At 34.5% G+C, this 52,728-nt stretch overlaps 2 protein-coding genes across 2 annotated transcripts; both read right to left on the reverse strand.

Moving 5' to 3' along the window:
• Nucleotides 1-13,094: 13,094 nt before the first annotated feature.
• Nucleotides 13,095-21,917, reverse strand: LOC134531968 (protein takeout-like). The gene is made up of 6 exons (XM_063368069.1): nt 21,780-21,917; nt 19,738-19,830; nt 19,053-19,200; nt 18,147-18,286; nt 16,044-16,196; nt 13,095-15,015 (listed from the first exon to the last, which is right to left on the reverse strand). Exons 1-6 carry the CDS (start codon nt 21,850-21,852, stop codon nt 14,864-14,866), a joined length of 759 nt encoding a protein of 252 aa, XP_063224139.1. The 5' UTR covers nt 21,853-21,917; the 3' UTR covers nt 13,095-14,863.
• A 6,297-nt stretch (nt 21,918-28,214) lies between these two features.
• LOC134532294 (multiple epidermal growth factor-like domains protein 10) lies at nt 28,215-29,927 on the reverse strand. The gene is made up of 5 exons (XM_063368713.1): nt 29,749-29,927; nt 29,415-29,660; nt 29,091-29,295; nt 28,648-28,971; nt 28,215-28,559 (listed from the first exon to the last, which is right to left on the reverse strand). Exons 1-5 carry the CDS (start codon nt 29,925-29,927, stop codon nt 28,215-28,217), a joined length of 1,299 nt encoding a protein of 432 aa, XP_063224783.1.
• Between the last annotated feature and the right edge of the window lie 22,801 nt (nt 29,928-52,728).

Below are 52,728 nucleotides of genomic sequence, written 5' to 3' on the forward strand. Positions count from 1 at the left end.
AAACCAAATTTTAGGCAAAACGAAGGTGGGGAAACACGATTAGGCAAAACGATTTTAGGCTAAACGACGCGCCCCCTAAAATATACACACTAGTACTCACTAAACTGAAAGAAAACATAGATACTGAAATAAAAGTGTTGACAAACATAATAAAAAAAAACACATTTAAACAGCAACATAAATTGTGGAGACAGATGAGAATCCACGAACAAGCACAATGAGGAACTTTATCAATTAGTAATCATAAAGAGAAAAAACGTAAAAAAATATACGTTTGCAAGGCTAACAACAACACCCAGGCAACAAAACACAATTTACAAAGAGAAACAGACAAATAAAAAAAAATCAATACAGCAGAGCACAGAAACAATTGCTGAAACAGAATGATCGAATAAGTCATGACACTTCTAAATAGCATGTGCAAAAATACTGTCGTAAATACGATAAGAGGTATTAATTAAAAAATTTTGTAACTTATAAAGCAATTGGATATTTTTATTGTGTTGATTTCCCAGGGTGGTAATTTTGATCTTTTGTGGTTTCCAGGGCGGTTCCGCTATCAGTTTCGATGTGTCGTGTCGGAGAGCATACACACGCAGCCTGGAAGAAGCTTTGAGCGACCCCCCTCCCCCCCTCCACCGCCCCGCGCAAACACTCCTCTCCAGCGCAGCCAACACCGTGACATACACTTCATGTTCTCGGGGGTTGGCTCGACTGGACTTGGGCTGTCCCTCAGGGGTGCCAACCCGCGTCCCCGCACAGTATACGCAACAAAACGTGCGGCATTAATTAAATCGCACTTAATTGTTTTTTTTTTTTTTTTTGCAATTTATTGCCTATGGCGCCCGAAGGAATTTAGAAGGAGGAGATCACTCCAGTGACCGTGAGTGGAAAAAAAAAAACAAGGAAACTGACATTTATTTCCCGTAGGGGACAAAAAAAAAACACAATTCCAACTTTTTTTTTTCTGCCACGTGGTTTAAACTAGTCGATTAACCTTCATTTGCCTTTTGAATCCCATCCAAGTATTATTGTTGCAAATGAGCAAGACCTGACCAGCAACTAAGAACTTATGAGCGAGTTTTCTGCAACTGCGTTATATAACGAAATTAATTATTCATTATCTATTGAATGTAGATGATCATAAAAAAAGATCACAACATAGTATAAAACAAAGTCGCTTCCCGCTGTCTGTCTGTCCGTCCTGTGTATGCTTAGATCTTTAAAACTACGCAACATATTTTGATGCGTTTTTTTTAAAAGATAGGGTGATTCAAGAGGAAGGCTTATATGTATAATACATGCATATTATAGTAGAGAAACACTGATAATTTTAGAGGTTTCTAATGTGATGTCGTAAATAAACACATTTATTTGCGCTTACAAATCAAACGCTGGCTGAACCCTTCGAGATAGATCAAAATAATGTAGTACAGTATTGTACACCTTAAAAAGGTCTACAAAAAAAGTCTTGGATGGTATATCTCTATCTCTTAGGGATAACCCACCATTTTTTTATCCTTTACTTTTTACGATAAAAAATGGCTTATTTACAAAGCGATTTTAAGCAATACAGTATTAATTCTTATCCAATTAAGTACCTTAAATACATCGTGCATTTAATATAGAATAATAGGGCCTTGCATAGCATGTAATTTAAATGAATATTTTCGAAGATATATTCGCGATATCCATTTTGCTATCAGTCGCCACAAATTGGTCCTGCAGCGAATAAACTTTTAAACCGTTCAAACAATCGCAATGGGTAGACATAAAATCTTAGATCATGGACGCACAAGCCGCAATTGTGTGTCATTTCTCTATGCCCACTACTCTGTTACATAGCGCTATCCAATTTCCTTAAACTTGTGGACAACATATCATCCTGTGTTGAGCCCTATCAACGCCGGGTACTGCAGCTAGTGTATGTGTGTATATATATATATATATATATATATATATATATATATATATATATATATATATATATGTGTGTGTGTGTGTGTATAAAGAGTTTTAATACACTTAAAGTAAAAAGAAATAAGGCATATTAAAACATTTTTAAGCAGAAGTCGGAAAAATAAAAAACAAATAATATTGTTTCAAGGAATCACAATTGAAAAGTATAACTTCTTGTTTTATTCATGTGCAAAGAATTAAATTTAAGATTTTTTTGTGTTTTGGAAAGATTTTTATGCAATTTTTTTTGCGAGGGAAATTTTTTCTATCTAATATGAAGATCAAGAAACGTTTGCGCGTTAGCTACCGATTACTGGCCAAAATTTATAAATATAAAAATAAAATTATAATAAAATATTTTTCTCTTAAATAAATTATTGCAAGGTAATTAAAAACTATCATTTTTAGAGTAAATTCATTCAGTATTTAAATTAAAACAGTTTTTTTTTACTAAAACCATGTGTTATTAATGCAAATTGTTGCCGATGTAACCGTCTTAACTTATTTAACATATTTAATTTGATGTTCCACTTATTGTTGAGTTTTCAGTCATTTTCCTCATGTCGTAAAACAATTAAACATGTATGTTGTGGTTTTAATTGGCCTTTAATTTATAAAGTGAAAAAAATTTCGTCGAAACTTGTACGTACTGATGTATTTTTTTATTTTTGCACCAAACAATATAAAAATTGAGCTTTAAATAGCAACATAAACATTTGGAAAAACTATTTCTTCCTAATAATCCTTCTTATCTCACCTGAGTCCAAACTTTCGATGTAAAGGGCATTAAAAATTTTAATTTGCGCTAAATTAGTTTTGTTTATGAAGTTCAGCTCATGATAAAAATTCAAATTCGAATTTGCATTAAAATTATACAAGTTAATTAATCAGCTTTGTATTTTGTTTGTCTGTAATTTAACCATACAAATAGTTAGCTATAAATTTAAACACCTTAAATTAAATTATGTTAACATTCCTTACAGGAGGTAAATTGAACATAAATTTGTCATGGTATACATTTCCAAACGACAAAATTTAATTCTGGCCGGTAAATTACCACACAGTATTGAGATTTTAATACCATAACGAAACTACAAAATAAAAAAATTTGTTAAAATATTATGACATTTCAGTCTGTTACATAAATGTAATATTATAACCAACAAGTGTGTGTGTACAGCACATATAAATAGAAAATAATTTGTCATTTTAACATCCTGGCTTAATAATAATAAAAAGTCTCAAGTATAAGAGCGAATAGGTGAAACTAGGCGCCATACTATCGAACATAAGTATATTTGAAAGTCAGAAAATTGATTAATATATATACCACTACATAGTATAAAACAAAGTCGCTTTCCGCTGTCTGTCTGTCCCTGTGTATCCTTAGATTTTTAAAAATAAACAACAGATTTTAATGCGGTTTTTTAATAGATAGAGTGATTCAAGAGGAAGGTTTATATGTATAATACATGCATAATATAGTAGAGAAACACTGATAATTTTAGAGGTTTTTAATATGATGTCGTAAATAAACACATTTTTTTTGCGCTTACATTGCAAACGGTGGCTGAACCCTACGAGATAAATCAAAATAATGTACTACAGTATTGTACACCTTAATAAGGTATACAAAATGTCCCTGATGATATAAGTCTATCTCTTAGGGATAACCCACTATAACAATTTTTTATCCTTTACTTTTGACGAGATATAATGGCTTATTTACGAAGCGATTTTAAGAAATACAGCATTAAACCTTATCCAATTAAGTACCTTAAATACATTGTGCGTTTAATATAGATCAATATGGCCCTTCACAGCATGTAATTTAAATGAATATTTTCGAAGATTTTACAGATTTAAAATGCAGGGACATAGCGGTTGCGGTGGTACCGGCCGGGGGGTCAGTATATAAAGACATTCAGTAGTATATTTAGTATCAGCATTGTACCCGTGCGAAGCCGTGGTGGGTCGCTAGTATATATATATATATACATATACTAGCTGCAGTAACAGGCGTTGCCAGGGCTCAACACAGGGTGATATAATTATTGTCCACAAGTTAAAGGAAAATGGATAGAGCTATGTAACAGAGTAGTGGGCATAGAGAAATGACACACAACTGCGGTTTGTGTCCAGAAACTAAGTCCACTTTCGATCTTCGACGCGTGCTCGGGCACAGTGGCGCTCCTGGTGGTCTGGTCGGATGGCGGCAGGACGACGAATGTGCTTCGTGCTCCTTACTACCGCACTCTATGTGCTCTTTTTTTTCCTAACCTAACTTAAAGCTATGAGTGTGCGGGAGAGGTCTGAGTAGGGAAGACTCTAAGTGCGTCTCAGGCCGAAGCCTATACGCTCTGATCATGCAGATTGTTAACCATGCAGGAGAGGTGGCATGCATCATGTTCTAGGAGGGGGATTGGCCAGCCCTGGCTGCGATTGGCGCCATGACTTACTCCCCTCACTGACTATTCTAGACTAAAACTAGGATAAGTTGGGCCCAGGTAAAACCGGCGTAGACACAGGGAAAACCCTGGTCTCTTTCATGCGGGGTACAAAAATCATACATTATGCGTGCAGGTTGGTTACGGGAAACAGAAGGATGGATCTGGAAGAAGAGTTGAGCAGAGCAGAAAAGAGTCTACCATGCGGGGGGTTGGCCACTTGGACATTGCTGTCCACATTGGTTTGGTTGGCACTGGTTTTTTTGGGGGCGACATTCGACGTTTCCCGCAAGGCTGCCAGCCAGCCTAAACTAAGTTAAGAAAGGGAAAGTTTGTTGTACGCGTGTAAATTACAACTCTCTACTTTGTGCTCCGATCAAGGGTATATATACTCCTCGGGTTCGCATCCCCTTCCTTATCGATTCTCCCAGAAGGTCCGAGTTACTCCTTCTTCGGCGGAAACGAAAGAAGGGGGGGGGGGTATTAACGTAAGCGGTCACGCGTTCATGTGGTCACCCCCACCACTCCACTGCTTCAGCTGAGACGCGAGAAACTAGCGGTGATAACTTGCCTGGTGGATCAGCCACCCGCATTACGAGAATGTTCGACAAGAGTAGAACCGTTCAGGGGTACAAAGTCCAAACCAGGAAAGAAATGTTGTGGGCAGCGACTAGCAAACAATAACATTTTTATGGGCTCCAAATAGTTAGAATCATTGATAGACATCGAAATTGTACAAAAGAACCACTAGGCAGACGCGTGAATGTTTTATGATAAAATACACCGTAATTATGTTATTGTTCACGTAATTAAAGTACTTACCTTTTATTTACGTTACAATTTAGTGCTCTCAATTCACTTGAACTTAAATAGGCTACTGAGCATATGTTTACGGTCGCTAACAATGGTGGTTGAAGGTCGGGCCAAGGACTTACTGGAATTACTTAAATGCAGTATTTTCCTATTACTAATACCTTTCGGCATTCACCTATGCACCTAAGCTTAAATAGAACATACTCAGCACTCTCTAAACACTTTATTTTTTGCGTATGCTGTTTTATTTCATCGTTTTATGTGGCAAAACTTGTGAGCTGTGTAAAGAAACACATTTTCAGAAACAAAATTTTTTTATTATATTTCAAATATCAGTTCGTTCACTAGAACGTCCATGATTGGTGTTACCGCCCCGGTCACACGAATACAGAGTCAATACAAACACAAACACACATTATACAAAATCAAAACTTTTGTTGTTTGTTAATACTTTTCAAAAACATGAACAAATTGGTATTTAATATTTATTAAATGATTACACTTTAAAATTCGTTGTGGAGAAATAATTGCTCCTAGTGGCATACTCAGTGATGTCATATATTAGGACTGATATAGAGCGTAAGTGTTTTTTGGTGGGTCGAATACTTTTAATGCTCCAATTATAAAAGTATTGTTAAAAATAGCTTGAAAATAGACTCAAGCCATCTTAGCTTTGGTGTTGTTTCAGCACAATGCGAATTCTAATACTCTACAATTTTCACATTGTGTATAAAATATTACTATATTATTTTAAATATCACACTTATATTTTTCACAAAAAAATAAACCTAGTAACTGAAACGTTTTCGGTAATTTAGATAAGTTATGCGAAATGAGTTAAACTTTTGAAAACAGAACAGTTTTTATTTTAAATATTATTTTTCGAAGTTGATATCTAATACACGTTAATGTGATATATTGTGCCGAGCAAACTTATTTTAACTATAACTGTGCGGCAGTGCTTTATCTTTTCTAGATTGAAGAACAGAAAAAAAAAATTGCTTCTCTTTGTTAATAAGGAACTTACTGCAATTTAAGTATGGCATTTATGCTATCGGCTATTTATTCAAACCTCAAATGTTATGTTTGTTTGAGAACCAACACTTGCACAGAGCTTCAGAATTAAACACGAGATTTGAAAACATTTTGAGATAATCGAGTGGTGTCTGTTTAGTAAAATAATTTTTATAATTCCCTGAGGGCGAATGGACAGTTCTGTTTCCGTATTTTGCTTTTAAAATGAAAATTTAGGAGGTTGAAAAGAACAATTTTAGATATTTTCAGAATAAATTTTATACGTGGAAGCCCGGTAAGTAGTTTTTAAATCACCCCAGGATCTTGCATTACATCTTTATTTTGGACTCTCCACCATCTAATGCTATGGCAACCGCCCAGATCTAATAGTTGGCCTATGCTTGACGAGAAAGACTGCGCGCTAGTTCAGATTCTCGCGCTTAAGGCCGATACCGCGTTAGAAACACCAGCGAGACTCGCACTTCTCGCCCCGCCTCACTTACACAGATACGCCCCTGACCAGGCGGAACCCTTGAGTCATAGGACATCACCTTGCTGACTTTCTCTCAAGGACTCCGCTCCTTCTAGAAGGCAATCTGCCACTTGCTGTAACTTGCAATAACACTATTCTTGCGCGGAGCCGTGCTTCCTCGATCTTAGTGGCATAGTGATTAAAAAAAAAATTATGGGTTCTTGGCCACCATGCGCGTTAGAAATGAAACTTCACAGATAAGATGGATAGGGAATTGTCAGAGCACTTTCATATTATAAAAGGCGTAACCATGCGTTGAAAACATTTATTTACTAGTGTCTGTGCATGTCTTCAATGTAATAAGAAAATGATTTAACAGGTTCATTGTATCTAAAGCTTTTGATACATAATCCTACTGGAAATGTACAAGGGCTGTTTTTTTTTCAACCTCCGAAAGGCTATATAAAAAAAGGAAATTTACGTAGCATAGTAATTCTACCACCAAAAGTACAGTAGGGTCTTACTTATTTTAATACATAAAAGCCAAAACTATCCAGGCATTTTTCATATCGTAACACAAGCTTATCTATGCATGTTTCGAAGAAGTTAGCCGCCAGTGAATAGAGATAACAGGACAAGTGCCTTGATCTCCCGCTCCCTCACGACACCACTGTGAGGCGGGTGGACTAATTGTGCGGAGTATTGTGCCTTATTATTCATATTCTTGCCATAATTCTTGACGCGGGAGCCAGTGCGCCGCGCGATTAGTCCACCCGCCTCACAGTGGTGTCGTGAGGGAGCGAGAGATCAAGGCACTTGTCCTGTTATCTCTATTCACTGGCGGCTAACTTCTTCGAAACATGCATAGATAAGTTTGTGTTACGATATGACAAATGCCTCGATAGTTTTGGCTTTTATGTATTAAAATAAGTAAGAGCCTACTGTACTTTTGGTGGTAGAATTACTATGTTACGTAAATTGCCTTTTTTTTTATCGCCTTTCGGAGGTTGAAAAAAAAACTGCCCTCGTACATACAAAGAGTTGCTGGTTGCAAGTGGCGAAAGTATGAAAAAGTATAGAAATTATGCGATACTGCTCCAATCTCTAACATGAGGTTTGATTAAACTCAAAAATTAAAAACCAAAAACATTTGGCATAGAGAAAATATTTTTTTTACATGCGTCACACACGTTTCACCCGTTAATTACCTTACCTACTCACTTGTGATAATACTCTACTGGCTGTAAAAATGTTTCACATATAATACAAAAAATGGCCACCAATTTTGTGTAACGCTCTAGCTTTGTTATTTTCGAAATGTTGCTGCCACCGCCAGGTTTTGAATTTGTCACTCGGTTAGGCAAGATAATGCCTGAGATGCATGCAGGAAAATATTGAAAACAAACGGAGATCCCGTAAAAACATTTTTACGTTTCACTGACAGATAGGCATGTAGAAACTGAGTAATGTATCATAGATTGCCAGCCTTCCAGGCGTAAAACCAGCCTCACACGACACCATGTTTCTTAACCATTTTTATGCATTTTTTCTTTCTGTAAACACACTGATCCGAGTAGGTAACATTTCCGCACACTTCCAAGGGGTCTGGTCATGGGTATAAAAGTTTTCATGCATTAAGTCTAATCTAAATACGTTCTGTGTTTCAGTTGTGGCCACGAGACGAAACAGTCAAGTTGGTGAACTCATGTGTGGTAGCATAACCTTGTATATTATCTCTTTCGTGAACATCGGAAAGTGAAAAATTAAACTTTATATTAGCAAAACTTTGCTGGAACACATGTTGTAAACTTTAAAAGTAGTACAAGAATTATTCACAATATAAATAAATACGTAATAAATTATCATTACTAAAATTTTTTTAACTAAATAAAACTCAATGTAGTACTATTGTGTTTCTTTGAAGCAGTTAGAAGATGTATGCACGTTTTCCAAATACCATTAATTGTCTTCTATGTTGTTCAAATTCAGCCACATGGTATAAAAAATCTATATTTTTCCAATTGTACATGAATAATGCATTATACATTTTTTACTTTAAGCATTATCTCATGATTAATGTTTTGTTTGTCTAATTGCTTTTATTACTTTAAATACATATCTGAGACAGTTTGTTTGGTTATTTCATACTACGGAGCCTTTATTTTTTATTCATAAAACACATCATTAATATTGCTACAAAAAAACTGTAAAAGTAACTCTCAAATTAAACACACCTGCATTTGTTAGGAAGTATGTTTCCATAAATTAATTATTTATAAAACAACAAGTTATACGAACAGCACCCTTCTTACATTAGAAAGTCTGATTTTTTCAGTTGGAATTTAAGTTTATGCTGGGCACTACTATTTTATTAAATTTTGCTGGTTCACTTGGCTCAATTGGTATGAATAGTTCATTACAAATTGTAAAAATATTGGTATTTGTTGATAATAATTTAATATTACAAAAATATACTTTGCATCAATTAAATTTTTTTTTTAAATTTTACATCTGCGGTTTTACTTGCGCAAATTCAGAATATTGCTAAAATCTCACCATTTAAACTTTTAAAGTTTTTTATAAATTCTAATCAATTTAATAAATAAATAGACACGATAAATTCAACAGATGCATAACATATTTATTTCATAACAAAACCATTTAAGAATGATATTTTTCGAAATGGATTTGCGAATGCCTTTTTAACTTTTAGTATAGATCAAGTTTTTTATTTCAAAACTTCGGTTTAGAGTGTTCGAGTATGCATTTTATATTGATGAAATCACACTTACGTCCTTTTCATTTCATGAGGTTGTACTGATTATTTTTATCCAGTACAGATTTATAAAATGAGTAATATAAATATGGCAACGTTAGTTTGAGTAACGGAACAATTGCATAAAACGTTCATTATATCTCAGCAAGTTCCACAGCGCTAAACCTCTATGTGCCTATAGAAATTTTAAGTTAATTTTATGATTAATCTGATATTTGTTTCATTACTCATTGGTGATATTATTATTCTTTGGACACTATTGCATATCATTTGATCATTACTTATTGTATACAGGAATCTCAAACTGTTTCGGCTTATCACAATTACGTTTAGGTTATTTTAAATTATTTTATTTATCCGGCCAATAGCAGACCTGTTTGTTAAGCCCTTCAGACTCTTAACGATAAAGGACTTTTTGGCGTGGGTCTTCATCATGCTGTAACCGTCGGGATGAGATGTGATGGCTACACGACGTCGGAAATCTACAAAATGTATTATAATAGCTAGACCATCCTGTCTTCACAGAACAAGGAGGGAAATAAAGAAGTGCGACTCTTACAGTGGTAATTGAAACCATGTTTCACGCGACATGTGTCGCTATCTGTTGGGCGGGCCCATAACTACCAGCAAATAAATAATCGGAATAGAGGTTCTCATACAAAGTTTTTTTTAGTTTTTTTTTAAATGGGGGACCCCCCCAGGGGGTCCACCCCACCAAAAAATTTATCTTTATTTGAAAAAGAGTATACAAAAATTATTTCCATGAAGGGCAAAATCTGATACAATAAACAAGAAAACAGATATTTACAATATTATATACATGGCACTGGGCCCCTCCCAACACAAGAGTCCTTGGGGGCTGGTGATTGATGAGTGGTGACGTGTTTCCTTACATGTGTTGGTGAAGTTGATGATGGTGTGGTGGTGAGGCGTTTTTTTTTGTTATATTAAGTTATCTCCTTGGCGGCGCAAAACTAATTTAATAGATGCGAAAATACTTAATGCTGTTTTGTAATAAAACGTCATGTAATAAATAAAGGAGTAGGAGGTTCAAAAACTCATTGTATTACACACCACAAAATTAGTGGCTACCTAAATAGAGTGAATTTTCACTGGTTTGTTTGCCTGATAATAGCTTATACATTACTTCTCCTGATAAATTAATGTAGTTATGTCAGCAATACATTATGAAAACTACTATCTAGCAGACGGGTCCATAACTACTTCAAAAAACTAGGTCTCAGTCTTGGTAATTAGAATTTCTCCCCCATGCCTGTCTTATAGGATGTTGCAAAACTTTCACAGATAATTGAAGTGTATATTTTAGGTGCAAATCCTAAAGAATTTTCCATAATAGGAGTGCAACAGTGATGTAAGTAAACTACATGGCTGTCTTATTATCCACGAGAGTCAATCATGTAATCGCCATTGTTACGACAAAGGTATTATTAACCATTGAATATCACATTTTACTTAGACCTGACGGCATATTATTGTGTTTTAAAAAGTTCATGAATCATTTTATAATATTTATAAATACCATATATAAAAAATTCTGACATTTAGTTAAAGAAACCCAGTAGTAGATATAGGATCTCATGTTCTAACACCGCTAGCCATTTGGAACACAGAGACTGAACAACATATAAGTTAAAGTCGTCTTATCCATAAATTAGTGTTACCAACAGTTAAGAAAATCTTAATCACTTTCAAACCCCGATAACAGAACTAAACCTGAACTCTTGAGTAACATTTTATGTTAAATGTGTGCCACCCTAATTATTGTTTATCCATCCAGCGATCTTATTTTAAATATTCGAACCCAGTGAGTGAAGTTATGGTATAACAATATCCTTATAATAAGAGTAAACTGATTATATATTTTTGAAACGATTTGTCAGTTCACTACATGTAAATTTATTCATTCAATTTTGTGTTATTGTTGAGAACTTATGAAAGTAATAATTTAAAACAATTCAAATATTTTGAGAATATTTTTTTATCTTATATTTTGTCTTAAATATTCACTCATGTATGTCTAGTATTTTAGCAGAGAACTACGATGAATTACTGGATAGTAAAGTAATAATTGAAGATTTTATTTTTGGTTTTTGCTTTCTGTAAATACTAATAAAGTAAATTCACCAAGTAACGTTACAAGGTAAATAACTTAAAAGATGGCTAAACACCTACCTAATTCGTTTTACTATGTTTATGACATCGCTTACACTAACACTTTTAATTACTAAGGTTAATACTATGCTTAGAAAAAATATGCATTATATTCTTGCCAACGTACGTTATTTTCTTATTAGCTGCGGTGATGGAGGTATGAAATTATTAAATTTATTTTAATCAACTTTAAATTGTAAATTCCCGCTGTTGTAACGAATTAAAATAAAAGAAAATGCAAATGGCATATTTAAACTTTTCTTAAAAATTTAATAAATACTTTAGCAAAATTCTGCGACGTTCAACACAATCAGGAAATAACGCATTGACTTCAAAATAATTGTGGACGCTGAGATTATTTTTGTTTAACGCAATTATGTATCCAAAATTAATACAATTCACTCAGTTATTTCTAGTTAAATTTAGTCGATATAGTTTCAATGCTCTCGCAACTGGTTAATATAACGCTCTGTAAAAATATATTAAATGAAGTCAATTGACACTCAAAAATGTTTATAATTTAAAATAAATCGTATAAATGCTTTTAGATACCAAAAAATCATAAGGTAAACGTTCTAAAGAATTTTATAAATTTAATATTTTAAAGTGATAGCTACCACTCATTGATTATATTTTCGCACAAAAACCTATCATAATGCATATACTTATAAATATAATATTTACTGCACGAATTTATTTCACAATTTTTATCAATACTAGCTTACAGTAAGTAATTGCTCTGACATACTTTCAGTGGTAGGTGACGTAGTACTGTTTTAATATGTTGAACTGATTAAGTTACTTTTGTACATACTACATTGAAATATTTGAAAATATCAGGTACCTGAGTATGTCACCACTACTAATATATGGCCCTGTTTAATGTGCACAGTAATTAAAACAGGATACTGTGTACGTCTGTAATATTTCCGTTAAAATAATTAATCGATTCTGTGAATTAATGAATTCATGTTCACATTTTAACAAATGTTAGTGGGTAAACATCTTAGCTCTCGGTATACGGCATTTGATAGGAGTAATTGCCAGAATGTGACGTAAGTATAATGGAAGGAAATGTGTAAACAGGTGCTGACATGCGTGTAAGTCTCAGTAATCTCGAAAATATGGCGGACTCGTGTGACTCATCCGTACATATTAACTTACGCGAACATCGGGGCTGTGCTAAGCGTATTGGTGTGATAAAATATACTTTATTATAGTAAAACTATAATTTATTACTTAAGGTTATAATTCAAAGTTATAAAAAAAATTTAAAAATTGGTTGTCTGTAAAGTCGGTTTACGGACCATAGTTTAACGTGACAACGTCATAACAAAACATTGATGAAATAGTTGCATACATTTATGAATAAAATTGATAATTTTATTGAATTATCACTATTTTTTATGGATTCAAAGAAGGAATGCAATGAAATCTACAATTTAATTGATATATTTACTTTTATTTGCACTCATTAATTCAAATATGTTCTTTACTTTAACGAACATATTATATTAACTATAACTTTTATACATGTTAGCTATTTAACTTCTTCCAATCTGTGTTATTCTTTTAAGGAAAGGACGATGATAGGAACAGTAGGAAACGAATGGAAGTGTTTAAAGTTTAGTGTGCCTCGAAAAAGTCAAATCGATGGTTGTTCCAATCGAGTGGATGAGAGATAGATGCGGCGCAAGGGTTCAATGAGCGTAACTGAACAATTAGCGTAACGGGACAATAAGTCATCCTTTTTCGTGCGTGCAGCCGGCGTTCATCGGTTTATTAGACGTCACGTCAATAAAATAAAATATTTTCTTAAAAATACGCATTATAACCTTTTCAATCCTTAACGAAAATTTCAATATAGGGATTGCGCAGCGTTATGAAAGCCATAGAGACACAATGAACTGTAAGCCTATTATATTTGACACCACCATATTGAACAAAAAAAACGAATTTCGTAATGCACTTTTCACTGTTTAATCTTTAATGTTGAATCAGTTTAATAAGGCAAGCTTTAATTGTATGAAGTACTGAGAGACTGATTTATGTCGTTTTATCAAAAACAAGTACATACACATACTTAATGTAATAATAAGTGATTTAAAATGTTTCTTTTTTGAATTTATCCATTGGAATGCAACTTTTAGTTTGAAAATTACTTCAAATAAAGCGCCGAATTCGCAATGCTTTAGAGAACCAACAAAAATTTGTATATGTTTGGCGCTATGTTCGTTCCAAAACTATTTTCCTGGCTGATAAATTATTGGAATTTTTTGAATTTTGATGCTACCTCGTTATAACTATTCATGTTTAGGAAATGTATTCCAGGAAGGTTTTACTGCCATACAGTTTACTTTAGCAAACCAATATGTTTAGAATATCATCCCGATTTACACGAAAGTGTTACAAGTTGCCACGCGTGGGTTCGCTATATTGACGACTTTGGTTCGTGGCCATAACAGTTTCTGCTTGCATGCGCATTGGATATTCAACATGTTAAATTTCCGTTGTGTAATGCGTGGTTATTTCATTGTATTTCTTTTGCATACTAAAATTTCACCTTACACGCGCAAAAGAAGTATAAGTTTAAAAAACGCAGGCAATGAAATTTCCTGTCTAGGGGGAAAAGCCACAGGTTTAGCATTGAGGCATTTACATGCCACGCCTTCGGAACTCCCGAGAAAAAAAACAGTAGAATCATCTTGTCAAACAGAATTATAGCTAGATTTCGAAAATGGGAACTATTTCTACAGTTTTTCCTCAAATCGAATCCTTTTTTAATAAATTTATCATGCTAGGCATTATTTTGAATGAATTCTTCGTTAAATATTATGTCCTAGAGATGCGCATCATAAGATTATTTGCAACATAAGAACACGTAAAGATGTTCGTTACCAAGATTAGATGATTGCACAGCACTGGAAAGTACTGGAAGACTCTCTTACGTTGTTTTTTTTTGTTACACCGGCTAGTGGTTGTAGATAAAACCATTTAGTATATACGTTGTAGACAAGCCATCTGTGTTTGGAATAATGATTGATAAAATATAGCACTTTGATAATTGCTTGGGAAGTAAGGTTAACGGGAAAGAAAATATCAGGCATTTGAAAAAAAATAAGATGTTTATTTTCTGCAAGCGGAAGCGATGATGATGCGAATAAATTAAGGAAGTCACACTTGGATGGCGGGGGTTGAGTTGGTGTGACGTCACGCCACCAGGAGCTGGTCGTAGGGCACGGTGGTGACCACCTGGTCCAGGATCTGCAGGATGACCGTCCGCATGGCCTCCGACAACACGGGCTTCACCTCCGTGAACACCTCCCGCCAGTTCTCGTTCAGGAACACGTTCATGTTGTCGCCTGGGAACAACACGGCGTCCCCCGCGCGTCAGGCAACCCTCTCGACAGGCGACACCTGTTTGCCGGTACCACTTTCCCTATACCACCCTGCTTCATCTCATCACAACATCTCATTTATATTATTATATCATATAACTATATCTCGACTACTGGATAATCAAACATCAACATAGAGTCAAGTAACACAAAAAAAAATCAGTTCGTTGTGGAAACACGATAATCAACTTGGTTTAACAGCAAATGTGTTGAGTATTAAAAAAAAAGGTGTCTGGCTTAACTGAGTGTCTATTACGAAAAAGCTTGTTTCTTTGATGGTAGAAGACTCTCAGGGCAGTCCGGTTGAGTCTCTAACGTTCACAGTTTTTTAATAAGCAATTCGATGCTACCAGCTACTCACTCTTTAAATAGCGTTTATGTATACTTAAGCTGATTCTCCCTGACTAAATGAACATGAAAATACATCGCTTAAATATATATTAGAAAATAAATGCAAGATAATTTTATAACTCTGGAGGCCTGCTTAAGTTGACTGGGTGATTCTAAAAAAAATTTTAATACATTTAAAGGATTGTCAAAATAAAGCGTTTAACAGATAAAATAATCTTGTGGAACCATTGATTTAAAACCAACAGTTAAAAATCTTTATAATATTAGATCGTGCAATTTTAAGTTTTACTGAAAAATTATAATATTCATTTAAAAAAAATGTATTTTACGAACTGTTTAGTTAAAAATTAATATACTGGAATGCTTATATTCTTTTTAATGCATAATTATTTAATTTTTATTGAATATTTGTAATCACAACTTTGCTTTTCTAATAAAAATTTGCTTCATATAGTTATGCAAAATGTACAGAGAAAATGGATTTAAAATAATAATAATTTAAATAAAGGAGGCAATAAAATATAATAAAAAAATATTTAAATTTTTATCACCAGACTAGATATGCTAAATCTAATTTCTTCTCTTTTTTCTAGATGCCACACACAGTTTAATTGTAGGAGCTCATGTGCTTGTATGCTCACCCAAGGCTTTGTCTCCGTTGAATAGATTCTTGAAGTCAAAGATGGCCTTGGACAGGCTGAAGTCAATGGTGCTGTCACGCAGCTTTATGTACTCCTTGCCATCTTCCTTCTTGACCAGGTCGTAACTGACCTTGAAAGATCCTTCCGGGTTTTCTGTGGAAAAAATTAAAAATAATAATTTTCACAACATCTATTACATGTTATATATGTGTAAAGAATTTTCTTAATATTGTTTACAGTATCGTTTTTAAAACTGGGAATATGGTTTGTTTACATTGTATGGATACCAAAATAAAAAGTAACATTTTTTTTATTATAAAGGGAACATTTTCTGGCACTTACTTATGTACTTAATATCCACGGAGCACTGGCGTCAATTTGTAATTTCATTTTATTTTCTAGAAACTTAATTCTATAAGTTTCTTGTGAATTATTTCGAAGACTTAATGTACGATCATGATTTATATTCTCAATAGTTCAAAAAAGAATTGTTAAAACAATTTTGGCAAATTGAACGCAGCCAAAATGTTTAAAATTTTGGTTTTTTAAATGTAACAAGAACTTTTCATAAAATATTTTTAAATACCCTCAAAAATATACTGCCCATGTGCATGATATTGTTCCGGCACATGTAGGTAGTTTCTGCGCTGATCGTCTAGGAATAACCATTGAAATCCCATTAACCTAATTTTATGATATAATTTTAGCATTAAAAAATTCATTTGGGCCCTTAAATATGGGTTACAGCTATCAAAAATGTTTTCAGGCAAAATATATAAGTAATATTTCGAAGATATAACTGCGACATGCTCAATATTGTGTCAACTAAAAGGAAAATGAATTTTATCATCTGAAACCTCATTTGGTTCACCTCTGGCAGTATAGGCTTGTATCAAATATGTTTTTATCATGCCAATGTTTTAGATGATATTTACGAGTTTTAAAAAGACTTCAATCGAATTTGATACAATGCCTTCTACGGGAGACATAAATTTGTTGGTCCTTAAATTTATATTTTTTTTACTACCTGTAGTAATTGTTGGTCGCATCAAAACTTTTTTCCTGACAAAAGTTAAAGATATACTTTAGAAGAATATTAAGTTATTCTAACGAATTTTATATTTTTTCTGGTATTTATATTATTCTTACCCCTTAATAAACTGGTTTCTCTACATCTTGCATCAATGGATAGACTAACAAAAATTATTTAAAAGTTTGATGTATTCATTTTACAAGTTACGATAATTTCATAAAATGAGAGATATTTTACATTAAGAAAGTTATAGTGCATTTTCAGTTTTAAAATATCTTTCCCGTTTCTACCCTCTCTGTCCGGTTTTTTTTTTCATTACAACCTAGACAGCGATTTTCATTTTCATCTTCTTTGGTGTGAATGTGGAAGTTATTTAAACAAAATTACAACAGTCTTGTATTCATTAAAATAATATTCATACATATATACACACATTTAAATTACATTTTTTTTTGTGGCCAATAGGCTTTGGAAAACGTTGTAGAAATTTTCCAGAAGTCGTCCCGTGGTACGAATCAAATATGTAAACGTTCTTTTAAATCTACCGTAACCAAGTAATTTGTACATTATCTTTACAATCGTGGACGTGGTGAATTTTGAACTATTGTTTGCAAAATTGAATACTATTACCACTTGTTTAAAGGCCCTTTCTACAGGTTCCATCAACTATGTCTAGTTTTTTGTAAAACTTTTTTAATTAACACATTTCTGTAAGAAATATCTAGTATAATAAAGCTTTTTCTTACATATAAATTCCATTTAAAAAACAATATTTTATTTATTGTTATGTTTTCAGTAAAAGTTATTTCAGTAAAAGTACAGTTATGTTTCTCAAACTCAGGTATAAAATAAAACACTATGTTTTTTTGGATACCAACTTAAAAGAAATATATTAACGTTATTTATATCAACCATTAATCAACAATTTCATGCAATAAATTACTAAAAAAATAAACAAATATTGAAAATATATATAATTAAACAGCATAATCTTTTTCGTTTCATTTTTTTTAACAATTACACTAGTACTTTATTGATTTGAACGCCTAAGTAACTACATTACGACTCACCAATCTTTAAGTTCACGTTTCCGTTCCCAGTGATTGGCAGGATGAGGACCTGGCCGTCAATCTTGTACTTGGAGTCCACTGTCAGTCCCTGACCTTTGACGACCAGGTCCACGCCAATCTCCTTCTTTTTGACGTCGAAGCTGGAAAACACGTCAATCAAATTACTGCGTTACTTCACGAAGATAGATATAAAACTGAATGTCACTGGGACAATCCTAAAGTATAAAGCATTGAAAGTTAATCATGGGCCAATCGTGCACAAAAAAAATTAAAGTGTGAGCTAGACTTTCAGTGCACGCAAGAGAATGTGTTAAATCGAACCCAGTAACGAGCCAATTTATGTGTTCTAATTTGTAAGAAAAAAAACACATTTGTAATACGAAATTAAACGTAAAATTCTTTAAATAATGTCAAGAGTAATAAATATATGAGCAAATATTTTTTCAACAACGTTTCTTGACGCTAATCACATGCAGTTCCCGAATATGCCACTAGAATTCGCTGCCGGAGCAGCTACGGAGATTATTGAATCGTGTGAATAGCAGATCAAAATTTTAAACAATATAATGAAACGGCATCATTAAAAACGAGAAAGACGTTATAAATACTAAACTTTAGTTACTAACCGATTTTAAACAAGGAATGATATTAAAATTAAAACTCATCTTGTTAAATATCACTAAAAATTTAATACTACAAAGTTTCCCTTTTGGATTTGTGAACTTTGGTTCATGCCATACGCCGCAGATGGCAGAACCGTGGTCACATATTTACATTCCATGCGACGCCCGTTAACTTCAGGAATTTACTCCTACCGAATTCCATATACCGTGAGCTGGAACATTAATTAGAAGTTTTAAAATTTAGCTTATTAAGAACGAACTGTAATTGCGTTGACAGACTCACTTGACGGCCTTCACTTCAACGTTCTTCAGACCCTTGATGTCCACGTCGTCAAGAGCCAAGGATATCTTCACAGGACCTGTTCCTTGAGCGATGTCGATGTGCTTCAGGTGGAAAGGATCCAGGACGGGGATGTGATATTTCGCATCTCCTGCGAAACATTAAAAGATAGTTTTAGAGCACATTCACTCAAAGAACGTATTTTTTATTAGAACTTTTAATACAATTTTCGTACTCTTTAGGTAATGAAGGAAAAAAAAGAAGAAAAAAACATTTTGCCAACGAAAGGACAATTTTGCTACATATTAATTGTGTTACAAAATTAAGAAACTTTAAAATGCTTCCATAAAAATTAATTCTTTAATTTTAATGACATTTAAATTATAAATAACAAACATTAGGCCTACTTCTAAATAATATCGGAAATTTGCTATAATTGTTTTACGTTTATACATTTAAATTCAAGTATCTTAGTGTTCGAATTTTTTTTCATATTTCTTACCTAAATAATCATTAAAGAACATCTTCTCTCGTTCTGGTTTTACTAATAAACTATAAAAATTAATGTTTTTTTATAATTTTTTTTCCATAGTTCTGAAGTTTGTAATAACGCGTTTTATAGTGATACCGTGTTAGTTTTGTTGTCTTCATGTAAATTAATAAGTTAGGAGTAGGCTTTGCTAATTACCTTTCAGCAAAGATGGTACAGCTGCAATTCCATTCTTCAGAGCACAATCATTGAGTTTCGGATCACTCCTGGAGCAGGGTTTGAGGTAGGATGCTGTGAACAGATGGAGCATATTTTTATATGCGTGATTGAATTTACTACAGTAATGTTCTCGAATAAATATTTTTGAAATGTTAACATACAAAAATGAAAACGAATATTAAACTAATTGTTAAAACATATAAAAATTTAATTAGTCAATTTTTCAGAAGTAGCATTGAAAAATTCAAATGAGTAATTTTGAATAAATATAAAGTTTGGAGTAATTATTAAATTTATATATATATTATATTTGCTTCTCACCTTAGGATAAACGTTAGAAATAGCTGTCAAAAACAAAACAAATAAAAATGAAATCTTCATTGAGATTATTATAACATGCTTCTTAAAGTTTAACTGGTATTTTAATTATAGTTTAAAAGATCGGAGTACTATAAATAACCAAGGAATATTTATGTTTTCCACTTCTATTACGCGAATTTATAATAATTTTCTTAACTAGGTCTTTGCGACTGAATTATAGCTGTGATGTATACTTGTTTCCCATCTCGGGCATAGTTGCTTCTAATTTTTTCAGTTTGTACGCAACTCCCAGAAGTCTTTCAGCATAAGGTCTGAACCACACATTGATATATATTGAAGTAAACAATTTTAAGAGCGTAATCTTGGCATCCGAATAGTTATTAGACAGACCTCTCGATGTGAACCATGTCCCTCTACAAAAGAGTCTACTACAGGATCTTCCCGTTTGGAAAACATGGCGATGTCGCCTGTAAGTTTTTACTATACTAGGTGATGTACCACAGAGGTCTACAAGCAGAAAACCCTCTAACAGTGCACGACCTCACCTAGTTAAAACAAAATACAATAAGGACGCAGAGGTATCCAAAAATTCAAAGCCTGTTACCATGGACACAACTAAAGCTTTAACAATGTAATAAAACAATGATATATAATACCTATATTATTCAATGCAACTCGCGCGCCACACTACTGAACGTTGATGGTACTGTGGTCAGAAACTTTCGCGAAACTACCAACAAAACTGTATAAAGATTTCGAACTGAATCGGATGGGCTATGCACGAACGCATAGAAGACGAAGACACAAAAATTAATTTTTATTAGATAGAATGCACCTTTTCCACGATACGCTGACATAGTCAATTGCCTCACTCCATTCGCCCACCAGCCAATATGTCACCATAGAATTAAAATTAAAAATTAGGTTTGTAGCCGATTGAAGTTGCGTGTGGGGACGCAATACAGCTGGCTGGCGGGTTAAGGAGACGGACAGCGGAATCTCTGTAACCCACGGGTTTGGCGCGTGGAGGTGTGGCAACCCTCACGAGTCATTAGTGAGAGGCATTTTTAAATTAGGCCACCTCTTTAGAATTTAATGTACAACCTTTCAAATTATTCTAAAGACTGTAAAGGTCACTGTAGACATGACAGTAAACGTGATCTGTGCTTCATAGCATAAAGTTTAAGTTTGTTTACAAAAATCTGTTAACATTTTACTTGTCATCTTCCTTCCATCGGGGTGAACATTGAACAATTATCTTGTAGCTGAACTCAGAGCACCCTCTGGTGCTAAGCCCTTGGGGATTTACCTCCCCCCCCCCCGACCCACATTTTCCAATATCTCTCCATCACCAAACATCCTTATTGTAAAACAAAAACTGGAGAAAATGATTAAGTTATCCACTCCAGTCTTCATTTTGTAATTTGATGTCAGTTGACCATTTTTTTCAGTAACAATGTGTATTTTTTAAAAATTTTATATTGCTAAAGTGTGTAATTTCATTTAATTCATTAAAATTAAAAAAAAAAAAAAACGAAAACATATTTTTTTTGGTAATGGAATTTAAAGACATAAGAAATGATTTAAAATTAGTGTTAAATTTTTCGTAAATTCGGATCGCCCCATTTGACTGCGAGGTGTTCGAGACAACTCAAAACCTCCGCCAAAGAGCCCCGCCATTGGCCGGAGAGCATACTCACGCAGCTTGAGGGCCGCTTGGAGCGAGCCCCCCACCAGCGCAGCCAACACCGCAACATACACCGCGCACTTCATGTTCTCGGCTGTTGGCTCGACTGGACTGTGTCTGCTACACCTCCACCGCTGCTCCTTTGGGAACCTGTGTCGCACCGAGTCCCGACCCGCCGCTTATATACCCCGCGAGTACCTTCCCCCCTCCTCACGTAGGGGCGCGCCGGTTGGAGGAAGTGCGGGGTTGTCCTTCCTTCCTGCCTCGCCGGCCGCGCGGTCAGGGTCGGGACGGAGATATGCACGCATCTTGCGCTCCTCCACAAAGGCGATTATATATATATGTATATTTTTTTGAACCAGTTATTTTTTATTTCCCGTCGCTTCGCGTTCGCACGAGGAAAACAAGTCATTTCCCCGTGTGTTCCGAGAAGGTCTGTGGGCCTTCGGCGGTCCACAGTCTCCGGAACCAATTTGGTTTTTTTGTTTGTTTTTACACGACGTCGTTTTTTGCTGGCATGCCCGAAATTAAAAGACTTAAACAAAAAAAATGGGTGCGTGTACTTAGGTACGCGCGTGAGAAGTTATACTTCTTTGGCATCATTAAAAAATAGTTTTTAATTGCATGCAAAAATAGTGCGTGGAGTCCCTCCGCGCGGAAGAAGTGAAACTTCGTAATGTGGAAATGAAAATAGGAAGGGGTAGAAATTGATTTTTTTTTAAATCCTATTGCATAAAATCAAACTAAAAAAAAGTTGTCTGTAAAGTCGGTTTACGGACGATTGTTTAACGTTACGTCATAACAAAACATTGATGAAATGATTGATCCAGAAGAAAAGGAAATATCATATTCGGCCTGAGACTGAGCCGTAATAGGTTTTTGCAACCAAACCATTTAGGCATTAAAAATATTATATTCTTTGAGGAACAATTTTTTTTTAATTTTTCAATCTTTTGCATGATAAAATCTACCTCTGCATACTTTTATGAATAAAATTGAATAATTTTTATTGAATTATCACTATTTTGTATGGATACAAAGGAGTGAAATGAAATGTGCAATTGAATTAATAAATTTACTTTTATTTGATTTATTAATTCAAATATATTTATTACTTTTGAAATGTTGCGTGCGCAATATTTATTTTTACAAGTACAAAAAAAAATTTCGTAACTGCTGGGTTTCGAACCGACAACATGTAGGTTAACATTTAGGTTCGCTAACCACACTCCCACGAGGCCATACTAAAGTCATATAGTTTCAGATGTTATATATACATTTATAAAAAACTTGGTTCACGGTAGGGGTATAATATTAACATGACTTTATAACAAATACGCATCCCAAATACACCAAACTTATTTATAATGTGTTACAATATTTTTTAAAACATTGTGCAAAATTTTCCGGGTGTAATTTGAATTAGTATGTGTAACTGTAAAACACCATTGTTGGTTCAAAACGTATTTGAATTTTCAACATTACTATTAAATAACCGTACCGATTGTGCTGAAAATCGGTGGACGATCGTTAAATTACATAATATTAATAATTCAAACGACGAAAATATGATTGAAAAGTCAAATCGATGGTTGTTCCAATCGAGTGTAAGAGAGATGTCACGCATGCGTACAATGAGCAAACAGAACACATCCGTAGTGGGACATCCGTAGTGGGACACTTTTTCGTGCGTGCAGCCGGCGTTCATTGATTTATTAGACGTCACGTCAAAAAATAAATCGTGAAATCATTTAATGATAAAAGCTTTTTATTTAACTAAGCGGACGGGTCCGCCCCAAGGAGAAAATTGACGCGGCGAGACCTCGTGGACATAGAGAAATGACACACACTCACTATTTATGTGTCTATGAAACATGATTTTATTCTGCAATTTAAATTGTAATATACAAAAAAGGTATTGAAAATGGAAACAAATATGGCGACACTACAAACTGTCAGGATCTTTATTTTTTTCTTACTCTCTACTTAGTTCCTTACTCTCGCTCTGTCTCTTTCTATTCCACCTCCTCAGATTCGTTAAACGTTTAACGCAACCTTTTTGGAAGTCGCATTAGAAGTATAACTTCAAATGTGTTTATGTTTAAAACTTAGCAGATCTGTGGTTTAATACCCGATTTCAAAAAGATATTCAGACAATTACCTCAGGAAAATAAAAAAAAAAATTAAGTATTTAAAAATATCTCATTGTTGCTGCTTTAAACAATCTGACAGTTTTCACAATCGACATTCAAAGAGAACATGGAAGTCCCGTGTCAACGTGTCTGTTGATGGCGTTCGGAGTGATAATCAGCGACACTTTTTCACTAGCTCCTTTTTTTTTTTTACGTGATAATGTCTTAAAAATCGATGAACGCCGGCTGCACGAACGAAAAAGCATGACTCATTGTCACGTTACGCCTGAGCCGAGCGTGCAAGAACTGGCTAACCACTGTGCGAGAATATCTTCTAAAATATCAAACAGGTTAAGGTGGGCTTTCTAACTAATTGTTCATGATTATATTTAAATAAATTTGCAAAAAACTGTAAATAATATTTAAAAATTAAAATGAATGCAATTTTCCATCAATGTTTTCTTATGACGTTATCACGTAAAATTATCGTCTGTAAACCGACTTTACAGACAATCCACTTTTTTTTTTTTAATTTATACGTGGATTGCCGGAGTGATATAGTTCAATCCGTGAAATTCTGGGTATGTTTTGAAGACTTGCATTTTTTTTTCAACCAGTGGATCACATTATTTTATGTCATCGCCGGTCATACTCTCTAAGGCATTAAAATCATTCATCGAGGAACATCTTGTTTCTTCTAAATTAATCAAATAATTTAGTTAATTATTTAATGTGAAGAGATTCGATACCCAATTTTCTGAGCTCTCCTGAATATATATAAAAAAATCGTCATTTTTAGTTTTTTTTTATATGAATATATAATTTGTTATTATATATATATTCATAAATAATTTTCTTACATTTCTTTGAATTCACGTTGAATATTCTTTCCCATTTAATCGTTCTTAAAAATAATAATTATTTACATCAATTTATATTTCAGGATAAAAAAACAGCCAAAAAATTTGATAGGAAAATAAAAATAATAGTGTTGAATGAACTGTAGAATTACACAGTAAAATAGACATGACCGAAAATTGAAAAATAAAAACAAAAATAAAATAAAAATTGTTTTATTAATCGTCCTATTAAGTAAAAAAAGTTAAAAATTTTATATAAATCGTTGTTTGAAATTTAACAGTAATTCATAAATTTATCGTTTGGATTAACAGTGCACTCTCACAATAATATGTGTTTTTTTAGAAATATTTGTAAGCTTTCATGTATGTTAGATTATTACCTAAATGGCTCAAAAATATATATTATTTGTTTTAGAAATAATTTGTATGCTTGTATATATTTTAATACATGTCAAGCATTTGCCTCATTTATACTAACCTAGCAAAGTAACCTACAGTTAAAAATTATATAATTAGAAAGCATCATATTAAGGAAAAACCTTCGTTAAAGGAGGAAACTAATGAACTAAACAGTTTTTATTAAATAAATTTTTTTCTTAACAATGAAAACTTTTTATTGCTAAAGCATAGTAAACACATAAGAGATATTAAAGTACACTAAGTGTCAATTATTAGTATAAGTATGGCTTTAGCTACCAAAAAAATAATAAAATACTAAACTTCAATGACTTTACGTGGTGAAATATTTTTGTTGCAAATAAAATAGTAGTTATTAATATAAGACCCTGAGTTATTTTTGAAATTCAAACGACACCAAACTCTTGAAACTAAGATGGTGGTGTCTTTCGGTCTCTATATTTCAGCACCTAAGTTAATAAACCATTGTAACGCTTTAGATTGTTATTGATACTAGTGCTGCATTCCTGGAAATACTGATACAGTTTAAAGAATACAGGGTGCTTCTAATGGTATGATGGCTGACCCGTATTGGGATCCATGAAGGTACAAGGAATTCACATTGCTGTTTGCAGAGGAGAAACAGGAGAGTTAACACAACGTATATCTCAAAATCACAGAGAAAAATGTTGTGAAAATGAATCATCCAACACTGTATTCTTTTACTTTGTAAATGGAACAGAAATTTTTATTTTACATTACAGATTTTTCTAAATTTTGTACGTTTACGTGAAAAAAATTTTATTACTAGAACATTTTTTCGAAATATTACTCGGTTCTAATCTTTACCCACGCTTTTATGATTTGTATTGACCTAATAGCTGGAAAAAGTTAAAGTTATTTGTAAACAGTTTCCTGAATAACTTTCCAGTATTAACTATTTTAAGAATAATAAAACAAATTAAAGTATTTTATTAGTATTCAATTTTATAAATACAGATAGTGAAGAATTTTGATGTAGTTCAGAAAAAAACAATGTCTTATATTAATTTTTTAAAAATTTAAATTCGATTATTTCAGTAGGAAACACGTCACTTGTTTTCTGCAACTTGACATTTGACTTGGCTTTAAAGTCAAACTAATCTCTTGACTTGAAAAAAAAAATTCCTCATCTCTGTGGATAATTTTTTAGCTTAGCCGTCAGCTATCTCATATAACAGTGGATGTGCTATTGCAATCCATCATTATTACTTCAGATGCTAACCTTGGTTTGTAAACTACCAAGCAATTTCGCCTTGGGAATCTTTTTCCTGGATTGAAATAAACGTGCAAACCTGTATGGTGTCTCCACAAACTTAAAACGCAAAATGTGCGTCTACGAATTAAAATTCATACTTTAAGTGACAAAATAATGTAATCAAAGTGAAATTCACTGTTTTTTGTGATTTAGCTTCCGTTTTGGTCCTACGTAGCAGAGTGACTATAACTTCAGCGTTATTTCAATTTTAACGTTATTTACAATATAATTTTTTTTTTTACTAATCACTACTCAGACAGTATACGTTCCTGTAAATAATTGTATGTAACCTATGTGTGTCTGTATAGAGGAAAAAAGGTTATTTCAAGGCATTATTCACGGAAACTATTTGTGTGACCAGGCGGAAAATAAGAATACACTTTCGACAATCTTGTAAATATAAATCACAGTGGTTAGCCTCCCATGTTCGGGACAAGGTCAGCGGTAGATATTTCATACATAGAATCAGTTTCCAATTATCTACACCCAATTAAGTGTAATTGATTACATTTATACTGGAACTGAAATTAATTTGGGCAAGAAAGTGGTTGCCAACATCGGAATAATGACTTATTATTTTTATTCGTTTCTATTGGCAAGATTAACCAGTACATCTTACTATAAAAAAATTGTATGTTTAGTTAGTTTATTATTTTAAATATTATTTGTTTTAACCAAAATATGAAACACATTTTGTACAACTGTTTCCTTCAAATCTACATTTTTAAGGTATGTAATATACATAGTTGCAAAAGTTTTCTCTGGCCTGATAAAGTTTATAACTACAATCCTATGACAGAAATATGCATCACATAGATGAAAGGTCTTTAATGGTTCAACATTTGTATCATTAGAAACGTAATAGTTCGGCTGAGTTAAACAATGAAACAGTTAACCATGTATCTGGGAAAGTGGGTATCGATAGGTAACAAGGTTTGATTTAATAATGTTACGTATTGATGTTAGTATAACTACATACTGATTCACTTAGAAAATTACTTATTTCCAAAATAATTGATATCGTTTTTTGTAATAAGTATATTTTACGTGCTGGTTTGGTTTTTTTTTTTATGTTGAGTAAATTCGTGTTAAATCATATATACGAGTTAATGCCGCCAGAGGCATGTCCGCCATCCAAAACGCGCAAGTGGACCTGGACTTTAAACCTGGTAAATGTTTACGTTGTGCGAGATCTGAGCTCGGGCAACAGATCTGCAACTGTATGGACACTGTCCTGCCGCAAACTAGGAACCGCGGCCTGGGTACAGATGTAACAAGTTGAACACGTGGTCCGTTATATGCCGATGTTTTTTTTTTTTTTTTTTTTTAGATTTTTCCATCACGTTAGTTATAGTTATATTGTATGTATTTGTTAAAACGTGTCAAGAGACTTGCTGCTGTGTTCCACTGGCAAAAGAGCACAGGGTGCTGGTGTGCCACTGTTACAAATGTGTGTACTGTACATAATGTGAATCAATATAGACTTTTGAGTTGTGAATTGTGAAATTGTGGTCCCTTAGTTCAATGTGTTGGAATACCGGTCCCTGTGCGGTCTGCCCGCGTCAGGGGACGCAGTCGGAGGTCGCCGTCGTCGCTGAGATGTGTGTGCGCGTGCGTGAGTGTGGGTGGGAGGAGTGGGGGGTGGTGGTCCCCCTCCCCTCCTTGGCGGCAGGTATCCTTGGCTCAGACCCAGCGTCGCCTCGGGGTCAAGGCGGGCGGTCCAAAACCTGGACCCAGGCCCGGGCGACCTCGCTGGTCGGAAGTTACCTCTGGTAGCCCGCCTGCTTCCTCGACCCTGTTCCTCCGACCAGCCGCAACCACACAAACCTCCCTGCACCATTCCTCCGACCAACCCCAACCACACACACATCCCTGCACTGTTCCTCCGACCAGGCGCCACACACACCTACCTGCACCGTTCCTCCGACCAGCCGCAACCACACAAACCTCCCTGCACCATTCCTCCGACCAACCCCAACCACACACACATCCCTGCACTGTTCCTCCGACCAGCCGCAACCACACAAACCTCCCTGCACCATTCCTCCGACCAACCCCAACCACACACACATCCCTGCACTGTTCCTCCGACCAGGCGCCACACACACCTACCTGCACCGTTACTCCGACCAGCCACAACCACACACACATTTCCCTGCACCTTTCCTCCGAACAGCCGCAACCACACACACCTACCTGCACCGTTCCTCCGACCAGCCCCAACCACACACACATCCCTGCACCGTTTCTCCGACCATCCGCAACCACACACACCTCCCTGCACCTTTCCTCCGAACAGCCGCAACCACACACACCTCCCTGCACCGTTCCTCCGACCAGCCCCCACCACACACACCTCCCTGCACCGTTTCTCCGACCATCCGCAACCACACACACCTCCCTGCACCTTTCCTCCGACCAGCCGCAACCACACACACATTCCTTCACCGTTCCTCCGACCAGCCCCAACCACACACATCCCTGCACCGTTCCTCTGACCAGCCCCAACCACACACATCCCTGCACCGTTCCTCCGACCAGCCATAACCACACACATATCCCTGCACCGTTCCTCCGACCAGCCCCAACCACACACACATCCCTGCACCGTTCCTCCGATCAGCCGCAACCACACACACATCCCTGCACTGTTCCTCCGACCAGCCCCAACCACACACATCTCTGCACTGTTCCTCCGACCAGCCGCAACCACACACACCTCCCTGCACCGTTCCTCCGACCAGCCCCAACCACACACACCTCCTTGCACCGTTTCTCCGACCATCCGCAACAACACACACCTCCCTGCACCTTTCCTCCGACCAGCCACAACCACACACATCCCTGCACCGTTCCTCCGACCAGCCACAACCACACACACCTCCCTGCACCGTTCTTCCGACCAGCCTCAACCACACACACCTCCTTGCACCGTTTCTCCGACCATCCGCAACAACACACACCTCCCTGCACCTTTCCTCCGACCAGCCACAACCACACACATCCCTGCACCGTTCTTCCGACCAGCCTCAACCACACACACCTCCCTGCACCGTTTCTCCGACCATCCGCAACCACACACACCTCCCTGCACCTTTCCTCTGACCAGCCACAACCACACACATCCCTGCACCGTTCCTCCGACCAGCCACAACCACACACACCTCCCTGCACCGTTCTTCCGACCAGCCTCAACCACACACACCTCCCTGCACCGTTTCTCCGACCATCCGCAACCACACACACCTCCCTGCACCGTTTCTCCGACCATCCGCAACCACACACACCTCCCTGCACCTTTCCTCCGACCAGCCGCAACCACACACATCTACCTGCACCGTTCCTCCGACCAGCCACAACCACACACACCTCCCTGCACCGTTCTTCCGACCAGCCGCAACCACACACACCTCCCTGCACCGTTCCTCCGACCAGCCCCAACCACACACACCTCCTTGCACCGTTTCTCCGACCATCCGCAACAACACACACCTCCCTGCACCTTTCCTCCGACCAGCCACAACCACACACATCCCTGCACCGTTCCTCCGACCAGCCACAACCACACACACCTCCCTGCACCGTTCTTCCGACCAGCCTCAACCACACACACCTCCCTGCACCGTTTCTCCGACCATCCGCAACCACACACACCTCCCTGCACCTTTCCTCCGACCAGCCGCAACCACACACATATACCTGCACCGTTCCTCCGACCAGCCCCAAACACACACATTCCTACACCGTCCCTCCGACCAGGCGCATCCACACACATCTACCTGCACCGTTCCTCCGACCAGCACCAACCACACACATCTCCCTGCACCGTTCCTTCGACCAGCACCAACCACACACATCTCCCTGCACCGTCCCTCCGACCAGCCCCAACCACTCACATCCCTGCACCGTTCCCCCGACAAGCCCCAACCACAAACACCTCCCTGCAAAGTTCCTCCGACCAGTTGCAACCATACCCACATCCCTGCACCCTTCCTCGGTCCAGCCGCAACCACACACTCATCCCTGCACCGTTCCTCCGACAAGCCACAACCACACACCTCAAAATACGTGAGCGCGCTCACGTACACTCTCCATTGAAGTTTCTCTTCTCCAGGCGCGTTGTGCAGGAAAAAAAGATTTATGACGTGAGTGAAATTTTACGATGAGCGTGCAACGTGCAACGTAACTTTCACAGAATTAAATATACATATATATAAATATATAAATATAAATATATATATATATATATATATATATATATATATATATATATTTCATACAAATAAAATTATGTATTTACATTGAATTCATTAAATTTGGTGATTCTTATTGAATATCGTCCATATAATTAAAAACATCAATTTTTTATTAATTATAATGACATAAATATATATTTTTTATTTTCATATTATATTATCAATTTTACGTTATAATTTAATAAATAATGAAAATTTATAAATATGATATCAATATTCGTTTTATACATTAATATTCAATACTAAATATTAGGTATTTACGAAAGAAATTTTAATGAGATTTAATTCATACTTTACCAACTGTATTAAATCTTTTCGGTTGCTAATTACTTTTTTAATATTATTTATTGGCAAGCAAAATAAAAGTTAATTTTTTATCACTATTTTTTTTCAATCTACCTATTCGGATGCAAATTGAGTGTGAAATTTACATAAATGGAAGCACCGCTTCCGTAATTTTGGGAAGAAGCAACAAAAATGTATAGTACCTTCAGCGCTGTTTGTTCCAACACACTTTCCCAGACTAATACATTAATAGCTAATTTTCAAATTACGATTATATTGTTTTATGAACATTAAAGTCTATTAAATATATTCCAGGATAGATTTACTACCTTAAATTTTACTTCGACACGACAATACACTTCAACACGGCAATACACTTCGACATGGTAATACACTTCGACACGGCAATACGCTAAGTACGTCCCCCGATGTTCGCCAAAGTGGATATATAAGCGTGGATGTTGTCACACTTGGGTACGCTATCTTGACGGCTTAGGCTCACAGCTTTAGTAGAAATGCGCATGTGCATTCGACTTTCAACTTGTTAAATTTATGTTTTATGATGCTCGTTAATTCCAACGAATTTCCGTTACATGCTAAAATTTCACCCAAAAGCGTCTAGAAAAGTATGACATAAAACTAATTGTAATTTGAATTTTTTTTGGTACACTAAAAAATGTTTATAAAGTTCAAAACTCCCTTTTGTAAACCTGCATCTTCTTTTCAGTTATAAGAACAGTGTGATCACCAAGTGATGTAATATTCCTCGGATCATGAAATAACTATTTTCCATATGTGTTCCTAACAAATTTGAAGTTTTATGTCATAGATTCCCGTGGCAAAGTAGAGTGCAGATATTTGTAAATAACAAGCATCTTATTCGAATTTCGTCAACAGCGATCCTCCAGTGACATGAAATAGTGGTGACTAAACATTTAATATCTAATAACATGTTCCACTGCTCTAGTTTCTGAGTTATCCAGTTGCGGGAGACATAAAAACGTTTTAATAGAAATACAGAACATTCTTTGGATTTTCCCATAAATATGGCACCTATATCAATTATAGAATTTTTCTGGCTATTTTAAAAAAAAATATTCTTAAAACTGTGATTCTCTATATTGTCTATGCAACTAGGGTTCAGAATTTATGTACATATACATAGCTTTATTATGCCGCTATTGCAGGTGCATTTATGTGGTGTTGCTAAACAGAGGTAGGGATAATATTTTTACCTTTATTTGGGGGCCTGGAATGGTACTGTTCGTCAAACCACAGTTCTGATATGTATTGATACACAGAACAAACAAATTTAATTTATATTCGTTTAAGGTCAGTGGAAAGCATCCACTGGATGAGTTTTAAATGGCACAGAAAAAAATAATATCATTGCTGATCAAGGTTACTATGCCAATAACGTAAAAAAATTCCAATCTTATTCACAAGAAACTTTTTATGTGTGTCTTAAATAGCGGACAGAACACTTGAATGGGTGTAATTTACGTATATCACACTTTGACAATTAGACACATAGACACCTGTGAGAATAACCCTTCAATTATAAATTAAATAAATAATTGTTTTAATTTATTAAAACACAGCATAGCACAACTTTTTTTTCCTTAGCTTGCTAATAGCCAGGAAATATAGGTTGTGCACAATACAACACACAAGAGTTCTGTGTATGAATTTTACAACTTTAGTGACATGAAATTCACTACATTTCAAAAATTATGTGTTTCTGATCGGATATCAATGTTTCTAAAGTTATTAGTTTCAGTTACAAATATATGGTCTCTACTCGTAAATGTACTACTAGTTGGACTCAAGGTTAGATGAGTTTCCTTATCCGCGGACTTCTGGAGAGGATAGTAAAATTAACCTGACAGTTATGGCCTTATAGGCAGTGTAACGTGTTTTCCATAGAACGTATGGTATGAATACTATTAAATTATAGTGAATCAGCCCTCTGTTCTCAGTCAAAACGTAAATATGGGCTACTTTTTAGTACCCAGAATAACTTTAGAGTACACTGAAATTATGCAAAATCACAGTACTTTGCAATCAATGCTGTCAGAAAATTTACAACACATTTACAGAGTATCGGCATAGGTTGCACACTCCTATTTCACAACTCTTTGTAGAGCTTCCTTAGCCTCAAACTCTGTACTGCGCTTAGAGTTACTTAAAAACAGCAATTTTAAGTTATTATTGTGAAATATATCTAGACTACACACGTTAATTTGTCTCGACGCACTATTTCATATCGGTAGTTGATGGTCTAGTTCCCAGATGAAAGTTATTCTACAAATATTTTAAAAATGTGCCAAGAATTAAAAGAAATAACCTGATTTGCTGGCTGTGGATCAAGCCAACAGACGCCAAATACAGAAGTTCATAAAAACAGACTGAAATTGATGCAAACATAAATTAGATAAAAAATCCTACTTAAAACCAAAATATCTGAAACCAACAAAATTAAAAATAAATGTTCCTGTTAAAATAACATAATTTAAATGCTGACTAGAGAGTGCAGATTATTGTTGTGAAATGGTACCTTAGCATCATAGAGTATCACAGTTCATATAGACGTATACTCTCAAAATTCATAAGCATTAAAGAAGGAAAATATTTATAGGCATAACAATGTTTGAATATAAACAGTTTTAAATTGGCTTGTGTATCTCGTTTCTTCACATAACGTTACAAAAAAAAAATATTGTGTATTCGCCAGATAAACGAATTTACTTATGTTTGAATTCAAAATGATTCTTGTGACGCCTAGAACAGGCGGCACAAAAACTTCTAAAAATATTTTTTGTGAAATGTTTAGGAAATTTGTTTGTACTTTCACCAGCCCCATTTAAAGTGAAATTAACTGCTTGTAAAATTACAAGAGAAATGCCTGTAACAACACAAAAAAAATCTTGTATAAGCGCGTAGTTACCGGCAGTCGGAAAAGGTCGTGACAAACCTGATTTCAGTACGAAACTAGTGCTATAGCTTCCCAGAGGCCAATAGCATGCTTAGAAACCATATATTTCTAACTGTTATCCTTTCTGTTTGACTTACAGTTCAGCCAAGTGGTGTCGGCCTGTAGCTTAATCGGCAACGCACCGGGTTTTGGTGTTCGAATCCCGGTTAAGACATGGTTGTAATTTGTGTTGTCCTAATCGTCTCTTTGGCACTTACTCATACACCAAAAGGCACATCAACTCGAAGTTACATAAAAATAATACACAAATTAATGGGAGGGGAGCGTTTTGGCTCACTGGTGATTGTCAAAAATGCCAGTGTGCCAACATCTAAAAAAAAAAAGGCCGAAGTAAAAGTGGTAAATGTCTCTGGTTCACAGCGTTAACTTGTGAAACAAGATTCCTCGGTTCAGAAAAAACCAATTTATATATTTATTTTATTTTAAACGCGTTTTTACTTAATACATCTACAACAAGACGGCGGCTGACAGCAGACGACTCAAATCCAAGATGGCAGCTGAAAACCGCAAGAATAACATGAAAACATTAGAGTATAATTTGTAATTTGTTACAAAGCTCTGCTTTGTAGTTATACAAGTGATATAGTTGGCATCTGTTTTTCCAAAGATTTTCCTCGTTAAAGTACACCAAGTTATATTTTTCAGTGAAGTAAATTATACACGCACAGATAGTCCTTGTTTATTTGAATAATTTGTCCAAAGCGTTACTCCCGAAAAATGCTTTCTGGTTTTTTAGTTCCCCGCCTACTTGTGCAAGGATAAGGTATGCAGAGACAGTGGATAGAAAAAAATAATTAGGAATGGGATTTGGAAAAAAAAACAGCAAAATAAAATAATTTTTACTATCTGTACGAAAAAATTACTTCAATAAGGGGTTCGGATAGTTACGTAATCATTCTCAACATGCCTTTGTGGTTCGTGATTACAGGTGTTGTAGCAGCGCGCTTTGCATCGCCTAGAATAACTTACTACCTGCACAGAGCTCTCCCATAACTTTTCTTCACTTCTTGTGTGTGTGAGTGTGTGTGAAAGGAGGGGAAAGGAGAATCTATCCTCCTACAATTTCCTCTTTCCTTGCGTCCGTCACTGGTGTTCAGATCTTCAGAAGATCCGACGAGATTTTAAAACTGCTCAAAGGTAAACGAACAATGTCATTTCACGAAAAGCAATCACGGATATGCTGAGATCGGTATGTTAGTACCGTTTCCGTAGTTCACTTTAATGAACTGTACTTCTTTAAGAGTGAAAATGGTTTAAAACGGTTTTTTTTGGGAAAAAATACTTTTAGGGATGGAACTCTTGGCAGAAATTCTTGAAAGTGCTGTTGGGATTGGCATTGCAACTTCATCTTCATTTATACGCCATGATATGTAATGGTTATCATTAAAATATTAAAGTTGCGCTATGTATAATATTATGACTGCGTCGTAGTTCAGTGTCTTGCGCTTAGAGCCGATACTGAACTACAAACACCAGCAAGCGTCGCACTTATCATTCTGCATCACTAACAGAATACATCTAATCACAAGGCGAGCTTCTGAATCATTCATACGCATTCATGTAATTGTCCCACAAAAATTAAAGGATTATTATTATATTTAAAAGAGTATTTTTTGTTTCTGAATTTCTGGAAAAATTAATTAATTAATCTTTATATATTAGATTTGTTTCATATGACAACAGATTTTACAGTTGTCATTGTACAACCTTAAACTACTCTAACGTCAATTGTTAAACTTTTACGAACACACTATTATTTTAACTGAAACTGCTTTTCTTCTTTTAGTGGCGGTCTAGGAAGTAACGTCACCAAGGTTAACTAAAATTGCGTAGGAAATTGTTGGTTAATAACTGGCCGGAAACACTTAGAGAAGTAGCTGCGCGGAGCCAGAAATACAATTAAAATAAAAAAAACGGCCCTAACTCGGTAAAAATAAGAGATTTTGGTATATTACATTATTTTTTACCTGGAACTAAACAAACAAAAAGGTTCCTTCACTTATGTACGTGCGTTTTATATTACATTTATTTAGCATGATTTACTAAATGTTATAGTTAACATGAAAAGGAAGTGATAGCGCAGTGTTTGCCATATTAAAGAGTAACAATTAAGGAGTTAATATCATACAGACGTCATATTCATTCTGAAAAAAATTTCTCTGCTTAAAAATATTAATTAAAATTGAAGAAAACACTGGTTTCGGCATTATAAAATAAGAAATAGTGTTTTTGCTATAAGCTCAATATTTAAAATGTGTTTTAGCAAATGATTTTTTTAGTTTAGTAAATAAATTCTTTTCATTCGTTTGAAAATAATTGCCGTGTTACATGTTGACTTTGAGCACATCCGGACAAAATGCGCGTGTTCATAGAACTTCATTGTGTTAAATTTCCGTGTAATGTTGCGTGCGCCTTTCTCTGCGTACTTAAAACACCCTTTTAAACGTGTTTGAATAAGTATTACTTCAAAAAATACTCAAATACATGGTGAAATTTGGTAAAAATTTGTTAACGACTAATTTAAGCTCTTCATTGATGTTATCCCACTTAGATTGCGTTGCAATAGGCACCATGGCATTTTACAGCAGGCAACAGAGTAGCATAAATTCCATCAATCAATATAAAATATATAATCACATACGAGATGCGAAAGAGTTTTTTACTTAAACATGTTGTTAAAAAGACCACATCTGAGTAGTTTTTTTTCAGAAAAATAGGAGACAAAAAGTTAATACAAAATTTTTTTTAGAGTAATAGATTTTTACTCCTTTTTACTAAATTATGGCACCAAAAATAAAAAAATACATGTCTTAGGTATATCCACATTACCTTACGACGAGAAGATAAATTAAATTACTCTCTAATTTTCTATAATTTGAGAAAAACAGGTCAAGCGCACGTTTCGCTCGCTATAGCGGACTTGATTGTCGCGGCCGATCATAGATTGTAGCTAGGGAAGTTGACAGGAATAAAAGGCCTGGTGGAAAAGAATTTTGTCGAGCCCCTCCCTATTACTTAATTACTACACAACTATTCAAACACTTCACTTTAAAAAAAATTATTCTGTATTATAGGTAATGCTAAATAAATAGGGAAAAACTCAGTTAATTTAAAAGAATTTAAAGAAAACGTTAAAATTTATTTCTCAATAAAACACAATTTTGTCCCCTTATAACATTAAAAAAATATAAAAATCGTTTAAAGAAACAATTCACACAATAATAAAAAACTTAAAATATAAAATTCTTAATACCGAATAAGTTAAAAGTCAATAATCATTTAAAGCTAGTTTTTCGCGCTTTCTTGTGAACAAACGTTACAATAACTGAACAAAAATTCAATGTGTGCGCAGCAAGTCTTTGTTCAACGCATAATGTTCCATGATCAGTAAGAATTTGTTGAACCATTGTTGACCTCGGGTAATTCTTTATGCTGTTTAGGGGCCTGTCTGTTCGGGGTGTATGTGTGTCAGTGAGGCGGGATGATAAGCGAGACGTTAGCTGGTGCTTCGAGCGTGGTGTCGCCTTTGACTGGCGCGCAGTCTTCTCGTCAGGCATGGGAAAACTGTGGAATTTGAGCGGTGAACGTAAAATTATGTGGCGGCGAAATTAAGATAAAGGTGAAATGCAAGGCCTTTAAGTGCTTTCAAGAATTTGTGCCGGTTGTTTTAAGCCTACAATAAATTCTGAAAACACGCGCTTTAGCCATTTTAACTCTTATAAAAATAAATTTTAAAACTCAAATGAACTTTTTGGCCCTCAGCGAACTCTTAAAATATTTTCGTAAACAGACCCCAGAGTAGTTTTGCAATTGCGTTGTTTTTCCTAAAGTTCTGCGCACCAGGTGTGTTCCCGGGTAGGCGGGAACCTTAAACCCACAAAAGATATTCCTTCTTGAACAACAGAAACAGGACATACTCGGAATATGCGCACGCAACTTGCACATTCAGAAATAAATTTTTAAATAAATAGATATTAAAAAAAGGTGGCCATATCGATGAGCTTAAGAAATCTAGCATAGAACAAAAATTAGACTTTATGTATATTTATATGTTAAAATAAAAAATAATTTTAAGCCCAATATTCCAATAAACCCGGAGACAACTAAAACGAAAAAAATACACACACACAACTTCACCAACTATAGTCTATGCGTGCGCTGTGCCCACTGTAACACGCTAAAACCGAATGAACGCGTTAGACAAAATCAAGGAGCGTAAATAAGTGAGTTTTAATTGCTGCAACAGAAGCTGTCCCGCTCATTATCTTGAAATAACATCTCTCTCACACAACATCCGCCTGTCACGGCCAGCAGGTTTTTCATTGCCTTATCAAATTTTAAACATTCCGCCGCGAAGTGATAACCGAGCCCACTGACATTAGATCTCGGAGTGGCCAAAGGGGGCCCGGAAACCAAAAAGCGCTTATTTTAGGGGGGGGGGGGGGGCACTTGCGATTGCTAAACCGTAACTGGGAAATGGGAATGATAAATGTTATCCCACGGGCATCCCTGGGAATGTCACAGATTTTTACCAATGACTAAACCTTCTTCTCATCTAAGATGAAACTCTATCTCTCTTTCTCTTTTAATTCTCTCTCTCTCTCGCTCTATATATATATATATATATATATATATATATATGTACACACACACACACACACACACACACATATATATATATATATATATATATATATATATATATATATATATATATATATATATGTGTGTGTGTGTGTGTGTACACATATGTGTCTTTACTTGTAGTCTGTTATCATAACTTTCTTCCAGGCACCTTTTCTTGTACAAAGTTACCATGGCCACGACTGTAAACGTGATATGAGACTATCGCATAATTGAGGTTAACCAGGTTTCTAATTTTCGTCCTTCTTTTAGGAGAAATAAGTCCACGCTTTAAAAAGTCTTGAAAAGCCCTGATGTCCGAGCCACGGGGACTTCCTCCCTTTTTTTATAGCTTAATCTCCCCCCCCCCCCAAATTGATGGCCCTGGTTGTAGCAGCATCGCGTGGCCGACGGAAAACGTATTACAAAGGAAATTATTTTTTCAATAAAATTATATTTATCACCGATATAAACACAAATATGCCATGATGGCCACCAAATTTCAACGGAATTTGTAAAGTGTGAAGTGTAATTAAAATGTGATAAGAAAATGACTCGGAACAAATGTTTGTTCATGTAGCTTTCTACAATCTTTAAAATGTTTCATTTTTTTTCCAAAACATTCACAAATTCCTTTTTTTAAAACCTTTGTAGGAAACATGATTTGTAATGTAGAGAAGATTTTTGAAGACACTAATTTTTTAAAAATATATATTTCACATCTATTTTGGGATAGATTAGAAAAACATAAATTTTCTTAAATCTACTAAAGGTCTTAATTTTTTGGTGGAATTTGTATACATAAACGTTACCCTGTGATTTAATGCCCATGAGGCCTGTTTATTGTGAGCTTGACTTTAACAACGCAGTTAAAATATACAATAATTTTATTTCTTTAAATCTTTCTTTTCAGTGTTGTCGTACACGCAATGTGACGATCATTGCTCAATATGCAACTGCACTACCTCAGTACATATTTGAGCATAATCTGGAATATTTTTATCTGTAAAAAAATAACATCATCATCCAACAATTTAATTTTGGCATTAATGTGAAATTATAAATCAGTAGCTTAATTTTTTGATTACGTTGGCCTATACGACGCTGTTCGTCGCAAATATAAGGACCGTTTCAAATAAAATCACATTAAAATTGTGCTTTTGGTGTTGTACTTCAACAATTGATTGTCGTTTTTGAAAAGTTACGAAGATTCCTAACTGACATCAAAATTAAATATAAAAAATCCACGTATTATCCAAATAAAGTCTTGTGATGTTTACAAAGTGCTGACATTTGAAACTAACAATTCTCTTAAAAATTGTAGTAGCAGCAAACATGAAATAGTCCTTACCCAGAAAATGCTGACCAGTACCATATATTATCTACTTTTTCAGACAGAAAATGTAGATTTATTCATATGTAAAAGAATAACTTTTAAGCTTGTTTGCCTTGTGCTAGGCAAACGTTGAATTCTCGTTTTAGTTGGTTGAATACATTTCTCTTCTCCTTGGCTTCGTTTCAATGTTACAAACAACATAACCTTGTGATCGTTAAAAAAAAAGTTGTAAAGGTGGACTTGTTCTTAACGCTGCGGTACTGTGTTGAAAATAAATGAATATAAAAAGTAGCATTTTAATTTTTAATACATGGATAGCTTAATTATAAAATAATATTATTTTAAAAATAATTGTTAACTTACGTGTCTTGGAATATGTTTATGTTTCTAGGCAATTAAAAGGCTGCATCACGTTTTTAAAACTTTATAAGTATGTTTAAGAATTTGTAATAGGAAACCATTTTTAACGAAAATTATTCTTACATGCATTCTCGGTAGCTCAGGGAGTTCCGCATGTTTATTTAACATTGTTTTCTAATTTTATAATGTAAATTTGGTGAAACTTAAGTTTTGATTATTTTGGGAAAATGTACATTATTTATGATTATTAATTACCAAATGGAGAAAAGTGTTTCTTATTAGTTAATTCCTTGAAGTGTACACATTTTTAAAACAATTTGAATGAGATTGAAGTAAATATACACTATCTGATCTATTAGGAAAAATATTAAATGTTCAAAGAGTCGCATTAGACAAATATTGAAATTGATTATTCAAGCAATAATTAAATATGATTCACAGATAAAAATTTACTTTAGATGGTCTGTTACTGCAGAATCCGCGTGGCATCATTTATGTCGCCGGACCTGAGCAGAAGAAATGGTAGTACGAGTTGTGTGAACCACCAGTTGTAATTGTAGACCTGCAGACCGACTAAGGCTGTCCTTCCCTGCGCAAGCTCAGTGCAATATATTTATGACGTGCAGCCACGTGAAAAGTTTGAACGAGTATGTGCCTGTACGAACTCCCAGCTAAAGAGGAAAAATGGTTTTGTGCGTGCGAATAGACTTGTCTGAGCCTGCATATATTATAAACTTAAAGTTAAAAAAAAAGTCTATAAACCCCGCTTTTATCGTTGAAAGAAATAAAAATAAACAATTTAAATTTATAATTTTTGTCCAACAGCCAAATAATGCACGATAAATCTGTATAACTGAAAACATGGAATGCTTGATATAATTTGTCTTAAATTTTATATCAGTAATAACAATATTATTTGTAATAGATATTCTGTTATTAATTTTATAATATAATAAATACAATTTTTTTAGGATAAAGTCATTTAAAAAAATTACGATATAGTCATTACGAAAATGAATATATAAACTTAATAAAAATAGTGAACTTAAAATTAGTATTAGGGTGCTTCAGGGGCACAAATCTGTCGGATTCTCGAGTGCGATGGGGGGAGGGGGGGGGGGGCGCGGGACGAGAATTTTGCACGTGAGGTTGACTGATACGTCAAGTCTGGATGCGGTGCCCGTATGCTGTACACTGCCCTTATTTTGGCCTACATGCGTGCAATAAGAAAAAAACTTTTAAATATACAGAAAGATTTCCATAAGACAGTTTTAACATCAAAAACGTTTCACAGTCGACTTTTACATGTGCAGGCAAGCTCCCCTTAGTGAGGGGTTTCTTAATTCCAGGAGGGCCCGAGCACCCCATCACTAATTTTAGGATGTAGTGATTACGAAAATTAGTGAAGACAGCACCGCAGGCTTTCAGTTGTATGGAGTTGTGGTGCAATATTTGGCTGTTGGACAAAAATTTTTAATTATATATATAATTTTAAATTTTTTTAGTTTATTCAATAATAAAAGCGTTTTTTTTTTTAGTTTTTAAACTATAAGATATTTTTTTTTGAGTCTGAAAATAAATTTGAAATATTTAATATGAGTAATCGAATAAAATTAATAATACTAAATATGAGTGATTAAAGTATTTATTTGTTACAGTTAACTTAAAATTAATCAATAATGATCACGTAATCTAGTAATCCAAGCTAATGCATCAAAATGACGTAGAACGTTTCTTGTTATCTCAGAGCAATCAAGTTCTTCTACTTGGAGACCATTCACTGACTTTGTGCGACTAAGAGCTACGTAAGCCTGTCCGGCAGCAAAGAGACGTGATCCCAAATAAACTACTGCATAATCTACAGTGCAGACTTAAATTTTAATTACGATAGATGCCCAACTCAGTATTAATGGAAAAATTCGCCTTTCAATAGTACTTTAGCTGTATTACCCTGGGAAATGAATGGATATTGTTTTAATTAGATGCACACGATCCATGTCGAAATCAACACAGACTGATGGAATGTCCATATCATACACTTGATCACGCTGGAATAGTGTCCAGATAATTTTAGACATAGTACCCGTATTGCCAATAAAGAAACCCGGGCACATTTGCTACCATAACTCGACCTACTCGACCTCGGAAACACTCTAAATCGAAATAAATACATTTTTAAATTTTCAAAATTTTGGGGTATTATGCCCCCCTCCCACCAGAGGAGGAGAAAGTTGAACACCGGAAACATTTTCCAACATAACCCGATAACCCAACCCCGGAAACATCCTAAATCGAAAAAAAAAGATTTATTCTCAAAATTTAGGGGCATTACGCCCCCACGCCCTTACCAAGGCACATTTTCCACCATATCCCAGCCTTTTGGATCTGAAACACTCCAAATTGAAAAAAGCATTAAGTTTTAAAGTTTTCGAAATTTTGGGTTTTTAAACAGCCCCCCCCCCCCCCCCCCTTCCTAGGGTAACAGTCAACCCCGGGGAAAATTCTTACCATGCCCCGACTTCATGGATACACAAAAAGCCTGGTAATTACCGAAAACAGTGCTTTTTGACTCTCTCTTCCTCCACTCCCCCTTAACTCTAGGGTTTTAAGTTATCATAAACACAAATTTTAACAACAAAAAAAATATTCCAAAACAAATTAATATGCACTAAAAAGTAAAAAAAAATTGCGTATTCTTCTTCATTTAATATTCAACTTAATCGACTCATCAATATGTAGGTACGATCTATGAATTTACCACGCAAGAAGGTAGGTATAATGTAATTACAATATTTTGTTATTTTTGGAGTCGGTGTCACACTTCAATTCTAACGCAACACATACTTACACCATCCTTCTTACGGTAAGTCCTTGTGTTTTATATTGGCTATATTTTCGTATCACCATTTGCTACATTATGTCTCAGCATAGTGACGTATTAAAGTTCGTTTGTTTGGTTTAATTAGGTATTATTTATGTCGTTTCAAGGTCGCAGATATTGTCACAGTATATTGTCGTATAAAAGTTAACTTTTAAATGTGTTTAATTAGGTATTGGTATTCTGTAACAGTGCTCACAGTATAAAGGAACGATTTTCTTTCGTAGTCCAATCATACATACAGGTGCCTCCAGTTGACGTCCGACCTGCAAGAAGATGTTTTAGTTTCATCCTGCCGACGTGTACGCGAGTGTAACACCTAGCTTCAGCAGTGTCGAGTGCAGCTACTGGCACGCCGGATACCTGGGCTCTTTATAAGGAAACTTTAGATAAAGGCGCTCAGCACAGACGGTTTTTCACACTTTCCTGTGTTCTCCGAACCGACTCAGCAGCTGCTAGATTGCTGCGAACCTGGAAACTGTGACGTCTGTAACACGAGACCGCACACGATCCTTCCAGCCAGCATCGAGGAAGTAGTCACCTCGACTGCACGTGCAACACCAAACATGGGCGTGTCGCAACCTGTTGCGCCCTGCGAGGCATCTGCGCAGACGCGCGTCTCGCCGTAATTCAGTCAGTGATCCTGTCCCAACCGGCACAGAGGCAAACCCAAGTAGGTAGCTTTGGTCGCAGTCTTTTATGGAATTTTTGACGTGACAACGTCTAATAAATCGATGAACGCCGGCTGCACGCACGAAAAAGTGTCCCACTACGGATGTCCCACTACGGATGTGCCCTGTTTGCTCATTGTACGCATTTGTGGCATCTCTCTTCATGCTCATTGTACGCATGCGTGGCATCTCTCTTCCACTCGATTGGAACAACCATCGATTTGACTTTTCAATCATATTTTCGTCGTTTGAATTATTAATATAACGTAATTTAACGATCGTCCACCGATTTTCAGCACAATCGGCACGGTTATTTAAAAGTAATGTTGAATATTCAAATACGTTTTGAACCAACAATGGTGTTTTACAGTTACACATAATAATTCAAATTAAACCCGGGATCTTTTGCACAATGTTTTAAAAAATATTGTAACACATTATAAATAAGATTGTGTGTATTTGGGATGCGTATTTGTTATGATCGTGTTATAAAAACGAAATAATACTATTCCCCTACCGTGAACAAATTTTTTATTCCGACTTTATATCATCTGAAACTAAATATGTATATTTTCAAGATTAGCCTCGTGGTCTTGTGGTTAGCGTGGCTAATATCTGATCTGAAAGATGTCGGTTCAAATCCGGGCAGTAGCGGAATATTTTTATTGTTCTTGTATAAATAAATATGACGTACGCAACATTTCAAAAGTAATAAATATATTTGAATTAATGAATGCAAATAAAAGTAAATTTATTTATTAAATTTTACATTTCATTTCACTCCTTTGCATCCATACAAAATAGTGATAATTCAATAAAAATGTTTCAATTTAATTCATAAATATATGCAGAGGTATATTTTATCATACAAAAGATAGAAAAATTAAAAAAAAAAATTCTTCCTCAAACAATACATTTTTAATGCCTAAATGGTTTGGTTGCAAAAACCAATAACGGCTGTCTCAGGCCGAATATGATATTTCCTTTTCTTCTGGATCAATCATTTCATCAATGTTTTGTTATGACGTTGTCACGTTAAACTATCGTCCGTAAACCGACTTTACAGACAACCATTTTTTTTATTAAATTACTTTGTTTGGCATTGACCGTGTATTGAAGCAAGGATAGAAATCCATGAATTTAATCAGTAAATTATTGAGTTAGTTTTTAAATGATTTTTGAAAATATTTGCCAAATTTTTAGCTTAATAATTACACATTTTCAAGATGGCGGTCAATATATTATGTCATCAACGGCTTACTGGAGGCTGGTAGTAGGGGAATTTAAGCTTTATATAGGACTTACCACCATATTTATTGAAATCAATATTTTTTACATTAATTTAAATTATGTCGGACGGAACATCAAGATGGGGGGCGGCACAGTAATAAACGATTACTGAATTCTAGCGGGTAAAAATTAAACTAACGTGGCGGTAGCGCACTCTAGCAGATGAAAACCAGGTGATGACCTCCAGCAGAGAAATATTTGCAGACATGACATCATACTAGCTGGCGATATATAAACCTTGGATTAGTGGTGGGAGGTCAGTCTATCGATGGCTTCCGTGGAGGAACGATCCATCGCCATATTTAATTTGCCCTCACCGGGTTAGAACCGAGGACTCCATGATATATTATTAAAATTTGAATAATTGATTTTTTATACATTTGAAATTCAACCCATTAAAATTCAATAATAATTACGGATTTTCAAGACAGCGACCGTAACGAGAATTACAACGCTGATGTCATAGTTAAAAAATGATGGAAAGTTCTATAAAAACAGAATGGTGGGAAACAAAAAGGCGGAAAACAAAATAGCTGAAGACCAAATGGTGGATGTGAAATTCTAAATGCAGAACTCAAAATGGCGGATCCAAAATGAAGGCCGGGGTCAAGGTCAAAGTCAAAAGGCCTAGGTCAAATGTATAGGTCTAAAAGGTCAAAGGTCAAGGTCAAAGTTAAAGGTCCCATTTCAAGGTCAGATTTCAAGGTAAAAGGTCAAGATCATCCCAGATGGCCGCCATGACGTCACACTCCAACATATAGGAAATCGGTACCACGCACCGGCTCCAGCGCCCGGAGGAACTATTATTAATAATAATAATAATTTTTATTTCCCATTTTTTTACACTTTGTTAACAATATTCACTTAACCAGGAAATTTAGCAGTCACGAAAGCAAGCTTGTATGTGAGTGCATCTAGTCACTTAAAATTACATGCGGTAATTTGACGATTGTAAACATTTGTAAATGTATAATAAGTGAGAAATAAATAAATAAAATATAACCTAAGAAACTTTACATTAGTGATATACTACTAGTATATTTTTACATAATAAGTTTTTGTGTGCAAATATGTTCGCCTTCAAGATGCCCCAGAAATTACGAAGGAGCCTGAGTAGTCATTTCAATGCTATCCGTATTCGATCCTCGACAGGGTCAAAACCGAATATTTCGCAAAGAGGAAAATGTGTTGGTTGGTGAGTTTAATTTGTAGCTTTTTAGTTTCCCTAATTATATAGTATAATTCTTTCATCTTTTTTTAACCTTATTAGACTGATTTCGATACGACGTCTAATCCAGATGTATTTGTTTAAAGAATAAGTCTGAAATCGACCGACAAAATTCGGCTGCATGTTCATCTCGACAGAATAAGTTAAAGAACCTTTACGACTTGTCTAAAGTGCTTCACATATCTGGTATTTGTCTTTGAAGTTGGGGGTGAACAACCAATTTGTTGCAAATGATAGAAAAAGTAGTTAAGATGGAACACTAAGATACAGTTAAATAAAAATCTCAAACCAAAGCAAGTTTTTTGGCAGTAGGAAAATTATTTGATTGAAATAATTTGATGTATTAAAACGTAACAAAATATGTGGAAAATAAAGTTGTTACTCCCAAATTTTTCAGTAAAATAATTTTGCTACAGCTAAAAAATTTTCGGTGGTTGTAGAACATAATGATTAAAACAAAAAAAAAAATAATATTAATCAGTTGCACAGTGCTCCATCTGAAATATTTTTCTCTATTTTTTACAATAAATATGTTGTTAAGCTACTACTTCAAAGACGAATGCCAAACTTGAAAAAATCTTTAGATCATAAGTCATGTAAAAATTTCAACTTGAAGTTTGTCGGTCATGTTCAGATTCATCCTGCATTTTAATAAAAAATATAAGAAAGAAGGAAAGTGAAGGTTCCAAATTATTTAAGCCAAATTTTTAACATGCGAATATATCGTCAAAGGACGTACAGCAGTATATTTTTATTTGAGAAGATTCTTACTACATATAAATGATATTTGAACATGATGATGTGAAATTAGTTTTTAAATGACTTTTTATGTTAAGGAAAATAAAAGGTATCAAAATTTTTGTTAAGACAACGATGTTTGTAGCCTAGAAGGAATAAAATAGTCATAAAATTACATATAGAAAATACTAAAATCATACTTAATTTAAGATAATAAAGTACTTTAGTTAGGTTACATGTTAATTATTGCTTTAATTTCATATTTTTTTAATATGTTTTATTTTAACACTGGCGAAAAATGAGGAGTTAAAAATGCAGTTAAATATGGAAGCTGCTGAAAAATTCATTTCTTTATTTACTTTCGGGACGTAGGTAAATGAAGACAAATGTAAGACTTTTTCAGTGACTATGTTTTGCACAAAAACGCACATTTATTTTCCAAACCAATTGGGTACCGTACCAGTGCCAATGAAATAATATCTCTAAATCCAAAGATTTGTCTTAAACTAAAGCCAATCTATCCCTTCTGGTTGCATTCAAGTCGTTCACAAAAAAAAGTTTAACAAATTCATTTTAAATTTAGTATTTTACCATACATAGCTGGAAAATTTATGTTTAGGTAAATTTTATTTACGAAAACAATTGTTTTTTTTATAAGAGAAAATAAAGATTTTATACTTGTTGAGTCATCATAGTTAATTAAAAACAAATACAGTTTTGTTTACTTGGACTGTATATTTACAAATTATGCAACCAAACAGCCACAATTCAATAACTAAGCCTTCTTAATACCTTAAGTATTATACCAAGGTTACTGCAAAAAATTAATTTTACTGCTGGCTGTAGCTTTACCTTCTGCATCTGTGTTACAAGAAATAATGAATTTGAATCCAGCGATTCGTAATTTAGTATTTTTACTTACATTATGAGTTACTACATTATGGTTTGAGAAAAATACTATTGGTAGTTTTTATTTATATAACAGTTGTAATAACTTATTTTAAATAAACGGAGACTAGAAAACAATTTTATCCTTTTTTAACCTATTTTAAAATCACAGTTTTTAACTAAGACTGTGTGTGCGTACAAAATTAGTACTATTTTTCTTAAGTGTGAAATTTAGAGAAAAGTTAAATCACACAGACTAGAAAAAATAGGTACTTGTACTAATGCACGCGCGTTAGAAGTTATAGGCGACTTACTTAGCGTAATGAAAAACTTACTTTAATTTTGCATGGAAATAATAAACAGACGTGAAAAATAAAAGGACTATACAAATATTATGAATTCGGTTTATATAGTATAAATTCAAACGAACTAAAGAATTGAAATAAACATTCAGTGATTAATATCATATAAACTAACTTTAGTATAAAATAAATTATTATATTTAGTAAAATAATAAGATAAAATTTAATTTATAATAAAATTCAATTAATATGCTAAGTGTTTATTATAATTTATCTAATTTAAAACGTAATTAAAAATTAAAGTAATAATTAAAAATGTATAATGATAATAAATTATAGAAGCGGGAACATAAACTCACTTGAATAAATCACTATAAAATACACTCAAAAAGTTTATAAACACAATTACAAAACTAATATACTCAATAAATCAACGTTTTAATTATACAGATTAGTATTTAATATCAATCACTTGAATATACGATTTAAAATCACATTTATATCATTTTTAATTGTCTGTAGTCTCTTGTTTAATCATGTACACTTATGCTGCATGCTGCGCGAGTATCGTAAAAGTTTACCCTAGTAATGTTTTTGTATAACGCACTTTAAGAAGTACAACTTCAAAAAGTACGTCCCTTGTGAACAAATGCGTAGTGAGATGGTATGAAAGTGGTTTATTTTATTAACGACGTGCATTATAGAAACCTGCAAAATTCACGGATTCATTCGGTGATAGGCTAGAATTCAAACACATATATCTCTTCGATAATTTTTCTATTGGCTTACTGTTCATCTGGACGAATCTCAACCAGTTATAAACCCTCAACCAAAGAAGGATCGAATCACAGACAAACCCAGCTGAGACGACTTACAAGTCGGCAGCCAATGAACTTGCGTTATTTTACCCGAGTGTACAGGGGTATGTGCAGTCTATCCTGAAGGCCATCGAAACCGCAGATTTTGCAGGTCTCTATGCATTGCATATATCATATTTTACAGCCAGAATCACCAGAAAAAAAAGATAAATAAATGCATGCTTCATTTATTTTTCTCTCTCGATGGAGCTTGAATAAATTCTGCAGAACAATGTGATCAGTTGCTCGCTAGTGCGTCAAAGCGCGCTCTGTCGGCGAAGGTAACAGGATCAGATGGCGCTGTAGCAGTTCGTCATCACCTTGACAGCCGTGTGCGTCAGGTGACGTCAGGCGACGCCGCGGGCTGCTCGCGTCCGGGTGATTCTGCAGAGGCTCGCTGTTCCCTTCCGCAGAAATGAACAACACCCACTCCTGGACCCGCGAAAGAGGTTCACCACAAGTGGAAAAAAAAATAGTTCCCACCGCTGGTCGGACAAATGTCATCGATCATATCACACCAAATTTTTATCTTCTTGCTTTATAATTTAAAATTAAATACTTTTATTTTTAATAAACTTTTAATGCTAAAACGATTGGCCATGAGTAATAACTATTCATTAATGAAGACTTCGTGACATCGTTAATTTTTATTTCGGACAATTTCAGTGACGGTGGTGACAAGTGTTCGGACACTGGTGAGAAAAAATTCGGTTTCGACGGGAATCGAACCGAAATCGCCTTTTTTTCTTTTAGGATAGATAGCTGACTACCCGAAAAACACGGTATGTTCTAGTTTAAATTAAAATTAAAAGAAAATTTCAAGGCGGGCGATTCCCATGTACCAAAATGGCCAAAATTTAGTTTTTTTTTGGGTATAACGATTAAAATTATTTTACTTGAATATTCATAAGAAAATAAAAAAAAAACATTTAAATTTATTGCTTACCGTTAATATTTACGAATAACTTTAATTTGCAAAGTAAAGCAAAATTAAATGTAAAAAAAAAAAAAAAAAAAAAAGGAATCTCCTGGTGAATGCGTAGCTATGCAAAGAATCAAGCTAAGTCAAGGGTTCTGAAGTCGGAGCTGAACAACTTGTTTATCGGGAATAATAAAGAAATCGTTTTAAATTGAAAACAACGTCCGAATAATGTTTGGCTTAGTTATACAATAATTCTTACAAATGTTACCTGTTCTAAAATAATTTAATTAAAATATTGGAAGGAACACTTTTACTAAAATTTTTTTGTAACACCGGAGTATAATGTGCGTTTATAAACAAGTATGTTTAATCTCAGGGTCAAAATAAACTTTTTAAATTTAATTATATATATTTTCCTTCAAAATACTTTTAAAGGCGCGTACCTTACAAAACAATCAGTGCCCCTGTTTGAAACAATTCTAATAAACAGTATGTTATGCGTGCTGCATGCCAGCCAGGCGTTTGCACTTTTTCACTATAAACTTACAATTCTCGTATACGGTTAATCTAAGAATAGTATAATAAGTTGACCCTTATCCGGATTGTTTACGTTAAAACTATACAGTTGACTAGTGTTGCATCGCAAATACTTTATCATCTCTAAATAGCGTAAAACAAAGTCGCTGTCCGCGTATATCTCTTTGTTAGCTAACTTTTAAACTTCACAATGTTTTTTTTCCGCCATCATTTAGAGAATTTCTTCCGGAAAAATTATATGTTTAAAACATTAGAATTGAATGTAATGATATTAGATGTATTTTTTAAACCAAGTAGTAAAAAAAACGTTTTAAGGAAGCTTCCACGACTTACGCTGACTTATACGAGACTGGTGCATACAATTAATAAACTACGTAACTATAGGTCTTAAAAATGAATGGATTTGAGCGTTTAGTGCTTTCCACATGTAGCCCTTTCGTGCGTGAGTTGTAAACAAAATCTCTATTTGTTGTCTCAGGAGAAAAAAAAAGTTGTTAACATTGTTAAGAAATAATTTTTTTTGTATTGTATACCCAATCAATTTTTTAATATTTTAAACGTTTACTAAGCATCTCTCTTTATCTCTCTAATTCTCTATCCCTCTATGTATATCTCTATAACTCTCTCTATCTTTCTATTTATATCTCTATCTCTCTATATATCTTTCTACATATATATATTTCTAGTGGACCCGACAGACATTGTCCTGCCTAAATGTACTTTTTGTGAGATATGGATATGGTGGTAAGTATTTCTACGCTGGACATTTTGTATCTTCTCATTATACATACCCCTCCTCTTGGGCACGCCACTGCCGTTACCAAAAACCTTTCCCATGGTTACGCAGAAGGCAACAACAATGCAAAAGCCCGTTGCCATGGAGGCTAATTATCAACAATGCTTAGTTTTTTTGCTTTTAAAGCGTGTTTTTTTTTAGTTTTTTCTTAACTCAGAATCGAGATAAAATATCCAATTGTGAATCTAAACCATCCTCGAATCCCCGTGAACTCACACAAAAAATTTCATCAAAATCGGTCCAACCGTCTAGGAGGAGTTCAGTGACATACACACGCACACAAGAAATATATATATATATATAAAGATAGAAAGATTTTTTTTTAAACACCAGACACTAACGAGAACTTGAGACCTGTAAGTACTTTCTTATTAAATTTAAATCACGCCACATAAGAAGATCGCATCCGTGCGAAGCAGGGGGGGGTCCCTATTTTGTAATAAAATATTTTTTTAGATACATGCATACATTTTTAACTTATTATTTTCTTCTGCGAACTTAGTTTGTTGTTTTGAATTCAGATGTATACTTTTTATTAATCCCCGTTTAGGTATTAAATTTCTCACCGTCTGTCAGTAATGGGAAAGATATAAATTTCGTACAGATGGTTTTAGTTTTTCAATCTTTTGTCTTGTTTTGGCATTCCCCAAAAATATTTACTCCCAAAACTATGTACGGAACTTTGAATACTTGATGGCATACAGATTATTTAAGCTATCTATGATTTGATACATATCTGTGTTTTGCAACACGTTTTTCATGCTGAGAAGAAGAAAATATCTTTTTGTAGATATTATTTAAATAATTTTGAAAACTACATTAAACAAAATGTCAAACAATAAATTCTTACCTATTTGTAAAATTAAATTTAGTAAAAACATATATATTTTATGGCGATAAAAAGTGGGTTAAAATGAGATAAATATACTAAAACATTTATTAAAGTGCTTTTATTATAATTTTTAGTATCTAACAGCATAGCAAAAAAAAGGTAGTAATGATATTTTAGAAATGTTTCACTTTTCACAAATGACTTTAAAAATTTTATTGGTAAAGTTTTAAAATGGTCATCACATATTGTGTTATATAAACGATAACTTAGTTTCAGGCCTTAAGTAATTTATAAGACAACTTTATTGTTCTAATAAAAAATATTTTTTTTTATGAATCACAGCAAAGTTTTGTTGAAGCAAACAAGTATGCTTGGTTATGATATTAATTTGCAGTAATAGTAAGTCTATACTGAAATTTATTTTGTGGAAATTGTTTAATACTAGCGAAAATATACCATTATTTTTAAGAGACGCATTGAATT

Source organism: Bacillus rossius, chromosome 5 (genome assembly GCF_032445375.1).
Source record: "Bacillus rossius redtenbacheri isolate Brsri chromosome 5, Brsri_v3, whole genome shotgun sequence".
Lineage (NCBI taxonomy): Eukaryota > Metazoa > Arthropoda > Insecta > Phasmatodea > Bacillidae > Bacillus > Bacillus rossius.

Excerpts from the sequence above, each read along its gene's own strand:
- LOC134531968 (XM_063368069.1), bottom strand. The coding sequence starts at position 21,852 with ATGAAGTGCGCGGTGTATGTTGCGGTGTTGGCTGCGCTGGTGGGGGGC. Across the intron at positions 18,287-19,052 it reads GTTGAAGTGAAGGCCGTCAA|CTTCGACGTCAAAAAGAAGG; the intron begins GTGAGTCTGTCA and ends CGTGTTTTCCAG. Across the intron at positions 16,197-18,146 it reads AAACGTGAACTTAAAGATTG|AAAACCCGGAAGGATCTTTC; the intron begins GTGAGTCGTAAT and ends TTTTTTCCACAG.
- LOC134532294 (XM_063368713.1), bottom strand. The coding sequence starts at position 29,927 with ATGGTCGGAGAAACGGTGCAAGGAGGTGTGTGTGGTTGGGGCTGGTCG. Across the intron at positions 28,972-29,090 it reads CGGAGGAACAGTGCAGGGAT|GGATGTGTGTGGTTGGGGCT; the intron begins GTGTGTGTGGTT and ends GGAACGGTGCAG. Across the intron at positions 28,560-28,647 it reads TGGTCGGAGGAACGGTGCAG|GTGTGTGTGGCGCCTGGTCG; the intron begins GTAGGTGTGTGT and ends CGGTGCAGGTAG.